The sequence below is a fragment of the Adiantum capillus-veneris genome, chromosome 20, assembly GCF_014529385.1.
Source record: "Adiantum capillus-veneris isolate H3 chromosome 20, ASM1452938v2, whole genome shotgun sequence".
Lineage (NCBI taxonomy): Eukaryota > Viridiplantae > Streptophyta > Polypodiopsida > Polypodiales > Pteridaceae > Adiantum > Adiantum capillus-veneris.
The window spans coordinates 76,603,970-76,676,058 of record NC_140950.1 but is presented as its reverse complement, the minus strand read 5'-3'; the positions used below and the strand labels follow the sequence as shown (position 1 = coordinate 76,676,058).

At 41.0% G+C, this 72,089-nt stretch overlaps 3 pseudogenes; 2 read left to right on the top strand and 1 right to left on the bottom strand.

Moving 5' to 3' along the window:
* Positions 1-37,351: 37,351 nt before the first annotated feature.
* LOC147432781 (uncharacterized) lies at positions 37,352-43,746 on the bottom strand (annotated as a pseudogene).
* A 4,493-nt stretch (positions 43,747-48,239) lies between these two features.
* Positions 48,240-51,015, top strand: LOC147432780 (uncharacterized; annotated as a pseudogene).
* Positions 51,016-51,142: 127 nt separating this feature from the next.
* On the top strand, positions 51,143-52,450 carry LOC147432779 (uncharacterized; annotated as a pseudogene).
* Positions 52,451-72,089: the final 19,639 nt, after the last annotated feature.

The window sequence follows — 72,089 nt, the reverse complement described above, 5'->3', positions numbered from 1 at the left end:
CAAAGGGACAGAAGCAATGGCTGACGCGGAAGGCCACAAGGTATCGACTCATCAATGATGGTTTGTACTGTAAGGGTAAGGACAAAATACTCAGGAAGGGTAAGGACCCTCTCTCTCACGAAATCACGGGAGTAATTGCTAGTTGTCACGACGGGGTTTGTGGTGGTCACTTTTCCCTAGACATAACAAGTAGGAAAATCTTGCAGGCAGGCTTCATATGGCCTAGCCTCAACTGTGATGTACACCATTGGTGCAAAACGTGTAAGTTGTGTCAAAAGGCCGGCACTAAGTCACTTATGCCTGAACCACAGACACTTATTCTCTCATATGGCCCATTTGAAAAATGGAGTATTGATGCCATTGGGCCATTACCTAGGGCCAACTTAGGAAAATTCTACATTATCATGGGGGTCGACTACATGACTGGATGGGCAGAGGCTATAGCCACCACTAGAATCACAGCGGTAGAGATAGCTAAATTTATCTACAAGCACATATGCTGTAGGTTTGGCACACCTTTAGAGATCATCTCTGATAGAGGGCCAAGTTTCAGAGCAGACTTGGTAGGAGAATTAATGCAGAAACTGGGCATTACAAGGAGGCACTCTTCACCATATTACCCTCAATCTAATGGCCTAGTTGAAAAGGTAAATGGAATGGTTTCTAAAATTATTACCAAGCAGGTAAACAATCATCCTGGAGACTCGGATAAGTATCTACTACCAGCTTTATGGGCCTACAGAAATTCATTTCGTACATCCTTGGGATTCACACCGTATCATCTAGTATTTGGTAAGGAAACAATCTTGCCCATTGAAGTGCAACTACAAAGTCTCAGAGTAATGGCAAGCCAACTTCAACAACCCAACATGCATTTGAGAGATCACATCATCAACTTGGAAAGACTGCAACTGGACAGAGAAGAAGCAATAAATTATTATGCAGCACAAGCAAAGCATAGACGGCTTAGCTTTAACGAGCATCTTCGGCTACGACAATCACTTCGACACGCGCAAGGATAAGAAACTCCTGCTCCGATGGGAAGGCCCTTTCATCATCAGGAGAAAGTATGCCAATGGAAGCTACCAGCTTATGGAGGCTGATGGAAAACTTCATAAAACCAAGGTAAATGGTTGACGACTTAAACCTTATTTTCTTCCATTTGACTAGGCTCCACCAATTGACATTCCAGATGAGGACACACCATCAACGGCCACCTCCGACGATAATGATCAAACAAATGAGCTAGAGACATGAATACCTCTAGCCAAAAGGGGAGGGCTAATGATGGGGGCTTTTCACAAGCCAAGCTCCCATACCCCTCTTCTCTCGTCCCCACCCCATGAAAACCCCCTCATAGGGAGGGAGTGATAAAACACATTGAAAAAAGTAAGAAAAAAATAAAGTATGATTATGTAAAATATATAAGAAAGGTAAAATAGGCCACCTCATGCCTGCGGGGTAGCCCATCCCCACCTTGCCTCCTTTTTCTTCACTGTTGCCCCTCCGGGTGTCCCTTTTCCTCTCCTCCACTCAAAAGGTCAACTCCCCTCTCTCTTCCCCTTGTCCTTTCTCCTTTCTCTCTCCCCTCAAGCTACCCCACCTCTCACCAATAATGCATTATAACTCACCAATAATGCACCCTAACTCACATGCAACTTACCCTATCTTCCAAAATAGTATACCCCACCCCCTCTTTCTCTCTCCTATCATATCCCATGACCCAAATACCCCCCCCCTCTCTCTAAAGGGCGCCATGTATCTTTTCTTGTAGCTAAATAACCTCCCCCACACTCACACACACTCAGTTTCACTGAAAAAGGTGCCCACAGACCCATCCCACCCGATGGTTACCTGATTTTTCTTGTGTTCACACACATCTGCACACAGATTCACCTCTGAACACACTCCCCTCTCTCCCCTCTTGTAATTACTTTATTCTCCATGTCACCTCTCACTTTTTTTTCATCAACCCATCTCTCTCTCATGAGACTGCTGTTCTGGCACATATACACATAGCCAGACAAGTGGGGCCCACAATCACATGGCCTATGTAGATAATGATTTCTTCATTTCTAAATTCTAGAATTTCTCCTCCCTCCTCCCCTATATAAAGAGGGGTCACCATCACACTAATGACACACACCATCACCAAAGAGTATACTATGCACTGTGTGTTCCTAGTGCACACACACACACCCACACCATCACCATCACCGCAATCACCATGCTTGTCTTGAGCATGACCTCTACACCCTTGGGCTATGGAAGATGAAGGGAAACTAAATGAAGGATGATGGCCATAACCCTCGTGCGAGTCTTTGCCATCAACTCCCACCTATCCGCCATGTGCTCTACCACGCTCTCCCTTCTCATTCCCCTACCCTATGCTCCCCATTTCATCGCCTTATTCTCTAAATAAAGCTTGAGGTTTTGTGAGTATGTTTTCTTGCAATGTTTTGCCCATGTGAGGTGTGCGGAATCTCCACCTAGTCTTGTGTTTGGAGTGAGCTTGTGTATGTGTGAAGGGTGTGTGGACTCGCCATCCTTTTGTGGTGCCTAAGTACTAAGCCGCTATACCCCCTCCCTCACTCTCTCTCTCTCTCTCTCTCTCTCTCTCTCTCTCTCTCTCTCTCTCTCTCTCTCTCTCTCTCTCTCGCACTTGATCTCATTCCCTTTCCTCTTCATCATTACTCCCAAACATCCATCTCTCTTGGATGAAAACTTTGTTATGGTGGTGTGTTGTTTGCGTCCTAGCCGCCGAAGCTAGGTGGTGCCCCCTGTTTGCTTTACCATGACAGGCTCGAGGCGCGCCATTCGGTCCCCGGTGTTTTAGAGGCCGTCGGGGTTCGGGGTTCGCTTTGCCCCCGTCAACGCGTGAGCTCATATAGCTGTTCAAACACTAATCATAAGTGCTATGTGTTCATCTTCAGTCTTACTCTAAACAAATTTTCCAAGATAGGGACGTAAGACACTATCCATGAGTGTCATCAATGTAGCTGGAGCATTGGTTAGACCAAAAGGCATAACCAAAAATTCAAAATGCTCGAACAGTGTTCTAAAGGTAGTTTTGGAGATATCTTGCAGTAGCATACGTACCTGGTGGTATCCTAAATGAAGATCTATCTTTGTATAGTATCTTGCCCCATGGAGTTGATCAAACAACTCATCCACTCGAGGCAGAGGATACTTGTTCTTGATCTATCGCATTTAATCCGTGATAATCTACTCACATGCGCATAGTACCATCTTTCTTTTTTACCAATAGAATTGGTGATGCCCAAGGCAAAGTGCTAGGTCTAACGAAACCACGAGCGAGGTAGTCAGCCAACTGACTATACTGGAATTCACCTATTTAATTTGAGAGTAGCGAAAATTAATGAGAGTACTTTTGAGAAATGACTTTGTGAGCATAGCGGGTGAACATAATTGAAGATAGAAACATAATCATAGCAATTAGATAACTTGGCATGAAGAATAATTTTGCAAGAGAGATAATTTAGAGAACATGACAACAGTTGAGGACCGGATTTATGTGGAGCCGGTCCCCCCTCCAATAGGCATTTGTATTATGATTTCTCCCATTAAGAGAGACTTGTTACAATACAAGCTTTGTGTTCCTTGTGACCTAGGTGATGCAATGAAGATGGAAGGCTTCTTGCATCACAAACATAACATAAACTTGAAGAAATCTTTAACTATCCCAAGCCTCAATCCCAAGACCTCAAACACCTTCGAATGTGGAGAGAGCTAGTAGGGAATGAGGGTAGGGAAGAGGAAGAAGAAACATTTCGTAGGAGAAAGAATTAGTTCCTAACTTATCATAACTCTTGTTGCTAGCATACATAATAGCATAGTAATGAAGAAGAAGGAGATGGCAAGCTTAAGCATTGAAGCATGGCTCTTGGTTGGATTTGCACTCCATATCCAATAGTTTTGGTGTAGGCTTTCAACCTCTACTTGCTTGGAGAAGGAGAGGGAGCTCTTGCACTTTGCATAGCACACAATGAGAGTGTTTGTGAGTGTGTGTGGGTGATTATACCCCCTACGCAACCCCCTAGCTTGGTTGGGTTGAACCCCCCTTGTAGCTCATGCTTGAAGCTCATTGGACCCCTCTAGGCCTAGCCAATCACAAGTAGGAGGCATTACAAGCAGCAAGGGTAGCCTTGAGACAAGTGTCCCCCTTTTCCCTTTGAGAGAGAGGGCTAGATAAATTCTAAATCAATTAATTAAATCTTCTAAATTATTATTGGACCCATTGGGTGGCCAACCAATAGGCTTCAGGCACACCGTGAGGGCAACTTGAGGAGGAACTTGACAAGTGTCCCTCTTGCTTTGTTTGTACCATGCATGCCTTGTGTGAGTGTGTGGGTGTTCTCTCTCATCCCCCCTCATGTAGGGCTCACCCCCTCCTTGTATGGATTTAATATTTGACTTTTTGACACCTCAAGACCCTCATACATAGGCCCAGTTCCCACCACAAGCTTGGCCGTTAAGCACTTTAAGCTTGGGCTAGGTTCTCACCTTAAGTGCAACCCTAGCATCTCAAGCATGTCAAGCACCTCAAGCATCTCAATAATTAAGCACCTCAAGCATCTCAAGCACCTCAATCATCAAGCACCTCAATCATCAAGCACCTCAAGCACCTTAGTCATCAAGCATGCCAAGCAGGACAAGCACCTCGAGCTGGGTCGGGTTCTCGCGCCTCAAGCTCAGTCTTAGCTTACCTAAGGTCAAAGGCCTTTTATACACATTATTGGAGGTCTTCAATGAAGCTAACCCTAAGTTCTTATGCTCCATTTGTTAGCCTTGCTCTTTGATAGACCATCTCTCATTTGGGCCCCTTTACCATTGCCCCTGTGTTGAGATAGATCTATAAGCACATGTTTATATCTTAACACTTGTTCCCGTTAATTCTCCCACATTAAGTGATCAATTTAATATGAGAAAATCATTTGGGTTGGTTAGATATTAGATATTATATTTTATGACACTGACTCTCAACCTCCTTGGCTTCTTTAGCACTCATACGATAAGGTGGTTTACTCACCGGTTAGTGCCTAGCAAGACATCTATGCCATGCTGCACATCACATGTAGGGGGTAAACCCGGTGGTAAATCACTTGAGAACAAATCACTATACTCTGTGAGTAAGTGAGTCAGCTTTTGCCGTGCAAAAGGAGAAAGTAAACTAGAGTTATGCTGGGGTGGAGAATCTTGTAATTCTTGTAATGTTTGTTTTACAACAGTTGCACGTTGCTCTATAGAATTAAAATTGAGAGCACTTTGCTCGTTAGATTTGTTAACACTTTGTTTATCAGTAAAATTCATTGCACTTTGCATACCATTACTAGAATTCAATGCACTTTGCATACCCTTACTAGAAGTCAAGGGTCATCGTATGATCTTGAACCATACGCTCAACCCCCTTGAACTACCGTGTCCCATTCTTCTTTATCATTCCCAAACATCTGCTCCACCACATACTTGTGAGAGCAGGGAGTCTGTGTAAGCTTCAATTTCTGGACTAGCTTATAGTTCAAGAAGTTATGAATTGCACCACCATCCACTAAAATACGAACACGTTGGCCGTTAATAGTGCCATGCATGCGAATCAAACCATGGGGGCCAAAGGTGGGCTGCCACATTGAAGTAGGAACACAACACTTGTGCTTTTCTTCCATATGAAGAACCTCTATAGCACAAAATATAAGAGATGAATCTAATGTGAGGCGTTGCACCGTGTGCATGGCCTTTTCTTTGCCTTGAAAAAGAGGACAATCTTTCTTGTTATGTTGGTCCGAAAGACATCGTAAACACAAATTGTGTTTCTTTGCACACTCAAAATCACCAGTGTCGAGAGACCCATGCGGAGTATCTCGTGATTGCTTAGGCTTCTTAGCCTCTTGTGGGCATGGAGAGGTAGATTGTCTCTTGTTCCTCTTGGAACGTGTGGGAGATCTACCTCGCCATTGGCTCTTAGCCACATTGCTTTTAGCAAAAGTATTCTTAGAGTAGGGAACATTTCCTTTCCTCTCTTGGTCATCATCGTATCTTTGTGCATGACTAATGGCTTCTTCCAAAGTTTTTGGATGTTGGGTCTTGACATGAAGACGATAGTCCTTGTCAAGGACCCTATTAAAACCCCGTATCTTTTGGAATTCATCTAGACCTTCTAGTTTTAATATGATTTCCTGATACTTTGAAAGGTACTGTGTGAGAGAGAGGCTAGACATGCGGCATGCACCCCATGCTAACCAATTCTTATCTTCTTCATTGGAGTCCAAAAACTACTTGGAGAAAGAAGCTTGAAACGCAGCCCAAGACGGAAGACGAGGAAATGTCATCCACCACTTATAGGCCTTGCCTTTAAGAAATAGACTTGTTTCCACACCCGTCTTTATATCCGGGGTTTGTCTTGTTAGGAAATAAGACGTAGCTAAATAGATAATTGAGTAGATTACTTAATGGAGAGAGACAGATTTATATACACGAGATTATAGAGTAGAGAGAGAGAGAGAGAGTACACACGGTATACGTGGTTCACCCAAGGTGGGCTACGTCCACGAGAAAGCGGCCACTCAATGGCTTTAGTACTTCAAATCAAGAAGTAGTTTACAAAGGGATTATACCCTTAATGGAGCTCCCGCCTTGCTTCACTCTCACCACCTCACACTCACCTTGTTGCATCAACTTCACACTATGAAATGTGTGTAGAAATGGCCTCCTTTTATAGGCCAAAAGGGCTGCCCTCTCTTATGAGAGACAGCCATGTGTAGCCGCCCTTGTGCGAATAAGTCCAAATCGGACCCTCCAATCCACCCATGTGTGGCCGCCCTTGAGAAGACAAGTTCGCTTTTGAATTCGGCCACCGGCCACCGGCCATTGACTTCCGACCACCGGCCATCAGCCATTGACTACCGGCCACCGGCCAACCGACCGGTTGTTTTTCGACCACTTTTCGGCTGCCGCCCGGCCATAATATTCCGGTGAAAAAGAATATTCCGGCAAAAAAAAAGTCTCGGGGGCCTCCGTCCCCGAGGCCTTTAAAGTTTCCCCTGATTCTTGTTCGTGAAAATTTTGGTTTCCGGTGAGTGATTTTCCTTCACGCACGATGGCTTCTCCTCATAATGGGGGCCTTACAAATGTGCGCTTTTACCGCAGAAAATTACAAGGGTAAATGAGGCTCCATACTCAACAATCTCCCACTTGGAGACTGATCTCCAAACCAAACCTGTGACTGCTTTCCATTCTGGCATCTTATCCTTGAATGCCGATGGAAGATGAGAAAAAGCTCAACTTCTGCTTGTTGACCACCTTTGTAAACATGTCTGCAGGATTTTCACTTGTATGCACCTTTCCTAGCTTTAGTTGTCCCTCTTCCAAAAGAGTGCGTATGAAGTGATATCTCACCTCAATGTGCTTTGTCCTTGAATGAAAGGCTGAGTTCTTCGCAAGATGGATAGCTCTTTGGCTATCACTGTACAAGACACAATTGTCTTGTTTGAATCCAAGCTCTTCTAAGAATCTGTGAAGCCACAGAATTTATTTGCTTGCCTCCGTCATTGCTACATACTCTGCTTCCGTGGTAGAAAGTGAAACCACTTTCTGCAGCTTTGAAGCCCAGCTTACTGCTCTGCCTCCAACCGTGAACACATAGCCAGTAGTGCTCGTTCGAGTATCTTTGTCACCTGCCATATCTGCATCAGCATACCCTTCTAGAAAAATATCAGTTCCTCCAAAATACAAAGCATTTGTTGTTGTCCCTTTTAGATACCTAAGTATCCACTTCACAGCTTGCCAATGCTCTTTACCTGGGTTGTCCATGAACCTACTCACAACTCCCACTGCATGTGCAATGTCTTGCCTTGTCCAGACCATAGCATACATTAGAGAACCTACCGCTGCAGCATATGGAACTTTAGACATATAGGCTATCTCCTCTTGTGTCTTTGGACACATATCCTTCATTAGTTTAAAATGACTAGCCAAAGGTGTAGAAACTGGTTTTGCATTTTGCATTGCAAACCTTTCTAGTACCTTCTTGATGTAATCTTCTTGAGATAGCTTTATTGTCTTCTTCGTCCTGTCCCTTGATATTTTCATACCAAGTATCCTCTTTGCAGCACCTAAATCTTTCATTGAAAAAGATTTGGACAGCTCCTCTTTTAGGTCTTTGATGTCCTGCATGTTAGCACTTGCAATCAACATGTCATCAACATACAACATTAGGATGATGAATTTCCCATCTCCCAAATTCTCCGTGTAGACGCAGTGATCCGAGTTACATCTTGTGAATCCATGATCCAACATCCATCGATCAAACTTTAAGTACCATTGTCTTGATGCTTTCTTTAAACCATACAAGCTCTTCTTTAATCTGCAAACCATTTTCTCCTTACCTTTTACTTCATACCCCTTTGGTTGAAGCATGTAGATTTCCTCCTCTAAGTCACCGTGAGGGAATGCCGTATTTACATCCATTTGCTTGAGATTTAGATCATGAGAAGCCACAAGGCTTAAGACATGCTTAATTGAGTTCATTTTTACAACAGGAGAAAATATTTCATTGAAATCAATACCTTTCTTTTGAGAAAAACCTTTTACCACAAGCCTAAACTTGTACCTTTTCTTCCCACCTTCTTCTTCCTTTAGCTTGTACACCCATTTGTTTTGAAGTGCCCGCTTACCTTTAGGCAACTCAACCAACTCCCATGTTTGGTTGCGATGTAGTGAGTCCATCTCCACTTGCATGCTCATCATCCATTCTTCTTTGGATTCATGTTGCATAGCTTCTTCATATGATTCCGGCTCTCCAGAATCTGAGATCAAGAGATGGTTGAAAGAAGGAACAAACCTTTCTGGAGGTCTACTTGCTCTTTTAGATCTTCGGGGAATAGGTTGAGGCTCCTCATTTGGTTGACGTTGTTGCACATTGTCACCGTTTGCAGTCCTTGAGTCTTCACCGTCCTCAAGCTCCATGTACTCATCACCTGTTTCCTTTGTTTGTTTTCTTTCCAAGTAATCTTTGTACATATTTTGTTCGTTAAAAATTACATCCCTACTCCTTAAGATTTTACCATCTTCAGGATTCCATAGGCGATACCCAAAGTCTCCTTCTCCATAGCCAATGAAGAAACACTTTTTGGACTTTGCATCTAGCTTTGATCTTAGGCTTCTATCTATGTGCATGAAAGCCTCACACCCAAACACTTTGAGAAATGCATAATTCACCGGTTTACCTGTCCATGCCTCTTCTGGAACTCCCCCATCCAATGCCGTTAAGGGTGACCGATTGATTAAGTACACAGACGTACTTACAGCTTCCGCCCAAAGCTCAACCAGTAGGCCTGCATGTAGCCGCATGCTTCGTGCTCGTTCCATGATTGTCTTGTTCATCCTTTCTGAAATCCCATTTTTTTGAGGTGTCCTTGGGGTTGTCCTTTGCCTCCGAATTCCATTTCTAGCACAAAAGCTTTCAAAAGCTTGGCTGCAATATTCGCCTCCATTGTCGGATCTAAGGCATTTAACCTTGGTACATGTTTCATTCTCCACAAAGGCTTTCCACCTTTCAAATATGGAAAATACATCGGATTTATTCTTCATGACATAAACCCATGTTTTTCTAGTCACATCATCTATGAATGTTACATAGTACAATGAGCCACCAAGTGATGGTGTACTTGCAGGACCCCAAACATCAGAATGAACCAACTCAAGTTTTTTAATTTTTCTTTCATTTCCTAATTTTTGAAATTTTACCCTGTTTTGTTTACCATAAACACAATCTTCACAGAACTCTAAGTGCACTTCTTTCAAACCTGGTAGAAGCTTCTTTGTTTGAAGGATTTTCATTCCTTTGGCACTCATATGCCCAAGTCGGTAGTGCCACACCGCACTGTCAACTTCTGTAGTTGCTGCACAAGCTGAAGGTTGCATGCTAACAGTACACAAGTAAAGTGTACCGACTTTTTCACCCTTGTCAACCACCAAAGATCCCTTTGAGATCTTCCACCGTTTTTTTCCAAAAGCAATGTTGTGACCTTCATCGTCCAATTGTCCTCTAGAGATCAAATTTTTGCGAAGAGAAGGAACATGCCTAACATCTTTAAGCTTCCATTCATTTCCGTTAGCAGTTTTGACAGAAACTGTACCTTTGCCGACAATCTCACAAGCTTCATCATCTCCCAAGTATACATACCCAAAATTACCTTTGGTGTAGTCTTGGAAATGTTGCTTGTGTGGTGCCGCATGGAATGAAGCCCCGGAATCTACTATCCAGGAATTAGACACATTGTCTAATGAGAGAATTAGAGCATCTTGCTCTACTTTACCTGCCACATTGGCCTCCGATGTTGGCTTGTTGTCTTAAGACTCTGTCTCCTTCTTCTTCTTGGACCAGCAATCCTTCTTGACGTGGCCCTTCTTGCCGCAGTTCCAACATTCAAGAACTGACTTTGTGCGTGACTTGCTCCGCCTTGAGCGATCACGACCCTTTTGGTTTTTGAACCTCTCCTTAAGCCTTCCTCTTGTTTCCATTGATAGTGCAGCACTTGATGATTCTCCTATGCTTCTCCTTCGCATTTCCTCGCTTAGGAAAACACCCACAACATCATCAAACTTAAGAGTATTTGTGCGAGAGATAGAATTACTTACAGCCATCACAAGGTTGTCCCAACTATTCGGTAGAGATGATAGTATAAGGAGAGCTCGCACTTCGTCATCGAAATTGATTTTCACTGATCAAAGTTGACTTATGTTTGTGTTAAAGTCATTCAGGTGTTCTGCAACTGAACCATTCTCTGCCATCTTTAGATTGAATAAGCGCTTCATAAGAAATACCTTATTGGATGCCGATGGTTTCTCGTAGAAGTCATCAAGTGATTTCATCAAGTCCTCCGTGGTCTTCATCTCCGAAACATTGAAGGCCACCGTTGACGCCAAGCTTAACCGGATTGTTCCCAGTGCCTTTCAATCAAGGACAATCCATGCTTCATCTGCCATTGTTGCGGGCTTCTTCGCAAGACCGCCTAGTGGCAAATAGAGGTCCTTCTGGTAGAGGTAGTCTTCAATCTGCACCTTCCAATGTTGGTAGTTTTTGCCGTTGAACTTCTCAATCTTGAGCTTCCCTTCCTCCGCCATAACTCCCACTCAATTCAAGGAATCCTTTCCTTGAGATAATTTAGCTACGAGCAAACCTTGCTCTAATACCAGTTGTTAGGTAATAAGACGTAGCTAAATAGATAATTGAGTAGATTACTTAATGGAGAGAGACAGATTTATATACACGAGATTATAGAGTAGAGAGAGAGAGAGAGTACACACGATATACGTGGTTCACCCAATGTGGGCTACGTCTACGGGAAAGCAACCACTCAATGGCTTTAGTACTTCAAAAAAAGAAGTAGTTTACAAAGGGATTATACCCTTAATGGAGCTCCCGCCTTGCTTCACTCTCACCACCTCACACTCACCTTGTTGCATCAACTTCACACTATGAAATGTGTGTAGAAATGGCCTCCTTTTATAGGCCAAAAGGGCTGCCCTCTCTTATGAGAGACAGCCATGTGTAGCTGCCCTTGTGCGAATAAGTCCAAATCGGACCCTCCAATCCGCCCATGTGTGGCCGCCCTTGAGAAGACAAGTCCGCTTTTGAATTCGGCCACCGGCCACCGGCCATTTGACTTCCGACCACCGGCCATCGGCCATTGACTGCCGGCCACCGGTTGTTTTCCGACCACTTTTCGGCTGCCGTCCGGCCATAATATTCCGGCGAAAAAAAAATTCTCGGGGGCCTTCGTCCCCGAGGCCTTTAAAGTTGCCCCTGATTCTTGTCTGTGAAAATTTTGGTTTCCGATGAGTGATTTTCCTTCACGCACGATGGCTTCTCCTCATAATGGGGACCTTACAAATGTGCGCTTTTACCACAGAAAATTACAAAGGTAAATCAGGCTCCATACTCAACATGTCTCAATCTATGAATATCACTCCATTTGTGTAAGAATATTTTGACCGCATCCTTGTCACGATCACGCTCTTCCCCGTGAAGCTCATGAATGGTGATATTCTTAAGTAATGCATTGCTACCTTCTGCATCTTCTGCAGCACGTGTCTCTTGGACTCCTTGAGTCATGCGAGCTTGGTTCCCTTGAACCGTGCCACTTGTGGCCCCTTAAGTTGTCCCGTGAACTCATAAATTTTACAAGTAACTCTGTAAGATTGGTAAAATTTGCATTGAGTGCAGAGAGATTTCTTTCAAGACGCTTTGGTGATGTTCCAAAGTCTTGAAAGAATCTATATCTACAAGCCCATGATCTCCTAGATCATCATCATCATGCATATTAGTGTGAGCAGCACCCATTGTGCCCTGATGTTGATCTACGTGCTCAAAATCAAACGTGTGTGTAGGTGGGATATCCTCACTGGCCATGGTAAACACACTAATGCAAAGAGAGAAAAAGAAACAACAACTTGTACCTTGACAAATTGAAATCTTTGTGTTTTGTATGCTCCGGGATTTGCGTTGCATGCAAACCTCACCTTGTGGGAAGTTAAACGCTTCACTTGTCGTTCCTTGTAAGAACACCGTTGATGATTCTTCACAAAAACTCGTCGTTTTTGTGAACGCTTTTCTTCACTTTGAAGCTGCCTCCTTGAGGAAAAACGAATTTTTGGAGGAAAACTTTCCTTCCTCCAAGAAGTGAAAAGAAAGGGTAAAGCTACTTCCTTGAAGTTTGAAGCTTTTCCTTTTCTTCTAGTTTTCATTTCATCACAAGTAGACTATCTTTCCTTGTTATACACAACAAGAGCCAATAGCTTGATGGTAAAGTGTTGGCCTCTTACCCTCGTGGGATGAGTTCAACCCTCCTTCATGCAAGGGTTAAGCGGGCCTTCCTACCTGCATAGCCAATGGCTTTAACGGAAGCCTTTGGAGCCTTGGTGTCGCCGAGTTGTCGTTCACGTTTGCCTTGGTCGCGCGCTGTGGAGGGCGTAGGTGCCGTGGTCGGTTGTCACTATTTATCCACGCGTTGCTTGCATACGAAATTGTGTTGTCTTCATTTTGCTGCACAATGGAGACGTCGCTGTCTGCGGAACGTGGGAGAGAAGCAGGGCGTCGCACGTACATGCAAGCCGCTTTTAGCCTCCTCCCAAAAATAGTTCGGATACCAGTGAAAGGGCGGTGGTAATACGTGTGCTAGTCTCCACCCAACCGTGCTATCTTATAGCCTCCCCCTAGCGTACACATTGTCCTTACAGGAACACTCCACATCCTTCCATCGCAAGTCGCACGATTGGAAAAAAAAGCAAGTTTGCCCCCTTCTGTCGTGATTGTCTGTCCACTTGAAGTGGACCCATCTCGATGCTCCCGACTCCGATCGGCAAGCCACAAATTTTGGTTGACCCCCCATGTTGCATGCAGCTTTACAAAACTCGAGCGAGCTCAAAAAAACTCATGTTCGCGTGCCTACCGATGGGCACATACCCGACCCTTGGGAAATATTCAACATGCCATAACTTGCTAGTCTAAGCTCCGAATGGCAATCTAAAAAGACCCGCATGCTCGACAGCTCGAGCTTGACATGCGTATCCAAACAATCCCAGTTTTTGCCACCTATCTGTACGTGCAATGCTCGTTGGGGATCTGCAAAGCATTCCATCTTAGAACAATCATAACTTCCACACCGGGACTCAGTTTGAGGAACCGTCTGCACCAACTTGCAGAGCATCAAATCAGCATCTCGGGCACCTTCACATGTCACCCCCACTGGACCATTTTGGGGTCTTTCTGACAAAAAAAAACTGCATTAGATATATACTTCCACTATCATTTTCCTACCCAGGTCCTCCACATTGGCCTTGGCCCTTTGTCCTGTACCTGCTAGTACTCATAGCTTGGCATAGATCGTGTTCCTACATAGACCAACTTTGGTTGCACCAGCGTATTGACCGCATCCTAGTTGCGATCACGCTCTTTCCCGTGAAACTCATGAATGGTGATATTCTTAAGTAATGCATTGTGATAGCGAGAAAAAGAGCAGTGCAATCGGGTGGCCTCTATACTCGTGCACACTCCACAAACCATGCATCATGCAAACAAGCAAAGAACAAAACAAAGGGGGCACCACCCTAAATTTAGAGGTTTAGGGACCTCACACATAGTGCACATAGGCATCAAAACATATGGCAAAACACATAGAAACGAATCTTAGGGACCTTATGTAGCATATATATACACAAGACATCAGCTTAACAATACAACAGCATCTGATTATACATAACAAGGATATAGAGAAGCAAGCCAAGGATGGCATAATCCCTTGTCAAAAACAATCAACCCAGCAAGTAGGTATGATCCTACTAGCAACACATCAATACCTTAGAGAATGATGGCGAGGATGGTGGCCATGGAGCATGAGAGAAAACTCCTTATTTAGGTTTTAGGGTTAGTAATGTAGCATACTAGAGGGAAAGAGAGAGAGAGAGGGAGAGAGAGTAGAGCTCCATCCATAGCTCCTCGTTGTGAGCAATGTCGTCATAGCTTCGTTGCTTGGTGAAGTGGGTGAAGTGTTGTTTTTGAGTGAGAGAAGGCCTCCTTATATAGGTTTCTGAGAGGGTTTAGGATTCGGGATAAACATGCTTAAATCCGCTGATTGGGGTTACTTTTTGCTTAGGGTGGTCAACAGATTGAGGTCACCTGATATGTCACCATCAAGATATTCTCTAGAGTGATGTGAGAGGGGAGGATAAATGCTGATTTTTCTGATTGTGATACATGTGGATAAGGCCTTGACCAGCAGTTAAGAGCAGGTAAGGTGGCTGTTGAAACTGGAGGTTCTGCACATGTCAGGGGGGGACCTGCTGGGTCCTCCTGAATATCAAACTCTCAAAAAATCCTCAACCATGGCTTCTTTTGACATGTGTTCTTTGAAAAAATCAGCATGTCTCTTTTCAACTCAAAAGTCTTTATCCCTGTTGACTCACCTTTACCATAAGATTTTCCCCTTTTCTCCTCCTGTAACTGCATTGTTGATGCCCAATCACTACTTCTAGTAACAGTGAACTGGTACCTACCAAATACTTATGGTGCAGTAAAAAATATTTACCATGGGTAAAAAAAGTTACTGTAGGTAAAAAGTGATTTGTATTTACCATGTAGGTGAAAAATATTTACTGTAGGTAAAAAATATTTACTGTCGGTAAAAAAGTGAAAACGGAGTATGCTGTGCTGTGAGTCCACACGAACATCCTCGTGTAAATTTCACTAGAAATTCACACCTAGAATGGGCTATTCTGTAAGATATGGGTTGTAGGCAATGCATAAGAGCTCGTTCCCACGTATCTTCTGTCCATGGCACTTTTTACTCTTTGGTGCTTGTGAAGTAGATTTTTCTTCTCTTTCAAGATCCCTTGGACTAGAGTATCCTCATCTCCCCAACAACTGACTGTGCCTTTATTGCATCTTCAGAAGGGGTCCTAAAAACCAGGCATCATATAGCCCTCCCCCTTAAGCTAGAGGTATTTGATGCCTCTAGCTGTAGGTTGTGCTACAATAGGGTTCTCTTGAATACTTACCCACCTGGTACCAATTGAATTTGCCATGTTACTTCTTTCTTGGCTGATGCACCCTGTTTAGTCCTTTCTGATGAATAACTGTATCCATCCATGACTAACAACTGGTCTCCTAGACCCTTGAAAGCCATACCCCATCCATTGTCAATATCCGCTTTCACTGGTAGCATTCTCTTTTTTCTTTTTTTCTTCTCTTTTTTTCGTTTTTTTTTTTTTTTTTAAACGACTATGTACATGATTGTTACCTTAGTTGGAGCTCGAATATGATGAGCTCTCCTCTAAACCATCCTTAGCATTGATTTCACCAGCATATGGTTGTGAAAGACGACATTGGTAGGCCTTCAATCGCCAACCATTTACCGGGGTCTGATGTACCTTACCATCTAGGTCACCTAGTTGGTGACTACCATTTGAGAACCTCTGTATCACTACAAAAGGGCCTTCCCACTTAAGCAAGAACTTACCATCCTTCCTGCAATCAAAGAGATTGTCGTATCTGAGCACTAAAGAACTCTCCTTGATACCTTTCTTTACAAGGTTGCGATTGAACTTCTTTCGTCTCTTCTCTGCCTGGGCTGCATAGTACTTCACTGCTGACTCTCGATCTAGCCCTAGCCTCTCCAAATCGATGATTCTTCCTTCCACCTGCTTCTCTTGACTATCCTATTGATGTGCTTTTAGAACTCGGAGGCTCGCTAGCTCCACTTCTATAGGCAATAGTGCCTCTTGCCCGTAAACCAAGTGAAAAGGTGTATACCCCAAGGATGTTTTAAAGGATGTTCTGTAGGCCCAAAGTGCTGCATCTAGGTGTTTGTCCCATGTCTTAGGATGTAAATGCACTTGCTTAGTGATGATTTTACATATAAGACCATTTACCTTTTCCACAAGACCATTGCACTGAGGGTAGTATGGTGTAGAGTGCCTGCGCTTGATTTTTAACTTGTTCATCAATTGCCCGACTAAATCAGCTCGAAATCCCGGTCCCCTATCCGAGAGAATCTCCAAAGGTGTGCCAAAACGGCAACAAAGGCATTCAAAAATGAAATCACTCACGTCCTTGGCTGTGATGCGCTTTGTGGGACGAGCTTCTGCCCATCTGGTCATGTACTCCACCCCCATAATGATGTATTCCTTCCCTGATTGAGTGCAAGGTAGTGGCCCTATTGCATCTATCCCCCATTTTTCAAATGGCCCATAGGTTTTGATTGGATGCTGATTTTCATGGGTAAGACGCCTTGGTCCAGCTTTTTGGCAAACCTCACATGTGCGGCACCAATGTTGTACATCTCGATGGAGGCTTGGCCACGTGAACCCTGCTTGTAAAATCTTTCTGCTAGTAATCTCTTGTGCAAAGTGGCCACCACACACACCTTCATGACAACTAAACAAAATATCCTTTATCTCTTGGGATGCAGGAACTCTCCTTAAGACAGCATCTTTCCCTCTACAATACAAGTCTTCATTCACTAAGCTATAGCTGGTAGCCTTTTTTGCCAACCACCTACGTTCACTTTTACTCATACCAGAGGGTGCTTCACAATGCTCAAGAAAGTAAAGTGAATCATGCAGCTCCTCCTTTCCCTGGTATAAAGGACTTTTCACAAGGATAGCACCTACTATGAGAGTTTGTAGTTATTCACCTGCTAAGGCATCTGCTTCTCGATTTTGATCTCTAGGTACAAAGTGCACTCGAACTTCTTTAAAACCCTTCAACAAGGCCTTTGCTTCCCTCATCTTAACAGACAATTTGTCATTTTTACAGGCCCATACACCAACCATTTGCTTAACAATCAACATGGAGTCACCAAAAACATTTAGCTTTGTGATGCCCTGAGAAAGACAACATTGCAACCCTAAAACAAGGACATGGTACTCTGCCTCATTGTTAGAATGAACCTCTTTTTGATGAAACCCTTTTGCAAAGATCTTCTCCTTCGTTGGACCTAATATTACTATGCCTGCTGATGCCTTGTCTTTGGTCCTCTTGTAAGCCCCATCAAAATACAGACTGTGTGCTCCCAGTAGAACTTCAGGCTCCGGGATAGGCGGTACCTTACTAGGTGCCTCTTTCTTGGCCTTCTCATAACACCTTTGTGTGAGGACATCTGCCAAACAAGCACGGGTGGAATCCTCTACTTGTAGTGTGTAGTCAAACTCTTGAAGCTGCACCAGCCACTTTGCTATTCTTTGAGACAATTCCATGTGTTGTAGGGCATATGGAAAAACCTCCTCAGTTGTGATCACCACAAATTGTCTCGGAAGTAAGTAAGCCCGAAACTTCTCCATTGCAAACTTAAGAGCTAGCACCAATTGCTCAGTTGCGCTGAAACCCTTTTCAGGAGCTGTCATCACTCTACTAGAGAAGTAGACTAGTCTCATGAGAGATTTCTTGAGTCTTTTTGCATCAAGAAAGCTCCTAGAGCCTCTGGACCTACACTAGGATTTAGATAGAATAATTCACCCCATGTGGGTTGTAGGACGACAGGCAATGAGCTCAAAATGGTTTTAACTTCTTGAAAGCACCTTTCACCCTCCTCACTCCATGTCAATGTAGTGTGTTTAGTGAGCTGCTGCAAAGGATAGATTGCCTGAGAAAGGATATGTATGAATCGTCCCATGTAGCGAACCTTTTGAATGAAGGAGACTAGTTGCTTCACGTTTGAAGGAGTAGGTAAAGCTAACAATGTCTTTACCTTTTCAGGGTCAGCCTCAATACCATCTTGAGACACAACATGGCCTAGTAGAGTGACCTTGCTCTCACCTATGTGGAACTTTTCTTTATTCAATTGCCCACCCAATTGGGCCAGACGGGTGAAACCTTCATCAACCTTGGACAGATGTACTTCCCTAGAGCTGTAAATGCAAAAATCATCAATGAAGACTCGTATGGACTTACCAAAGTAAGGTTGAAACACCAAGTTCATAAACCTCTGGAAAGTAGCTGGGGCATTAGTTAAACCAAAAGGCATAACTCTATAAGCAAAACACCCCCAAGGTGTTATGAAGGTAGTCTTTCTTTGGTCTTCATCTGCAATTCTGATTTGGAAGTAGCCTGAGTACCCATCACACACTGTGTACCTTTCATGACCAGCCACTTCATTTAGTATTTCATCTTGAAAAGGCAAAGGCAAATGGTCCCTTTTTGTGGCTGCATTTAGAGGCTTGTAATCCACACATACCCTCCACTTCCCATTTTTCTTTGGTGCTACCACAACTGGAGACACCCACTCAGAATCTTCCACTGGGTAGTTAAATCCTGCCTTGAGTAATCTTTTTACTTCTTTTAAGAGTGCATCTTGTTGCACTAGCCCTAATCTCCTTAGCCTTTGCACCACTGGTTTGGCACCTTCCTTTAATTGGATATGGTGTTGGGTTAGCGTCACTCCTTTAATGTGCTCGTAATCAGTTATAAAGAGGCCAGCATGCTTCTTTAGTACCTGCAAATAGGGTTCTCTCTCTTCTTCTAGTAGGTCCTTAGCTAGCATCTCCTCTAAGCCTGTGGCTTCTTCCTTGTTTAGAGAGTCTTGACCACCTTCTCCTTCTGGGTTTCGCAGTATTATACCAATGACTTCCAAAGAGCTAGCATCCTCCTCAGATGACTCATCCTCAGATGAAGAGCAGCTGCTTGTGCTCCATTCATCCATAGAAGTCTCCATATCTAGGTCTTGTTGTCTACCCTGCTTCATGTCATACACAATTTTTTGTTGCTTGCCACCTACCTTATGATTTGGTCGCAACTCAAGGGAACCTGTCTCCCAATCTTGCCTAGCTTTCATAGCCATAAGCCAAGGTCTTCCAAGGATTAGCGGATAGCCCTCACCCTTAGTTGGGATCACATAAGCATCAATTGAGATTGCCACACCAAAAGCTGAAACCTTCACTCCATTAACCTTTCCCACACAAGCCACCCTTACATTATTTGCCATCTTAGCTTGTAAGGAAGTTTGCTCGTTTACTTCCAAACCCAACCTGTGCATTAATTTCTCTGTCATAACACAAATCTCGGCTCCACCATCTACGTACACATTGGAGACTCGCTGACTCTTAATCTCTGCATCAATGACTGGCATGATATCCTTCATGCCTCTTGCACTAATAGACCCAACTGACTTTTCCTTAGCCCTCCTGGTGCTGACCATCTTAGACCAGGTTCTACGCATCTTTGGGGAAAGGTGGAGGAGTTTCTGCCATGAAATCTTTGGTCCTTGCTTACTCACATCTGCTCAGGTCGTAAGGTATGGATCCTACCCCAAGTGGAAAGTCTTCTACTCCTATGTGCCTCCTTGACCTACTCTTCCTTTTCTTATCTCCTATCACTTGGGAGGAACCCTCATTCCCTTTATCCGGCTCTGAAGCTTCCATTTCATCAGTTCTTTGTCTCCTAACTCTCTTTATTGGCATGGCAACAGCTTCCTCCATTTTTTCTTTCCTTTTATCCTTACCATTGTCAAGACTTATGACAGAGACAGCCCTGTCCTCCCCTCCCGATGGTAGTGGAGGGATCTCTGCTAGTGCTTGTGGTGGTGGAGGAGGGGGTCTCAATATTTGGATTGGTGGAGCCACGTGTGCATTTTGTCCATTTAGTGGCCTAGCTCGAGGAGGAGTGACTTGCTGGCGAGGAGGCCGTCTTTGATTACCATTTCCTTGATAGCGTCGTGGATGGGGGCAATAATACATGCCGTGACCTACCTCTCCATGTACTCACGTGCTTGCCTTTGTCTTCTTGTCTATTTCGTTCATTTCCTGGCTAGGGAGCCCTTACACCTTGAACCAGATTGATGGACAGGCTCTCTAGTTGATTGGTGATTTGTTGAAGTAATTCTTGTTGAGAGGACTCTTGGTCTGTTGCTCCTGTCCCTGCTACTATCCTTGCCATAGGTTGAGCTAGCGGTGGAGGCTCCATTCCCCCTTGTAGTTGAGCTTGGAATTTTAACTTCCTATCCTTCTCCCTTGCATAAGTCATAGCTTTATCAAAGGTATCTGGGAATTTACCTTTTACCTTTTCTCGAAGGATGGGGTAAAGCCCTGCCAGGAAACAGTCCTTCTTTAGGCATTCTGGCGCCCTTTCTCCTTCACCTAGTGATGCACACCATTTCTCCCACAGGTTGAAAAACTTTTCTTCATAGCTTCTATAGTCATTGGGTGATGTTTGGCGTAGCTCTAAGAGCTGTCACCATATCTCCTCTAGAGGCTCATGGCGGCAAAATTCTTCGATGAAGGCCATCTTTAAGGACTCCTAGTCTCTTCTTTCTTCAGGTGCCAAAGTTTGATACGATAATTTTGCACCTTCCCTCAAGAACAAAGGAAAGGCCCTTAACTTAGTAGCTTCGTCATCCCTTCCCGATACCAGAAAGTCCATTTCCAAATTATCCAAAAAGTCTGGAGCAACCTCCCCAGGCTTACCATAAAAATTAGGAAAGGCCATAAGTGAGAGAGTAAACAATTACACAAACAGCTCCAATTTATTTTAAAATAGAGTATGGTAATTACAATTTGGAGCTTTAGCACAACTTAGCTCAAAATAGGATGAAGATCGACACGTCAAAGGAATGGTAATAGTCTAGTAAGGGTAGAATGTCAGGATGAGGAGAGCGCAAGATTTCCCCAAGTCTCTCGGCTCAAAACAACAGGGCTATTCTTTGCTGATGAAAGATTTTTCTATCAATACAAATATTCACACGGATATGACGCACAAAATGGAAAGGAAACATGCGGGGATCATCATTCTCATTATTGGCATCCATACTTACACACAAGAGCCTAGCTTAGTTGCACCACCTTGGGATCAATGAGCCTGATCAGCCACAGAAGGTCAGCACCTCGGATCACTTCGACTCTTCCTGATGCATCTGTGAAGACATAAGGCATGATGGCAACACTTTGTACAATGCTGAGCCTTTTAGCAAGCAACAATTGGATGCTATTACCATAATCAGCATGACGAATGAAAGTGACACCATTAATGTGCAGCACATCATCAACTAAGATAGTTTCCTTAGATTGAGATAACTTCTTGAAAATTAGCAGCAAAGGTAGGGCAGGGAGGCTTTTCACCCGGTCTCCAAATCACTTTGGACAATATCCAAAGTGATCTTCACGCGGACAGGAGGTTGGCTTGGGATTGGTGGTGTCTGGATTCACAAAGTGCACTGGGAGCACTCGTAGACGGGCGGCAATCTTGTAGGCAAGCCTTCGCCTCTTTGCTTCAGGAGGATTTAGGGGTGAGAGTCGTGGTTGAAAGTTGGAGGTTGAAGTTGGTTGCTCACTAGCCTTTTTCTTGCCTGTAGTGGTCATGTAATCCCTTATTAATGAGATTAAGCCAAATGTTACCTTACGCTTGAGCACGCGCTGCGGCCTTGGGCCACTTAGGTGTAGAGGTGATCTTCTTCCTCTTAGTCGGCTCCTCAGGAAAGAGAGGTCTGGTGATGCTTTCTCCTCCATTAATGTGTGTCATAGTACCTTCGTGTATGTTGATGTAGAATATTTCAAGCTCGTGTGCGTTGGAGGTTTCTGGAGCACTCATAGGTTGAGAGGAGAGTTATATCAAGCTCTTCTTCTTACTCTCCTTCGTTGGCGACGATCACGAACAAGGCATGTAGAAGAACTTACTTCTTGAATTTCAATGACACTGCAACCTGGTAACAAGAACTCGATGAAAGCTTTTAAGGCCTCAAAGCCTCCTCCTCTTCTGTTCTCCAATTTGCAAACTCCTCACGCCATTCGTCCATGTTGTAGATTGCACATCTTCATTGCTTGTGGACATAAGGTCTCTGTAGCCCTCCTCAGTGGGGACACCAAAATGATAGCGAGAAAAAGAGCAGTGCAATCGGGTGGCCTCTGTACTCGTGCACACTTCACAAACCACGCCTCATGCAAACAAGCAAAGAACAAAACAAAGGGGGCACCACCCTAAATTTAGAGGTTTAGGGACCTCACACATAGTGCACATAGGCAAGTGAGACTTCTGGCATTATGATGGCATCAAAACATATGGACAAACACATAGAAACGAAGCTTAGGAACCTTATGTAGCATATATATACACAACACATCAGCTTAACAATACAACGGCATCTGATCATACATAACAAGGATATAGAGAAGCAAGCCAAGGATGGCATAATCCCTTGTCAAAAACAATCAACCCAGCAAGTAGGTATGATCCTACTAGCAACACATCAATACCTTAGAGAATGATGGCGAGGATGGTGGCCATGGAGCATGAGAGAAGACTCCTTATTTCGGTTTTAGGGCTAGTAATGTAGCATACTAGAGGGAGAGAGAGAGAGAGGGAGAGAGAGTAGAGCTCCATCCATAGCTCCTCGTTGTGAGCAATGTCGTCATAGCTTCGTTGCTTGGTGAAGTGGGTGAAGTGTTGTTTTTTAGTGAGAGAAGGCCTCCTTATATAGGTTTCTGAGAGGGTTTAGGATTAGGGATAAACATGCTTAAATCCGCTGATTGGGGTTACTTTTCGCTTAGGGTGGTCAACAGATTGAGGTCACCTGATATGTGACCATCAAGATATTCTCTAGAGTGATGTGAGAGGGGAGCATAAATGCTGATTTTTCTGATTGTGACACATGGGGATAAGGCCTTGACCAGCATTTAAGAGCAAGTAAGGTGGCTGTTGAAACTGGAGGTTCTGTACATGTCAGGGGGGGACCTGCTGGGTCCTCCTGAATATCAAACTCTCAAAAAATCCTCAACCATGGCTTCTTTTGACATGTGTTCTTTGAAAAAATCAGCATGTCTCTTTTCAACTCAAAAGTCTTTATCCCTGTTGACTCACCTTTACCATAAGATTTTCCCCTTTTCTCCTCCTGTAACTGCATTGTTGATGCCCAATCACTGCTTCTAGTAACAGTGAACTGTTACCTACCAAATACTTATGGTGTAGTAAAAAATATTTACCATGGGTAAAAAAAGTTACTGTAGGTAAAAAGTGACTTGTATTTACCATGTAGGTGAAAAATATTTACTGTAGGTAAAAAATATTTACTGTAGGTAAAAAATATTTACTGTCGGTAAAAAAGTGAAAACGGAGTATCCTGTGCTGTGAGTCCACACGAACATCCTCGTGTAAATTTCACTAGAAATTCACACCTAGAATGGGATATTCTGTAAGATATGGGTTGTAGGCATGCATAAGAGCTCGTTCCCACTATCTTCTGTCCATGGCACTTTTTACTCTTTGGTGCTTGTGAAGTAGATTTTTCTTCTCTTTCGAGATCCCTTAGACTAGAGTATCCTCATCTCCCCAACAACTGACTGTGCCTTTATTGCATCTTCAGAAGGGGTCCTAAAAACCATGCATCACATTGCATCTTCTGTAGCACTTCTCTCTTAGACACCTTGAGTTGTGCAAGCTTGGTTCCCTTGTACTGTGCCACTTGTGGATCCTTGAGCCGTCTGTGAATTCATACTCGGATCATTTCTCCCTCCACCTCTAGAAGCCCTCTTTGAGGGGCCCTCATCCCCAATTTCTCTCCTACGTTTTTTGTCAACAAGTGCCTTGTTTCCTCGACACTTTGCAATGTAGGCATGCACTGGCAAGGCTTTTACAAGTTCATTCCACCCAGTCTCAAGGTGGATACAATCTCCTCCTTCATGTAAGACTTCTTTAGTCAAATTTTCCTTCATAGCTAACCCCATCGCAAATGGCCAGACATCTTCACCATCCTCACTCACATCTTCAATAGATTTTGACCCTTTGAGCACGACTTGACCAACCTTTAAGCCAAATGTTGATGCTTTAACCATTGAGATAGCATGACTGACTTACATGTCCTCAACTAGATTTTTCATCCCTCCTTTGCCAAAGTTGGTCGGCAAGGGCTTCCCTGTTTCAGTAAGATGTATCTTCCCTTCTTTGAAGAAGACAAGATCTTTACCCAAGGCATCTTTGAAGCTTTCAGAGTCCCTTCTTGGATGGTCTAGGCTATCACACCAGATGCACCTATTTACAAATCCCTCTCTGTTCTGAGGTCTTTGACTTGATGAGACTATGCAGATGTTTGCCCCTTTCTTCAAGTCTTGCTAGTTTTAACTTCAACTCACGTATGCCCTTCACAAGTCTTTCAAGCATAGACCCATCATCCTTAGAAGCTACAATAGCAGGTTTTGACTGCTTCTCAGTAATAGCAGAAACTTAAGCACCATTGTTCACCACCATCTTGTCTTCAAACCTTGGTCTGTATCTTTGTCTTCCAAGAGAAGCTCTAACTTTTCTTCAATTTCTTTGCCCACTGCTTGTAGGAAAAGTTCTACCTTCTCCCTATCCAAGGAAGCTTGTTCAATTTGTGATAGCCGAGCATAGCTTCGCTCAAACTCTCTGAGAAGCTCTGTAGCAAAAATCCCTTATTTGGGCTTTGCAACCCAATCTAAGAAAGTTCTTTTGGTCACCCTCTCAGAGTCCTCCATAAAATAGTCTTCTTCTAGAGCAAGCTTGAACTCCTCCCAATTTCTTCCATGAGCATTTTGAATTTCCCTAATACGCTGATCTGTGGGACACAAACTAGCTCAAAACTTCGAACCATGTCTTCCTCACACACTCGGTTCAACTCCATTTCCTTCATATAATCTCGTAGATACTGAGTGATGTCCTTGCCATCAAACTGGTCAATTCTCTTCACAATGGGTTGTAGTGTTGTTGGGGTTGATATCCGGCTTAATCTTTCCGTTGCTTATTGTTGCTACATGTACATGGAAAATTCTTGAAACATCTACATGATTGTAGGATCAAAGTGAATCCCATGTGTCTCTTGATTTTCATCCATGTCTAACAAAGTGTCTAGATCAATTCACAAACTCCTACCCAAGAAACTTCGCGTCGGGTTCACCAAAAATGTCGGAATGTGTGCGGTCTAACTGGAAAGGTGCAAAACCTCTGGCTGTGAGAGTTCGTGATGAGAGTCACAAAAACTTTGTGAAAAAGCGTTTGTGAGAATCACCAACCCTCTTTGAAAGAGTGACAGAAAATCTAAGAGCGTTCGTGACAGCAAAGTCACAAACCCTCTTTCCTATCGTGCTTAGAGTTTGCTTGTTTTCGTAGTCGAGATTATGATGAGAGGATCACCAAATCCCATTCTGTTTCACTTTAAAAGACCATTTAAAAACACTAAAGTTTTAGACATGAACCCTCAATTCTCATACAAGCACAATTCTCAATCCAAACCCAAGCCTCTTTCATGGTATCATGTAGCCTCGCCCCCAATTATATAGTCGTAACATCAAACACTTGAAAGGAATGCTCGAACTTCCACCTTCACGATGATAATTTTCTGATTTTTTAGAGAATTATGAGCTTCTTAAGTGAATCCCACACACCATTTTGATAAGGTGCAACCCGAATTCACTCCCTCACAAGCTCAGATACAAGATTGCAATGAGACAAGACTGCAACACACATAGATTGGGCAACCATCAAAGCTATTGCACAATAGAGCAATATTTCTGGTTTTCTATGTAAAAATCATCCCTCTCCCTCTCTTACCCATGGCATTTTCAGGTGATGTGTCAATTTTTAGGCCATTTTGCCACTTTTGACCAAAACTAGCTCATTTTTGACCCAAAAAATGCCATTTTTGATGTGAAAAATCTTAAACGGAGTCAAAATAGTCCCTATATTTGTGGGATCACTCGCATAAGCATAAAACACATATATTAGCATCATTTTTCATTTGTTCAACATTTTGGGTCACTTTCCATGCAATTCTGCAACGACGTCTGTTAGTTGCTATTTTTGGCAATTTTTGGCGACATCACTCTTTCTAGGCGAGATGAGTGTGCCACTATGAAATATTTGGACTATATACATTCCCAAACCAAAATTAGCATCTTATTAAGTGGTAAAGCACGCAAAGGCGCCACATCGAGGGCCACGACTCCTTGGATAGGTATGTACATGATAGCGACCGCAGTCGCCGCTTTAGCATATATCACGATATGTACATTATTGATTTTCTTTCAATGCATTGAGAAGTTTCAAAAGTGAGGTGAATGTTTTTATTTCACACTATGTACGTGCCACGGAATGAGAGCGTACCTACAACAGAGCTCTTTCTTCTCTAAAGATAAGTCTCTTTTCACATTAAAGTTATTGACCTTTATACCTAGGGATTTCTAAATGGCCAATGGCTAGTTCACATGGACCTTTATGAATATCATATAGCATTACAAATAATATGGAAAGATTCAGGGAGGTCCTCTCGACCCTCGAAGATTGAATTTTACAAAGCTTCAATATTTTTCTTAACTACAATCTTTGACGGAAGTCGCTACGAGTGTCTATATGGAAGCAAAAGTGTGTGAAGCATGTAAATAACTAGAGGTAGAAAATCTTCTCTTTGGTATTGTCTTTCGTCATTACTTTCGAGGTTTGATAGTAGTCACAACTTTGGTGTCCGCTTTTATAGTGGCACTTGAAATCTGCAAGAAATAAAAGTAAGCCAAGAAGGAGAGCACTCTCACCGTTTGGTGGTGGGCCACTCTCTCCCTTCCAACTTGAATGCAATCTCTCGATCTCGCTTTTGTGCTCACACACAGTAGAATATACCGGCTTGCCTGCCTATGAGAAAAGCCCTTAGTTGATTTAAATTAAATCAAGAAACTTTCTCTTTAAAATAATATAAAAATCCCTTTCTATCTCTATCGACTTGGGAAAAAACCTCGGGGGATTCACCATGGAAAACTTACCGCACCACGTAAGTGCAAGGGAGGGGTTTTTTTTAACAAGCTACATAAGCATATAAGTTAGGGACAGGCCCCCAATAATTTATCTCCCAGGCTTAAAAATAAGGGAGGGGGGTATCATATGTATGGGGGGGACGGGGAAGAAGTTAGAAAAGGGGAAAATGAGAGGAAGTTATTGTGTTTCAAAGTCATGGCTCCCCAAAAGAGTTTTCCCTCGAACTTGTGAGTCAATAATTACAAAGATACATGCAAGAACTAACACGGCTTTGTATCAATTCTTTGTTTTGTGATTATAGTTCATTTGTTGAGGGATGAAACATACAAAATCTAGATATAAAGATTTTGTATAGATGCAAATTTACACAAAGAACCTAACACAACTTTATGACCATGTTTTTTGAGCAATTGTGATAGGTCAGAATTGGACGAGTATCCAGAGTGCAGGCTGATCATCACATAGTTTGAAAGTCAAACTAAGACACATTGAGAGTACATCTAGTTATCACCAGACGTGGTTCCTAAGTATGTTGCCAGTCCCTATGCTACACACTCTTTGACTAGATTTACTCAATCAGATCATGTGACACCTAAATTATATATGTAAGATAGAGGTATGATAGTTTTCTCCATTGATTATCATCTAAGCGTAGAAAGGGGGGTCATATTCCCTAATGTGAGTCATATATAGGGGTTTTATCAAAGTTGTCCACTCGCAAGTGGCGTCCCATTTTGTATATAGAGTGAATCCCTCGGGGAAAAAACGCTCCCTTCTCTCGCTTCAATGTTTTGCAACAACAGAGTCATCCTGTCTCTACTCGGCTCTTTGCAGCCTGTGAGTAGCAAGTCTCTCTCTCTCTCTCTCTCTCTCTCTCTCTCTCTCTCTCTCTCTCTCTCTCTCTCTCTGGTTTCAAAACGAGAGAAGATCTCTCTCTTTGATTTGCTACAGGAGAACCTCACTCTCTCTCTCTCTCTTCCTCTTTGATTTCTCTCTCTCTCTCTCACTCACACTTACGTACACAGATGTGCTCGATGCATTGATGCTCGCAACATGCTATACTAAGCAAACGGCCGCTAGAAATGAAGCCCCTTGCCCCTCTTCTTCTTCACAAGAAGACACCAACCCAATGCGCCCTTTCATTTTTTTAAACCATGACCTTTTTTTAGAAAGGATTAACCTTAGACCTTTACAACTTTAGTGACTACCCAAAAATTGGCCTAAACATAAGCAAATACACATTTTGGTGCAAAATTTTTGGATCGACGAGATAATCCACTTGCTTGCGGTTCCATTTGGTAGTGTCGTCAACTTCAAAATTCCTTGGTGCTCCCAAATTGCAAAACGACAACCCTACCTTGACCAAGATTAAGTGCATCAGTTAAGGTAATAATAGTGTAGATGGTGATCATGCTGATGCAAGCAAGTGCAACACGACAATAATGCAATACATGTACAAATAAAAATGCATGCGATGGTACTGCAATATAAATGATGCACTTGTCCCCTAAAAATGCAAGATGTGGAGATTGGGAAGAAAGTACTCGATCCATTCTCTCTACATGGATCTTTAGTATTTAAATATCTTGATGAGAGTAGCAACTCCTGGATTTTCTCACAATCAAGAAGTTAAATACTACAAGAGCTCACGCACTGTCCTCTATAAATCATGAATTCTGAGCTTCAGTTGAACACTTCAAAATCAACAAGAAAATAGTATAGTAATTGCATTTTCATGGAAGCATGGCAAAAGATTAAACGATGCCAAAATTCTAAATAAACGTGTTTGTGCATTATAAATTAAACCACAATATAATTCATTGGCATTTGTAGAGGTCAAGAAATTGAGCACTTCAACTTTGCTAGTTTTACTATCAACAAGTTAGTAAAGGTCAATTGTTAATACCATAGATAATCCTCTTAATTCCTCCTAGTCAAGTTAAAACTGGGTAATTGTTTATTGAAAAAAATTAAAACAAAATATAGAACCTTAACCTATCTATTTGTACCAAAATATGGGATCCAGTTTAGAGGATATTGCATAGATTGATTGGTATTCCCAAGCTTATGCCTCTATCCTCATCCCATAGGCTTCTTCTATGTCATCTATTGATTCTTCTTCTCCTTCATGTGCATATATGTTAATCAAGGATGCTACTATACATGGGTATATATTTTGTGTGGAGGGGTAAGAATGTGCTAGTAGAAAACTATCATCTACTACGTACATAGGGATCAGTTGTGGTCACAAAACATAGTAGCCTTTATAATTCAGCATAATTCTCCTCACACGTTAGGTGGGCAATAATAGACCACTTAGCAAATAGAAGAGGAAAACACATTTGGCATGCTTGAGAAACACTAAGAGGATATCTCTCATCAAATGTAGAAGTAAATGTCTCTCATAAACTAGCCATATTTGTGAACACAAATAGATTTGATTAGGTTCCTATTAATTCTAGGTTTGGTCAATGTGTATGATGTAACATTATGAGTCTTGTGGATTTGGATTTCTAACTTTCATGCTAAACAACTCTCTATATGTTACCTCTATTTTTTATCGCTAGTCTAAGTATAAGGATATAGATATATATACATTCCCTAAGATTTGTTAGTTAAGAGGTCAGGGAGGAGATTTAGGAAAGAAGATAGCGAATGATCGATTTTTGCAAGTGCTTCCCCCTTCCTTGGGTATATCACACCTTTTGGAAAGATGTCGTGACTCTTTGAAACCAATTGTTCCAGGTTGTAACAGGGGAGGACTTTGTTCACCCCAATAGTCCTCCCCTAGGTGTTTAACCGATGGTAAGATGGCATCACTTTTTGAAACCAACTATTGCAGGTTATCATAGGGGAGAACTTTGTCCACCAATATTTTTTTGCCACCCTAGGTGTTTCACCCATTATAAGGTACTCTCCCATGAAGTAGCTCAAAATTATTCTTTAGGAAAAAAATTTAAAATGGAAGTTGTAGATTCATTGATGCTTTTGTGGAGATTGAAAGTGGTAGGTGGGGGTTGTGTAGAAGTGTTTACATCTATGGATGAACTACATCAGTAGCTAGAAGCTAGATCGTTCTCACTTTAGGGGCCAAACTAGCTCTACAACATGTGTGGAGTACATTGTATCATCCTTTACTATACCAGAGCTTTGCATCATATTCCTGAAGAATCTCAGCCCACCTGGATTTTCGACCTTTCAAATCGGTTTGTTGTGTAAACCATATGTTGCTTTCATGGTCAAACACAATCTCAAATTGAGCGCCATACAAATAATGTCTCCATGTTTTCAAATGCAATTGGCCTCCTTTCTTGTAGTAGGATTGCTCCAATAGCACGGTCACTCGCATCCGTTTCCAAAACAAATGGTTTCAAAGGATCTACAATAGCTAGAATTGGTGTTGTAGCTAATGCATCCTTGAGCGTATCAAAACTATGCTATTGAGCGGGCCCCACTGAAAGGTGTTGCCTTTGCCTTTCAGTTGGTCCGTCATGGGAACAACAATGTTAGCATAGGTTTTAACAAACCTTCGATAAAAACCTGCAAATCCTTTAAAAATCTGTAACTCTTCCAGATTTTTAGGAGAAGGCCACTGCCGAATGGTATCCACTTTGGATTGATCCATGTGTAGTCCAGTAGTTGAAATAACATGCCCAAGATAGTGAATTTCCTCTTTCAGGAAATTACACTTAGGCTCCTTGGCACATAATCGGTTTGTTCGTAACAATTTGAACACCCGCCTCATATGTTGTAAGTGTTCTTCCTCAGAAGCATTGTATACTAGAATGTCATTGAGAAAAACGATGACAAATTTGTCCAAGTACGGTTTCAAGACACTATCCATAAGTGTCATGAATGTTGCGAGCACATTGGTTAACCCAAAAGACATAACCAAAAACTCGTAGTGTCCAAACCTTGTTTGGAATACAATTTTGGGTATATCAGCAAGTCGACTATGTACTTGGTGATAACCAGACCGCAAGTCTATTTTTGCAAAGATACGAGCATGAGTGAGCTTGTCGATTTAAGCCACGGTAGTCTACACACATGCACATACTACCATCTTTTTCCTTCACTAATAGGATAGGACAAGCCCATGGTGAATAACTGGTTTGGATAAACTGCAATGACATCGATGCTATTTTGCACTGATCGTGTCAACAGTAATCCTAATGGAAAATCATTAGGAAAAACATCTTCAAATTCCCTTAATAAATTTCTAAAAGCACTAGAAACCTTTGCTTGTTGAGAAGTAGTCGTTGGGTGGAAGAGATGAAAGAGAAGCATACGGCGTTGAGGAATGTTCAACAAATTCAATATTAGATAGAAAATGAGACAATGAGTAACACCAAAAAACTTGATCTATTTCATTATCAGAAATGAGGTGCATAAGCTCAGTTGTACATATCAGTGGTGAGGAGCACACATCCTTCTCTCCTAACAACAACACATGTGTACCATGGGATTCAAACATCAAACTGTTGTGCTCATAGCTATGTTTCAGTGATGGTCCTAGGCTATGCAACCAAGCCCTACCAAGTACCGCGTCTGCCCTCTCCATGTTCATAACTTGAAAATCCAAGGATGTGGAGTAGCTCGAGAACTTGAGTATCCCAAATTTTGGCATCATAACCATTTATCATTGCTACCTTGTAGCGGTGGGAGCTCAGAGTTTGAGGCAATTTGGGTTTTTCCACCAATGCATAATTAATGAAATTGTGAGTAGCACCATCATCTACCAGATGCACACCTTGTGCCCTTGCAGAGATCTGTGCATACACACTAAATCATGTGGTCCAAAAGTTTATTGCCACATGGAAGCTATAATACAACATTCATGCACCACCTCGGTGTGTGTTACTTCCACGGTAGAGAATCGTGAGGAAGTCTCAAGAGGTAGCAGTTGCACCGTGTGCATTGCTTTCTCCTTGCCATGAGCAGAAGATTGCCCCTTGGGACAATCCTTTTTTCCATGGCTGCTTTCCAAACATTGAAAACATAACTTCTCTCTTTTAGCCTTATCAAAGTCCTCAAGAAAAGAGAGGACCACGAGACCCTTGGGGTTTTTTAGCTGCTTCAGAATTGGCTACTATAAATTTCCTTTTGTTGTGTCCATAGCGTGTACGTGTATTACCATGTGTATTAGTAGGAACGTGAATATTATGTGATTTCTTTTCATTTGGATCATCATGAATGTGTGCTTTCACTATGGCCTCCTCAAGTGTTTTAGGGTTCCTAGTCTTGACGTGCTTCTTACGCTCTAGCGTAAGACCGCAGATAAACCCACGTACTTGCTGAAAGGTGTCTAGTCCTTCCAACTTGAGGATAACATCTCGATAGTGAGAGATATATTCAAGTAATGATGGGTGTTGGAGCATGGAACACGTTTCCCAAGCCGTCCAATTTTGATCTGCCTCATTTGTAAGTAAAAATTCTTTGCGAAACATAGACTCAAAGGCTACCCAACTCTGTGGTATGATATTCTTCTCCTTGAGAGACATCCACCATTTGTAGGCCTTGTCTTCCAAAGTTAAACTTGTTTGTAGTGCTTTGATTGCATTCGGAGTATGTCGTAAGGCGTGAATTCCATCCCACTTGCTGAGAAAGATATTCACTTCATGCTTATTGCGATCTCAGACATCTTCTCCCTTAAAAGTCGGTGGTTTGGTGTTTTTCAACAACTCATCCACCTCCTTTGCAGTGAGAGTGTGCAAAGAATATAGAGATGGACCTTGTCCATGATCAGAAGGGCCTTGCCCCTGAGTAATAGTGTGCTCATGCATGTGTGTGTCAATAGGGCCCTTGGCTTGCTGCTGCATAAATTGTATCACCAACATAGATAATTTAGTGATGTTTTCATTTAAAGATGCAAAATTTCATTCCATTACTGATATGCGTGTCTGAAGTGCAAGAAATTCTTGAATATCAAGAAATTTATAAGCGTCATCACCTCCCGTAGCGTCGTGGGCACCCTCCATGAGAGCATCCGGTCATGAGCCATCATGGGTAGGATCAGGCACATGATGCTTGAAATCAAAAGTCAGATGGATATTTAAATCCATGGAAACATCGATTAGCGAAAGGAATAGAAAGAAAATTACCTTGAGTCATAAAATAATCATGTAGTCATAGTTGGCACTGCAGTCAATAATTAGCCTTGCTAAGTATGTTGGATACTAGTGTGAAAAAGTCATCGTCAACGAAGGTTGATGTGATGCTACAATTTTTGGAATTTGGAAGAAGGAACCAGAAATTGACGTCCTATGAAGAAGTTCGCGGCCCTTTCGCGAGATTATGTTGCCCTCAACCGAATACCAAATGGAGATTCAAGGCCCAATTTATTGTTGTACAGTGATTAAGTTGCAAAATTCTGCATCTTATTGACTCTTGGCTTGTTGAATGATATGTCGTGAATCAAGTTCTGTGCCCTCGTATGCCGAGACACCTCTCATTGTAAGGGTGTGTGCCGGGGTGGGCATGCACCCTAGGGCAAAAAAATTTGCCCAAAGTTTTTGGGCCTTAGGGCAAATATGAAAATCCGTTTTGAAAACGGCGATGGAAGCTGCTGCTGCCGCCAAGTAGGCGAGGGGACTCCCACTGCTGCGTATAGTGATGAAATGAGGCCGCCGAAGAGACGATATCCCCTCAACACGGTCACGCGTGCCGTTCAAGGCCGAAACCCAACAATTTTGAGCAGGTGATCCCGTTGTCGTCCTCCCTTGCAAGCGGGGTTGCGCACAGGATGACTCTCGTCAAGGCTATGGTGGGGAGAAGTCATGTCCTCATGCACATGCAAGAGAAGCTCTAAAAAAAGGTGGGGCTCTCCACGCCCTTGTGTCCCCAAAAAGTAACTTGGCTCTTGATACCAGTGTAAGCTCTTGGATGACTAGATATAGGATCCTCCTCCCAACCTCCCAATATAAAGGCAGGCTCCTAGCCTTATGCCCTAGCGGGATCCCCTTGTCCACACTGCCTAGCCTAGCCCCTGGCCCAGTCCGTGACTCCCTAACCTTGCCCTTGTCTTGACACTGGATGAAAAGGAAGTGTTAATAGTGGGTGTGGGTGTTTGGAGCAAAAGAGGTGATGGTGCTGCTCGAAGTTGGGGTGGGGTAACAGGTGGTAATTGGAGAGGTGGTGTCGATTGTAGTTTGGGTACATAAGATGGATCTCGTAAAGATAAACTAGGAGTGGACATGGATAAAGAGTGTGAGACTAGCCATGGGTAGTACAATGGAGATGGCGTCGCAACTAGTTGTGGTTCATAAGCACACTTGTAGGAACTCTCCACATTAACGGCATACGTGAGAAGTATTTAAATCTTGTGGATCCCGAGCCCTCACTAAAATTTGAATACTAGGATGCAACCCCCTAAGAAATGATCCCATGATGGTAAGCGGGTCAATGTTGAATGTGGGAGTATAATGGTCGATAAAATTCCTAAAACTTGTGGCGGCTTGCTTAATGCTTTCATGAGGATAATTTTGCTTAAAGGAGCATAATTGCTCAAAAAATGAGAAAAAGTTTGGAGATTTGCAAAAAGCGGCTAAGAACTTTTGCTCCTAATTGAAAAAATAGGAATATAATTTTCTTGGAACTTGGAAAACCAATTCGAATCTTCACCCTTAAGTGTGGTGCTTAAATAATTCATTACATGTCCTTCCTCAACAATGTACGACGTCAAACAAGAAAAATTGTTTACGTGAGCTGCGGGATCTTCCAAGGGCGACCCATGAAATGTCGGGAGTGGGATGAGTGGTGTGTCACGTTCATAAATTTTGAGGACAAAATTTACATCTGGACGAGAAAATCTTACCTCTACGGTACTTTAGGACAAAATTCTTATTATTGTTTATATGAGTCATGCACAGGGCTTTTAGGTCTCATAAATGCAAGGTCAAGGATCGAATGATTGCCGATGAGAGGTGCACCACAAACTTGTTAGTGTTGTGACTGGTTGAGTGTGGGTGCCCATAAAAGACCGGGGTGACCCACACATGAGTCTTGTAACCTAACGTTTTCCTCATTCTTGAATGTACTGACATTGCCGTCATTCTCTCCTATGTTATCTTCTTACTATAAATAGGCATGAGTGTCTGAGCGCGATAGAGAGAGCATGGAGGTAAGGTGGGAAGCAATGGTGGGCTTCTTCCTCTCTGAAAACATGGGATTCCCTCATTGACGGCTACAAAGATGTGCGTGACAGACCGATTGCGTCTGTTGAGCATTCCTACATTGAGGTTGAGTGTTTGTAGCCTTAGTGGCTCATACACGATGCATAGCAAGGCCCCAACATTTTGATATAGATATACATTAAAAATATGCTAGGCATACATACAACCATGTTAGTTACTTAGCAAAATAATTATTAAGCCCTCTTGTAGCTAAAAGATGTTAAAAATATGCTAGGCACACAACCCCATCAGCTACTTTGAAAAAGAATTATTATGCCCTCTCATAGCTAAAAGATGTGAAAAAAATAACTCCTATAAATAAAAGAAACTAGAAAAAGAGATTTGGTATTGTGTTGTAACATCAATTTTCATAACATGAATCTGACATATAACTTCATAGACTTATTAGGTTTAGTGTTCAAAATGTGTATGGAAATAGAGAGCAGTGATTTTTTTTTCAAATCAATGGTTGACCTTCTATCTGCTCTCAATTAGAACATTGTAGAGCCCTAAAGTCATGGTCACTTACAGAGACATACCCTAATCAAAGTATTATGCCTATAAAAAGTCTATGATCCATTTTTTTTCTATGAATAGACTATCATCCCTCTTAAACACCTATCTCTACTTTCCTCCATAGCTCTCTGAATATACATTAGAAGTCCATGTAAATTTTTTGTGGCTTTGTTAACATTTTTCTTTAATGTCCATTAATCAATCCCAAAATGGCTCTCGTGAAAAAATAAACACCTTTGGTTTTGGTGGATCGTTTGGACTTACTTTTTTTCCATTTTTTCTTCCTATCTCCTAATCTAGATCTCAACATTGTGAAGATTGCATGTTCAAAAGCTTATTTAAAGCGTGACCGGCCCATCTTCAACGTGAGAGATACCTATTATTTTTAATTTATTTTCTCACTAATTATCGTGAAGGCCATGTATAAACACTATAAAATATTCAAGGCATAATATGTTCTTCTAACATATATGCATACAACCAAGTCATTTATCAAAACAATTTAGCATACTTAACTATTACAAACATCACTTGTCATCTTTAGCTTAGTTAACAACTAGTTAGCATCACCCAAAATCCTAAATATGATTACATCATTTGATTCTCAAGATCGGGTACATCTTCTTATCAAATTACCTCAATTGCGATTTTTAAATGTTCAAGATTTGGATGAATGTTTTGTTAACAATTATACAAAATTGATAGTACTAATATCCATTAAAATGTGTTACCTATGCAGTAAAAGGAACACATAAACGGCTACGCTAACCCTACTCGTTTACACTAACGGCTAAATGTCTTAGTTTATTTATTTTCTCATATGAGATATGTTTCAAACTTGGCTTTGCTCGTTTAAATGTTTTCTCGTATCTATCAACAAGACATGTGGCTTTAACAATGCAAACCACAATGTACCATGAGTTTTCTCTCTATTTCTAGAAATTTGCTATAATCTCATTTAATCCATTTTCTCATATTTTTTTATTATTTCTTATATGCACGAGTCTTTCTTTCACTGCATAGGATCCATCTGAACTGTTTTCCTTTACACACGCATGATATGACGAGTGTGAAGTGCTTCAAATACACAACTAACTCCTCACTAATCCATAAGGCCATAGATAAACATTATCGCATCAAAAAGATCCTAGGAAAACAACCATGTGAGTTACTTAGCAAAAGAACTATCCTGCTAAAAGATGTGAAAAAGAGAATGCACGGAAGGGACTACTTTAAACAGAGTTGCTTTGTTCGTTTGAATGTTCTCTTTCATCCAGACATGTGGCTCTAGCAATGCAAACCACAAGGACAAAATCAAGCTTTACATTGTAGAAAGCCAATAAAAAGCCTCATTAACATTGAGGCCATGTGTACAAGTCAAACAGTTTTAAGGTTGAAATAATGGGCTTTACTCCTTTCACGATTCCTTTGAACATGCCACCAACGAATCTATTCATATGTAGGATCTAGAGCACATGCCACCTTGATAATAGAAATTCTTGATCCAGTTGTAGGGTTGTAGCAAGGGGGCAACGATCTCCAAGTATTTGAAACTAGGTTGCAAAGGATTACTTGATCGCCGATGGAGAGCATGAGGAGGTTAGCTCGGGCAACATCATGTAGCTCTATGGCATGTACATTTCGCCAATAAGGGATAGAGACTATGAGAGTATAGTCATCAAAGAGACGCAACCACCTTCCATCTTCAAAGTTGTACTTGTACACAAAGACGCGACTTTGCATGCATGTTGGATTTTGCTTAAATACTAATAGGAGGATTTCCGCATCCATTTGCAGCAATTCATACCTCGCATCTAGCATGCTTCTCTGTGAACTGGTAAAGTCGTCGGGCATGCGCACTTGGCGCCAGTGTGATCCTTCATACAAAGACAACTGAGGCAAGATGTGATGGTGCATGCGATGAAAGGTTGCAAGTGTGCCTTCATGGTAGTAGCGGACATGGCGGAGAATGTGTGGGTTTGTGTGCAATGGTATGGATGTCTCTGGTACATTCCTTACATAAGGACCTTGGAGCACCAATTGCTGGCGCATTGGGTCAGCAGGTGTGTATCGGTCTATAATCAAATGCCCAGGCTCCCGAGGTGATACACGAATGATGCTAAATTGACGAGTCTCATTAGTTTGTTCCAAACGCAATTGACGTCCAAACCCAAAAACAGCATACCTCCTTGTAAGGAGTGGCAATGTCACCTTGTCACCGGTGAAGGCGTTGCTGAGGATTAAAAAGTGGATAGTTCTGGATGGCCTAACAAGAATGTATTCCCAGCACACCACACTCCCCAGACTGCAGATTGGCTCGATACTCATATCTGGATGCAAATCTCTGTATATATTCTGGATGCCAGCATGTATATTTTTGAGAGAAACGCATGACGCAGAAGTGCATATATCAAAGAAAGAGAGAGAGAGAGAGAGAGAGAGAGAGAGAGACTAGGTGAGAGAGTTGCGTTAATAACCTGGACTGAACCTATCTGTAATAAACCTCAAATGGAAGAGTATAATAACTTACGGCTTGGCCGGTTGAGGATTAAGGAGGCCGAAGAGTGTTGCAATGGCGAAGGTGAAGGAGGGATGAACTGCACGGAGGCGAAGCAACTCTCTAATGGGGAGACTCTGGAGCAACTCGTATACTAGAAGATCTTCAGGCAGGAAGATATCGTCACCTGCACGTTGTTGTTGTTGCTGTTGGCGTTCATCGTCATCACCAATATCACCATCACCTGCATCAGGTTGGTGGTGTGCTTAAATGATGGGAGTTGCAGGTGATGAGGGTGAGGAGGAGGAGGAGGAGGAGGAGGAGGAGGGTGGTGGGAGCGCTGCAATTATTCTTGGTGGTGAAGTGGCCGTTGTTATGTAATTTTGCAGTTGCTGCTCGCCATCCATCAAACGCTGTCTCTTCATTTTGCAGAGCGACAATGTTTGAACTTTTCACACAAAAAATTACAGGCGACAGCTTTTATATATATACTTGCGTCTTGTCCAGCGAAGAACTTGCGTCTTGTCGGGGATGGCCTCACCGGCCGGCGACTGTATTACAGTCGGAGACTAAATTCATCCGTTCTGAGAAAATACATCTTCCAAGTGCTTTGAAGTGGTTGATAGTGCTGCACGGTGGATCTAAGTGCTCCAGAGTTCCTCAAAGTGCTTCACAAACATTTGGGGTGCTTCAAAGTGATTATCTACCCCATTACCCCCCACTAATCACATTGCCACTCATCTCTTAAGCTAGAAGCAATGGTGGACAAGGCATGACTTAGTGGTTCCATAAAGGGGTGTCTTTGAAACCACTTTGTTTGAGGATCGAGGGTGAGGTAATTTTAGGGAAGAATAAGGTGGGGGAGAGAGTGAGTTTCAAATTGTTGTCCGAAATTATATGAATATAGTAGCTGAGGCCTTCATAAACAAATGTGAGTCTAAACATCCAAAACTCCTATTTTAATATTCATAATGCTTCAAAGAGCTTCACAGTGGTTCTAGCTGCTTTGAAATGCTTCATAGTGCTTTGAGGTGCTTCATATTGCTCCACACCACTTCTACAAGGTGCCTAGGGTAAGGGGACTAGTGAGTGTACACTCCCCTTCAGTAGGTTACACCCCACCCCAATAGTTTCACTACCCCCGCATGAGTAGATGGTTTATGATAGTTGATGTGGAGAGCATTGATTTATAGGTTCCACGTTCAAGATTGGATGCTTTTTGTCTCTCTATTGACACCGTACTACCATCTCTAATACGCGGGGAAGGTCATTTTGCATGGGAGATGGTGCTAACTTAGAGTAAATTAAACCGGCTACAATTTTGGCAACACAACCAATTGCAGCTAATATCTCATGTCAGTGTGCATCCAATGAATCTGTTTTCACATGAATCTTTGCCATGAGCTTGGAGATCGAAATTTATCTATTCCGCTATTGTCCCCTTTACCCTATAGGTGCTTTAGACTCCTTAATAGTTCCTCAAACCTCTTCCAAGTGATTAATTTGGAGTGGTTCCTAGTACGTCATAGTGCTCTTGAATGCATCCACGTGCTCCACAATGCCTCATAGTGCTTCATCGTGCATCTGAGTGCTCCAAAATGCCTCATAGTGGTTCATCATGCATCTTAGTGCTCCACGGTGCCTCAAAGTGCTTAATATTACTTACAAGTGCTCCTGAGTGCATTAAAGTGCTTCACACTGCTCCAGAGTTCCTCAAAGTGCTTCACAATGTCTCAAAGTGCTTCACAAACATTTGGGGTGCTTCAAAGTGATTATCTACCCCATTACCCCCCACTAATCACATTGCCACTCATCTCTTAAGCTAGAAGCAATGGTGGACAAGGCATGACTTAGTGGTTCCATAAAGGGGTGTCTTTGAAACCACTTTGTTTGAGGATCGAGGGTGAGGTAATTTTAGGGAAGAATAAGGTGGGGGAGAGAGTGAGTTTCAAATTGGTGTCCGAAATTATATGAATATAGTAGCTGAGGCCTTCATAAACAAATGCGAGTCTAAACATTCAAAACTCCTATTTTTATATTCATAATGCTTCAAAGTGCTTCCACAAGGAACTTTTGACCTTTCTCTACATAGAGAATCAAGCTCTACCTAGAAAATTGACCCTATTTTACTGGGTGGCAGCGATCTCATTCTCCACATATAAGTGGTGAATTCCACCAGCTAGGAGGAAAAAGGTCTCTATATAGCAAAAGATCAAATTAGATATAGGAAATTTTGATTATAAAGTAGAGAAAATGGGATTCCATGTATTCAAGAAGACCTTCCTCTAGCTAGATGATAGTTTTGAACACACTCTGCTTAGTTTAAACTACATGCTAATACCATTGAATTAAATCATTTTAGTGTACTAGGGTAGTCTTCTTAATTATCAGCCCCCAATTAGGCAACCTCTCTCTCTCTCTCTCTCTCTCTCTCTCTCTCTCTCTCTCTCTCTCTCTCTCTCAAATAATTGTGTATAGCATGATAAATTAGATATTTGTTTACCCAAATATGTTGGTTTCCAACTTACACTCTAAGAAAATTTGTAAGCTTAACCAAGTGATGAAATCACAAGGCCTGACATATGGAATTTTGTTGCCTTCAAGAGAATATTAAGAACCTGTACTTCTATTTGCGTTTCTAAAGAGAAATAACTATCTACCATGGACAAAGTAGGTTAAAGGATTTTCAGAAAAGAAATATAGTATTCAACACCCCTGGTCTAAAGAGTAAGGATAAAATGGAAACTCAAAGGACAAGGAGTCATGTCCACGAGGGACTTGGAATTTAGAAACAAAGTAAAGCTAAAATTGGACAAGTGCCTAGCAAGAAAAAAAGCTAAAGCAAAAGTAGCTTTCTCCATAGATGCCCATCTTTCAAAAGATATTGATCGTTGATTTTATCTGCATGCACAACACAAAAATGGCCAGTTTATGAAGCTAAGTTTTTCATTTCTGTAATATTAACTACACTCAACCTGTAATTTTCACATGGCTCACATATAATAGCTCTAAAACCCGCCAAAAAACCAAGTCTAAAATTATTTTTTGCATTTTCTAGGAACAAACTAGCATCTACAGTATCTTCAATGCATTCTATTTTCACACAAGCCAAGCCACCACACAATGGATTTCGCATTGCAAACTTGCTCAGTTCTTTCACTATACTTTGGTGCTACATGTTGAGGCACCATGCCATCAAAGCTCCTCGTTGCCTCTAGATATTGATCTACCCATGAACTACAATATTTTGGACAAATACATGACATTAGACTAGTTAATCTAATGGAGAAGTTTTGAAGTGATCTTGTCGTTCATCTACCTTCCATCAACCCTCTTCAACGCATTGACTTCATCGACCCTGTAGAATGATTGGAACACCCAAACGGATGAATTGTTCAAGTTGAGAGAGAGAGAGAGAGAGAGAGAGAGAGAGAGAGAGAGAGAGAGAGAGAGAGAGAGTTTTGTATCCCTTGCTTACACAGATTGACATACAAACAATCTACAATGTTATAGTGTTGAAAGAGCCTCCTAAAGAAAGCAATACCGCTGAGCAAGGCCTTGACATATATAAAGGTGTTCTTCCTTGTTAGCATATACAAAAAGCTCATTGGAGGGAGAATGAAGACTTGATACTCAAGTGCTTGAATTATATCGTCAAAAAGTCCATCTCCATCTAGTCGTGCAAAGCACTTACCTGTATTATACAACATATGTGAAGGCCCAATATGACAATGCAAATCACGAAGCACACCATAAGTACCCTTGAGTGGCGGTTCGTGGTATAATATGGTGGTCTTGTGTAGGCCACATCCAATCTACTAACAAACTAGAGTCATGGCGTGAAGGAAAATTATTGGCAATCTGCGCCGTACTGTAGGTGAACAAAGTGTTGCAGGAAATTAGGAGCGGTTTATTGATGGAGGTGTTGATGGGACTGGTGGCATTATTGATGAACTTGATAGAGCAAATGCTTTCTACAATGAGCTAGAAAGGACACAGGACTTGAAGGAGCCACAACGGAGATCAACATAGCAAGTTAGGTGGGTGGGCTTCCACCTAGTTCATACAAATCCGCTCCTTGCATCCATTGCAATAGCTGAGATCCACCTTTGAAAGAATACACTACTTAAAGCATAAAAAAGAAAAGACCTCTGATGTCCGTCAGGCCTCCATAATTGTAAATACATACATTAGATAGTACAAGACAAAGCATGAAAATGTCGTATTGTGCATTATCTCTTACCATCTTCTACGTGAATCTATAGGGAACCCCCATGACTTTTTCTCCTTTTCACAAAAGCACCTATCAAGTGCCCAAAAAAAACTGTATCAAGGCTAGATCACTACCACTATAGTTCTATGAGTGTGTTGCTAGCCAGAGTGTGTATTGTTCTATGATTTTCCGCAATCCAATGAGTTCAGAGCCTGCTAATGTGCTTTGCGTTGTTGTTCAATGATGTGTGATGTTTTCTTTCAATTAGAGTTAAATTTCTTGTATCTTGCACTGAGGTGCACCCACTGTAGAGAGCATGATATACTTTTTGTGTTATAGGTGCTGGTGGACCTCAATTGGGGTCTAGAACAACTTCACCCCTAGATAGCATTTAACTCACCAAGAAGACTAGTAAGGGGTACCCAATTGGACAAAATCGGGAAAACAACAGAATCTGTCAAGATTCGTTTCGAAACTGAATCAAAAGTGTTGTCCTCAGGCCTTGAAGCTTGCAGAGAAAACGTTTGAGCAAGGGGGAAGCTGTGAGGCGATTCGGTTGTCATGCAGGGAACTGGCAGTTATGGGTTCATGGCACAGAGGAGGTTAAGGTTTTTTTTATATGTAGGGGATGCCTTCAGCTGCAACGCAGGCTGCTCGCTGGGTTGGAGCTCCGATTGAATTCGCTTCATACGTACGTTGCGCGTTCAAATTCCAAATCCGCCTTTTATAATGACACGAAATTTGCATGAGTATCGGATGAATATAATATGACTAGAGCCAGTAGGAAGTACTAGTCGGATGTTAGTTTATTCATTACTTTTTCAGATACCTTCAACCTGAGAGGCTCGCCCCTTAGGCTCCTACATGGAGATGCCTACCCTTCAAAAGGGAACTTAGGATTTGAACCCGCTACCTCCAGCATTTCGACCTTAGTTAGAGCCCAGTAACGAGGGGAGCAAGCATGCGCGGCTACATCTAGAGAGGATCCTTTAATTCTTAAAAAAGGCATGTTGACCCCGGCCTCACTGCCACTACCAGCTTGCCCCTCCTGGATGTCGCCTTCCATTTGCTTGCCTCGCATTCCCTCCCCCATCGGTCGCCACCTGCTTGCGAGCTTGCCTACTTCCATTTTCGTCCATTTCCAGTGCGGATCTTCCCTGATTCCCAATAATAAAGCAATAACAATGAGCGCGCATCCCCCTACTAGTCGGATTAGAGATATCTTTGGAAACAAATCTTGTAAATTTTGAGTTAGTAAATTAGATGTAGAAGTTTTTCCATGAGTTTAGATTTGGTAAGAGTTGGTGGGATATTATTGACGGTGCCGAGTTGTATGGAGGACATAGCTACAGCTAGTTTTGGCGCCCAATATCTAATTTGTCGCTTATAATAGCTCCTGCTCTAGCTGCAGCCCGCTCGCACGCTCAATCTGTAGCACAGCGAGTGCACAACAGCGCGCATCACCTGCAACTCGCTAGCTCCACCTATAACTGCATAGCCAGCACACAACATACGATGCATTCCCTGCATCCAAACATTGTGCTGCTTTCAATTCAGTTATGACTAACGCCACCCTTGCGGCCAAGATCGATAGACATCCACTAGCTGCAGACGGAGTTCGTTGGTGCTTCACCACCTGTTGTTGGTGCCGCCTCCAAGCTTGAGGCCCTCCACTCAATCGGCGCCAACAAGGATCGGAGAGTGATTTCTAGCGCGCTTGGTGAGCCCTTGTATCCTCAAACAGTGAAGCCCCTTGCTGCCTTCAACTCCCTGGTTAGCTAGCAAAGCTTGGCGGCCTCTTGAAGTACAACGCACTGTCGAGCAATTTGCGGTCTTGCCAGGAAAGCACCGGGATTATGGCTGTGAGAGTTTGTGAGAGAACTCAACAAAAACTATATGAAGGAGTTAAACCATAGATGCCATGAAGACTAGGGTTTGGAAAGAAGTGCAATCAAAGAAGACTCACTCTTTCTCTCTTGCACTCACACACACAAAGAAAGAACACAAAAGAGAATGTCAAAACAATACGAAGATGAAAACATCAAGGCTATGGTCATATCGTATCATGGGTAATATGAAAGGGTTAGTAGATGAGTTAATGGCATTCAATCTTGACTGACCAAATAGGCTACGAATTGTTCTTTGGAATTGTAGTTTTGTGCTTACCATAATATATACATTTTGTCTAGTGATTGGGATTAATTGTGTGTACAGATCCTCTTGGTTCATAGCAAGATAACTACGCTTACGTCAAAAGAAAATTTATTGTCTATGAGAGGTAGTATGATGGGATCCGGTGATAGAAGTATTTCATTAAGCCTTTCTGGGCCAAAGAGAAACACTATACATTGTTGAAAGTGTATTTTTCGGCTAATCCATACGTTAATTCTAATAGATCGTAGAGAGTGAAAGCGATAGAAATGATCATCATGTGGGTTATTCATCTAGGATAGTATGTGAGAAATGTAGATATGAGAGAAGTGAAGAGATGAGAAGTTTCCCTCCCAAGCCCTATTCTTGCCCGTAAGCAATAAGGATACTGCGGGGAGAGATGTACCTGTAGAAAAGAGAACCTAGAATTTGCAGAGAGGATGAATTACTAAGAATTTGATAGGTTTGGTTAAGGAGATGAGATTAGATACATAAATATATATATATGTCGGATTAGAGATGAAAAAGAAAACAACAAGAAATCAAGAAAACATCAATGTAGAACACATCTTACTTGACAAACCCTTCGGCACCATTATTGATGGAGAGAGAAGAAGAGGGGAGCAATCCACTTTGATTGATGCGCCAAGTACAACACCTTCTTTGATTAGAGTTGATCTTCCAAGGATAGCGTACAAGAATGGCTAGTCTTCCTCTAGGAGAAAGTGTAGGCTTGGGCTTATGTTAATGGGGCTAAATACAATTAGGCATTACTACTCACTCCCTCAAGAATTCCTCTCATCAATGTCTTGAATGCCTGAGTTCCTTTTCAAGGAAGAAGAGGTCCCCTTTTATAGGTGAAGGGAACCCCCAAGGGTTTACACAAAAAGAGAGGAGCCAGTGTGAATAGGAATTGGAAAAGTTGGAAATGAGATGTCCCTGCATGATGTAGGCAGACTGGGGTCCAGTATTTTGATCATATCTCCTCAACCGTGAGAGGAGCCAGTGTGAATAGGAATTGGAAAAGTTGGAAATGAGATGTCCCTACATGATGTAGGCAGACTGGGGTCCAGTATTTTGATCATATCTCCTCAACCGTGGCTTCAAATAAAAAAGTAGAAATATGGGCAAAAACTTCAGCTCATTAGCTACGATTTTCATTTTAAAATCATTTTCCAATTCGGATTGGAACCTTGTGTAAAAAATTCATCAAAATAGGGTCCATTTCTGGCAGCAAAAGTCTTCCCGTGGTCCCCTTAGCCTAGACTTTCATTTAATTCCAAAGGACACCTCATGCCATATGAAAGCATGACATTGCTCCTTGACAAAGTTTTGTAATCATGCTTGCAATATAAATGCATTAAAATAAGTGTATCTTTGAAATCATGCCACCTAGTGTCCCACTAGGATTTGATTCCCTCCTAGTAGCTATTTAAAAAGAAATATAAGAAAAGTATAAAAAATACATAGAATATATATATATTGGAGTTTACCCTAGATATAGGATCTAGCTAGGGTGTGAGATTATAATGAGATAGTAGAAATAAAGAATCAATGTTTTTTGCCCCAAGTTAAAGAGGCGGAGCTATTGAGCTTTTCCCATAGTATTTTCTAATGGTAAAGTAAGGATAGGTTACCCTTGAGAAAAATAATAGGATGAGATAGAAGGCTTATTATTATACTTAAATATGCATATGTACATTATAGGAAAGATAATTATGTATCTAAAAAGTTACAAGATAGATCTTGTAGCATGCGTTCCCACTATGTACGTGTCACAACACGACAGCGCATCCCCATAGCTAGCGCTCAGGCCTCCAGCTCAGCATCGAAGGAGTCCGGCCAGAATTCTTTGAATCTCATCAAATAATTAAAATAAGGTGAGTTGCCTTACTCAACATACTTATTAGTCAAGGGATGCTAGAAAAAAGCGTAGTGTTTGGCACTACCTTGATCGACATGTATGCCAAGTGTGTTGAACTGGCTTGAAGAGCTTCTTATACGTATGTCAACTCGAATGCAATGATACTACTACTGCATACTGGTGGCTTTCATATTTTGTTGAATTTTCGTTGAGATACCTTTTCTCCGAGGCTTAGCATTTGTCTTATACATTAAAATTATCTTATATAGCGTTCGAACTTAGATCTACCACATTGAATGCTCTCCGCAGAGTTGTTGTAGACCAGAACTGTCGCGCATGCTCAATGCTATTCTTAGGCCTTTCGATTTATACAAAAGAAAACATAAGAACATCAACATTACACTTTTAAACTCAAAACCTACTAATCAAATAAATCAAAGCGGAACTCGGCTCTTGCAAACTAAATGAAAGACTCATTTTGGGAAACTAAAAATATGAGATCAGACCCGTTATTTGCATTACTTGCTTGATGTTTATTTTCTTTCTAAAACAATCAAAGTATTGAACTATTGAAGGCTTGCTTAATTTCTATTGGCTTTGTTGGATTTTCCACGCAAAGTATTGACCGATTGAAGGCTTGCCAAAGACATTTTAGAACCAAAGAAAATGAAGCAACTCATTTATTACTTTTTGTGGAGAAGCCACTCTTAAAATTCATAGAAACACATCATGTTTTTTAAATGTGTGTGTGTGTGTGTGTGTGTGAGAGAGAGAGAGAGAGAGAGAGAGAGAGAGAGAGAGGGTTAATCATGTATTCATTGCTTGTGCAAAGTTTAGGGTTGATATTTTTGGAGTTTTCAAGTTAAGCAAGATCATAGCGGGATTATGGAGCTACATTGTCATCCCTCGATCAAAAAGAGTAACTCATCTCTTGTGGTAATGGTTAGTTATTTTTTCTTTGTGCACACATGCACACATACACACTACATATCTACACTTTCAGATTGTCTCATGATGTGTCTTGTAATGTTCTATTGAAAAACACTTTACGCTAGCTAAGGATGGTTTATATAAAACAGTTTATACTCTAGTGGGTAGACTTCACATCCATGTTTTTCATATCATTAAATTGTTTTATCCTAAGGTCCGCAATGTTTTAATAAACGACAATTTAATTGAGTTTACCTTTTTTGACTCAAAATTGTATAGTTTAAATTCGAATAGACATGTTGTTATATATTTTTACACTTCGTCACACAAATACATACATTCTAAGATTTGTGCAGGCTTGTTGGCTTACAGTACAAGCCTTACACTTTATGCTTGAGTTCTTTGTGATAAAATCACTTAATTGGATAGACATACTTGCATGTAGGCCCCACATTTGTACATTCACACTATGTCATGATGTTATATCTCATGAGTCTCTTCTGTCTTATATGATTCTCTTCATGCCACTTCCAAAAAAACGTTCATAGGCATGACGAAATGTTACATCTATAGACACATATGCATTTAAAATGAAAGTGTTAAATATTTGATGCTTACTCTCAAACATGCATGTATAGGTTATGGCTGGACAAGATATCGTAGTTGAGCTTGTTGCTGATTTAGCTAGGCGACACGAAGGAATGATTGTTTGGGCCGAGAAACAGTTCCATGTGTTTGAAAAAGAGAAACCTCCGATACGCATTTTGAGAATAGTTGTAGATGACAGTCGATGGTGGTCAGAGAATATGGTTATAGTTCTTTTAAAGGAATTATTATATCCCGCTCACTTCTACAAATTAGTTTATCATGATGTAAATCTTATGTCTTTCTAGGATTTTACATAAAAGGCTTGATGTGATTAAAAGCCTTATTCTTGGCAAGAAATTATGTCTTGAATGAATTTACTCATCATTCATGCTAATAATGAGGAGAACTTTTTGTTACACTTTTTGGAATAATATGTAACTCTCTTATTAAAGTTTGTCAATTTCCTCCATGTGATGTAAAGTATATGGTAACTGAGCACACCGACCCTTTTATTGGTCTTTGAGACTCCAACTATCTATTACACCATGACTTGTAACTTAAAGTTCATACACATAAGCATTGCTTCCAAGACTAGGACTCTCAAATGTCCACGCATGCATACCTAAGGTAATCAAATAGCTCCACTTCTAAACTATGTAATTCTATCACAAGTCAACATGGCCTCTTCATCTAAGACATTTAGGTGCACTAGTAATTACAAGTGTCAACATACGGCAGAAGGTTTTGTAGAGTTAGGAAAGAGTACCTATCATGCTCACCTTCAACAAGATGCTCGAGGCAACATACATCCCTCGATGCGAAGGTCAATTTCAGGCAATATACATCCCTCAGCACCAAGAGCACAATTAGTTTCCAGCATTTCTTCTAACCGATCAGTATCCTCTGACTTGTCTGCTCATGAGAGGGATTTGGATTCAGTCACATCGAGACAATTGTGGTGTAATTGTAGGGCTTATTGTAATGGGGGCAAGATCGTGAGTCGTGCAACTTATACTAGACATTGCAAGGCTAGTCAAAGATATGACGCTTATTGGAGTAGCGTGCATGGTCGAATGCGGAACGTCAATTTTGACGAACCATCAAATCCTATAACAAGGTCTTCTTCAAAGGAGAACTTTACAAGGTTGGAGATAATGTAGTGGTCTCGTGGGATGAAGGGAATACACCAACCAATAATGTGGGACATTGGAAGGCTTGCATCAACCACTTCTTCTCAATTGAGCATAATGGCAACTTGAGAATATTCTTTGGAGCGAACTATTATCGCCAGAGGATTTCATATATTCAAGAGCATGACATCTTACAAATTGGTAGTACTACAGGAATGAATCTTCTTCAACAAAGAGTTATGCCCTATACTTGGGATTGCATAAGACCCTTCGAGTCTTTGCTACACAAGTTTATAGCTTCTCATTGTGGAAATAATATAATTGCATATGAAACTAAAGACTTACAGCTAAGACAACGACAAGTTGAGCCTAGTTGTGCTGGAAGTATTCCACCTTAGAATGACATTATCCTAATGAAACCAACCCTAAACCCTTTGTGTTCTTTTAGCACGTTACAGTATGTCGTTGTAAGGGTTGTGGATCATGCTCCCATGCAAGTGAAAGTTGCATGGATTAAAGAGATTGAGACTCAATATGGAGAGAAACGATGGAAAGTTGTGAAAGAATATGAAGAGTGGAAAACTTGGTGGTTGTGCGAGAGTAGTAATAGTTTTAAAAAGAATAAATATTATTGCTGGAGGTTTTGTAAAGGAGGTTCCTGTTATGTGGCAATCATGACTATACAATAAAAGGTAACACTTGAATCTAAACATAGTTAGTAAATATTTTCTTAGGGGAGAGTAATTTGATTATTTTCAAAAGCAATAATATTAATGTGGTTCATTTTGTGTTTAGTGTACAAATGGCTGGGATCCAATCGAAAGACATTGAAGCTATGGTAAACAATCCAGACTTGGTAGAATTTCTAGAGGCCGTGATTAAAAAGGCTAAAGCTGCAACTCAGACCAAGCAAGGTACTAGTGCATGTTTGTTCAATAGCACGTTACTCTAGTGGTTGCAAAGTTGTTTAATAACTTTCTAATTAGCATTAATATGCGTAGAAATACAAAGTGGATCGTCTCGACTAGTTGCCTCAGAAAACAAAGATTCTTTGCCAAATGAAAATGGTAACATACTTTGATTATTAGCATCAAATATATGATTCAAAAGTGGTTGACTTTATTAGAACTAATCTTTGTGAATGCTATTTATAGGTGTACGGATTTCTTCATCCTCTAGTAAAGAAAAAGTTAGGGCACCCTCTTATGACGATATATTTTTTCCACCAAAGGGGAAGGATAGGGATCCTAATAAGCTCTATGGGAAAGAGCTATTAGAGAAAATGCATAAAGAGCATCATGCAATTATGCTTGATAACTATCGTGTTCGTTGATGGTTTCGTAATTTCTCTATGCCGGCCGACTTACGTCACAACACAAAAGGCAAAGATGAGATTATACAAATTATTCGCGATAACTATGATAAATTTGCGGTGCTTTCTTGGGAAGGAGCTGAATACAAATGGCATGTGGAGGACATCTACAAATGGGTTGTGACCTCAAAATAAGAAAATCTTAAGTACAAAAAGTCAAAGGTAGATAATAGCGTTATCCTTGTTTTTACTTGCTTAATTTACTTTGTATATTTTAAAAATATTATTTAATTATTTTATTTATGACCTTAAATAGGAGGTGTTTGTGAAAAGTGAAAGAAAAAGTCAGTCCAATGAGGAAAACATCGACCCTACAATTTCACTTGAGGTATTGAATATTCTTACAATAGTAACTTATTATTAAATAATCACTTGAAATTTATCTTTTTTTTATTGTTATCTTTTACAGCCTTCTGTTAATGTTGTCGCAATTTCTGGTGATGAGAAAGAGAAAATGATTGATAGCTTTGAGGTAGCTTTTTGTAGTATCAGTCTTTTGAATATATATGTATATATAGTATCTATAACACATGATTTTACTATTTCAAGCAGCATGACCAAAGTGTATTAGTCAAAGGAGATTTTTTATACTTTGATGGTATGTCAGAGGTAAATATTTCATAATTTACGTTTTGTTATCTCTTTTTAACATAGCATGCTTGTTCGTGAAAGTTAAATTTGTTCTACTTGTAGGCTGATAAGGTTTTAATGGAAATTAATAACATTCATGGGATTAAAGAGTACCAAGATGAGGTATGTCGTAAAGATTTTATATAATTTGAATACATAATCGGATTTTGTTAAAGTGTTATTTTAAAATGTAGGATGATGCTATGTTTAATGATGAGCTTCTTCCAATGTCGTACACGGAGCTATTACACACAGGACAATCAAAAAGAGTCCTAGCAAACAAAGATCTTGATACATCCGTTGAGACTTCTTCATCAAAAGTTATAGATGTAATTCTCCTTTCATACTTCTTTTTGTTATTGAATGTTTTGGTTTTTAAAGTTTTTAGTTTACAACATAATATGGTTTTTATATCACTTTCATTAGGAGCCATGTTGTCAACATAAGAGTGGCAGAAAGAGAAAGGTAAGTGTTCTTCTCTTTTATTAGCTTTTTATAATCTTGGAAAAGAATATTGCTTTGATTTTTAACTTCGTATTCTATGCTTTTTATATTGAAGATGAGTGAGAAAATGAAAACACTTAGTGAGCTTGACAGCGCTCGTAAAAGAGAGAGCAATGTCAACAAAAAGGTATATAACTTAATTTAGGGGTAAACTTAATTTTGTGTTATAAAGAGTCTAAGTAAAAGATTGCTTTCTTCTCTTTTTATGGTTAGATTTTGAGTACAAGTTCAATTCAAAGAAAAATATTGATTATGATGATTCTGCAAAGGTTGCAAAGGTGAGTGTTTAAAAGTACATGCTTATAAGGATTAGTAGTGAATCCATATAAAATATCTTATTAGATTTTTTTCTTTTGTAGATGGATTCGTACACATTAGAGGATATGGAGATTATCTTATTAGTGTACACTAAGAAGAGAAAAGTCAATGAGATGTATTTTTTGCTTCAAAAGGTGTATCTGAATTTGAAGAAAGAGGACATTACATTCAAGGCTTATACTAAGGATTTGAAAAATCCAGATAGCCACTTGATGTAAAGCAAGTTATAATTTGGCTAATCGAGATGAACAAGATAGTCATTCATGGCTACTCACCTTTGAGTGCCAATGATATTGAACTTCTTTGTTAGAAGCATATTTCATGGCAAAAACTTGTGATTTTGACTTTAGGAAGTTATTATGGTCTTTTAAATTGGGACTATGTTTAATAATTTTAAAACATTGTAATGTGGTGAGCTCTCAAAATTTGTCTTCTATACGTTTTGTCTACATGATTTGTTATGTGATATTTAAGTATAGTTGTTGCTTTAATTATGGTCAATTTTAATTACAAAGAGTTAGAGATTTTCTCCATATAGATATTAGGGATTATACATATAGACGAAAGAGCAATTAGGTGTTCAAATTAACTATATAGATAATTTTGTATATGTAGAATGAGATCCTATGCTTGAATCACTACATAGAGAATATTTCACGTTCTCTAGTTTGGACTTTTATTAGGTATGTATATCTAAAGTATCAAAAAACAAAGAGAATTTATTTTTTTTTCTATGTAGAGAAAGGTCAAATTTTCCTTGTGAATTCACAGTGGTTCTAGCTGCTTTGAAATGCTTCATAGTTCTTTGAGGTGCTTCATATTGCTCCACACCACTTCTACAAGGTGCCTAGGGTAAGGGGACTAGTGAGTGTACACTCCCCTTCAGTAGGTTACACCCCACCCCAATAGTTTCACTACCCCAGCATGAGTAGATGGTTTATGATAGTTGATGTGGAGAGCAGTGATTTGTAGGTTCCATGTTCAAGACTAGATGCTTTTTGTCTCTCTATTGACACCGTACTAACATCTCTAATACGCGGGGAAGGTCATTTTGCATGGGAGATGGTGCTAACTTGGACTAAATTAAATCACCTACAATTTTGGCAACAGAACCAATTGCAGCTAATATCTCATGTCAATGTGCATCCATTGAATCTGTTTCCACATGAATCTTTGCCATGATCTTGAGGGATCAAAATTTATCTATTCTGCTATTGTCCCCTTTACCCTATATGTGCTTTAGACTCTTAAATAGTTCCTCAAACCTCTCCCAAGTGACTAATTTGGAGTGGTTCCTAGTACGCCATAGTTCTCTTGAATGCATTCACGTGCTCCACAATGCCTCATAGTGCTTCATCGTGCATCTGAGTGCTTCACAATGCCTCATAGTGGTTCATCGTGCATCTTAGTGCTCCACAGTGCCTCAAAGTGCTTAATATTGCTTACAAGTGCTCCTGAGTGCATTAAAGTGCTTTAGAGTGCCTCAAAATGTGTAAAAATCATTTAGAGTGCCTTGAAGTGCTTTAGAGTGCCTCAAAGTATTTGAGAATGCAGTTATTCTTTGTGGTAAAATTATTCTTGATGGTCAAGTGATTATCTATCCCATTACCCCCCACTAATCACATTGTCACTCATCTCTTAAGCTAGGCAGTGATGGACAAGGCTTGAGTTAGTGGTTCCATAAAGGGGTGTCTCTAAAACCACTTTGTTTGAGGATCGAGGAAGAGGTAATTGTAGGGAAGTATAAGGTGAGGGAGAGAGTGACTTTTAAATTATTGTCCGATATTACATGATATAGTACTGGGGGCCTTCATAAACATATGTGAGTCTGAACATTCAAAACTCCTATTTTAATATTCATAGTTCTTCAAAGCGCTTCGCAGTGGTTCTAGCTGCTTTGAAATGCTTCATAGTGCTTTGAGGTGCTTCATATTTCTGGACACCGCTTCTACGAGAAGGTACCTAGGGTAAGGGGACTAGTGAGTGAACGCCCCCCCTTAGTAGGTTGCTCCCCACTCCTATAGTGCCACCACCTAGCATGAGTAGATGGTATATAATAGCTGATATGTAGAGCACTCAATAGTAGGTTCCACGATCAGATCTGGATGCTTTTTGTCTCTCTATTTGCATCGTACCGTCTCTAATACACTGGGAAGTACATTTTGCATGGGAGATCGTGCTAAACTTGTGCGAATTAAATCAGCTACTACAGATTTGGCAACACAACCAACTACAACTAATATATCATGTCAATGTGCATCCATTGAATCCGTTTCCACATGATTCTGTGCAAGAGGCCATGAGCTTGAGGGATCGAAAGTTATCTTTACCGTTAATGGCCCCTTTACCCTAAAAGTGCTAAAGACTCCTTAATAGTTCTTCAAACCTCTTCGAAGTGCTTAATTTGGAGTGGTTCCTAGTATTTCATAGTTCTCATGAATGCATCCATGTGCTCCACACTGCCTCATAGTGCTTCTTCGGGCACCTTAGTGCTCCACAATGCCTCAAAGTGCTTCACATTGCTTACAAGTGCTCCCGAGTGTGTTAAAGTGCTACATAGTGCTCATAGTGCCTTGAAGTTCTTTAGAGTGCCTCAGAGTATTTTTGAATGCGGTTATTCCTTATGGTGAAGCGTTCAATGTTATATTTTGCAGTAACTGCTCCTCCATCAAACGATGTCTGGTCATTTTGCAGATAAACAATGTTTTAACTTTTCACATAAGTAGGTCTTACACATTTTGGAATGGTTTTATTAGTAGTTATATAGTGCAGATATCTTGTAAAAAATGGAGGACACACAAAAGGGTGGGAAGGAGAACACGCACACATGAGGCAATCAAATCTGGATTCTTTTTGTCTCTCTATTGGCACCATACCGTCCCTAATACACGGGGAAGTTCATTTTGCATGGGAGATCGTGCTAACCTAGACCAAATTAAATCGGCTACAATTTTTGCAATGTAGCCAGTTGCAGTTAATATCCTGTGTCAATGTGCATCCATTGAATCAGTTTCCACATGAATTTTTGCAAGAGGCCAAGAGTTTGAGGGAGTGGTAGTTATCTATTCCGCTAATGGACCCTTTACCCGATAAGTACTTAGAACTCCTTAATAGTTCTTCAAACCTCTTCCAAGTGCTTAATTTGGAGTGGTTCCTACTACGTCATAGTGCTCTTGAATTCATCCACGTGCTTGACAATGCCTCATAGTGATTCATCCTGAATCTTAGTGCTCCACAATGCCTCAGAGTGCTTCACATTTCTTACAAGTGCTGCTGAGTTCCTTAAAGTGCTTCACATTGCTCTAGAGTGCCTTAAAGTGCTTAACGATCACTTTCAGTTCCTTAAAGTTCTTTAGAGTGCCTCAAAATATTTTGGAATGCAGTTATTCTTGGTGGTAAGTGCCCAATGTTATATTTTGCAACAACTTGTCCTCCATCAAACGATGTCTCATCATTTTGCAGATAAACAATGTTTTAACTTTCCACACAAGTAGGTCTTACGCATTTTGAAAATGGTTTTATTAATAGGTATATAGTGCAGATATCTTGACTAAGACACACGACACACAAAAGGCTGGGAAGGAGGACACACGCACATGAGGGAATCACATCTAGATGCTTTTTGTCTCTCTATTGACACCTACCATCTGTAATACACGGGGAAGTTCAATTTTCATGGGAGATGATGCTAACTTGACACAAATTCAATTGGGTACATTTTTGGTAACACAACCAATTGCTGCTAGTAGATCTCATGTCATTGTTCATCCAATAAATCTGTTTCCACATGAATCTGTGCAAAAGGCCATGAGCTTGAGGGATCATTAGTTATCTATTCCGCTATTGGCTCCTTTACCCTCTAAGTGCTTAAGACTCCTTAATTCTTCTTTGAACCTCTTACAAGTGCTTAATTTGAAGTGGTTCCTAGTATGTCATAGTGCTCTTAAATGCATCTACGTTGTCGTGCCGTGGCACGAGCATAGTGGGAACGGAAGCTAAGCCCTACACTATTATGGATTTTATGTGTATGCCTTAAGTGTGCATAAGTATATGCATTTTCTATTTAGCATGCAAAAATATAGTGGAAGTGTGATGTGTCACTCTTGTTGGGAATGGGCTTAGTCCTATGATCCCGGGCTTCTTTGTAAACCTCTTCTTGGAGCCATGATGAAATGAGTCTATAAAACATACCTCCTATCTACTAGGCATGCTAGGTGGCATATGACATGTGTAGCATGGTCAAAAGTGGCCTTAGTCATAGTATATCCCATGAGATGTCATTCTGCACATAGTAGCCTATTAGTAGGTGTGCTTTTAATTATGGACCTAGAAAAATCCCTTAGAAAAATGGTTACAAGTTTGTTTGATATCATCCATGATGTATGCCAAGCTCTCTCTCAACTTTTTATAAAGCTACTTTATGCACATGTTCCCACCATAGCTCAACAACTCTTGGAGGCTTAACCCTTGACATGTGTCGGCAAGGAGAAGATATTTGGAGAAAGATCTAAAAGAACCTCTAAATATTTCTTGAAGAGAAAGATCTAGAAACTTTGAAGATAATTTCAAGATATTTTGAAAAGATAGACACTTGTCACACAAATCCCTTGGATATTTCTAAGCAAATATCTTCTTCAAAGGGCAACTTCACCTATAAATAGAGACTCTTACCCCTCACGTGGGCATCAAGCAAACCATCAAGCAATCAAGCACTCAAGAAATCCCCATAATCAAGCCACTCTATCAAGCCATCACCCAACCTCCTAGCCATCTCCTTGAGTGAAACTTTCTCTCAATTTCAGCCCAACACATCTCGAGCTTGCTACATCACGCCTCAAGCCTTCTATCTCCTCACTTGTAATACTCATACACTCTATGTAACCATCTTTCATCAATAAAGATGCATTGTTAGTGGCTCACAAACGGTGTTGGGTACTACTACTCATCTTCTACTTCATCAAGTTGGCTACAAGACCACAAAGTCTTCAAGTGTGCTTCACTTCCTTGGCTTAGCTTGTGTGGGTCTTTGTGTATTGGTTGTCTCTCTTATCTCTTTCCTCCATTGTTTGACTGCTTTCTAAATCAATTTCTTAGGTGAATAATCCCAATGGTGTAACCTTTCAACCCTTTCACTTTGTGCAAAATATTAGGATTAACGTTTGTATTAGCCGTAAAATCCACTTCCAACAGAGAATTGTGTTACTCTTTGGCCGGAAAGACTGCAAGAAATTCTTCTTTCTCCACATCCTCTTATTTTGCCACTACTAGACTACTCTAATTCTTTTGATGTGCACATATTTATTCTCCTCTAGGGGTTGAGTCTTGCTTTCTTAATATTACTATGAACCAAAAAGACTTGTACACACGGCGCACTCCTATCACTAGGCAAAACATCTACATCTTTGTAAGCACTAAGTTACACTTTCAAAGAACCATTTGCAGTCTATTTGGAGCACAACGACTTGCTGCTATAAATGCATCCGTGAACCCTTTCATCTTACCTTTGATTAGATACGATCAAAGCCTTGATGTTTTCATCGTTTTTTTGTTTTGAGGGTTTCACGTGTGCGAATGTGTGTGTCTATGTGTAAGATTCCAATGGCTACACACAATGTATTTGCTATAAACACTAAGCTTGCTTAAGTGAAAGCCTTCAAAGTCTCCCTACAAACCCTCACAGCTAGAGGCCCGACGCCTTCCTGGCAAGATCGCCAACTCTTTGACACACTATTTGGTGAACTCGATGCGAAGTTTGTCAAGGTGAGTAAGTGGGGATCTGTAAGCTACTTCAACCATGGGTGATCATCATCCGCAGCAGCAAGGTATGCCTTTTGATCCTGCTACAATGCAAATGTTTCAAGCATTTCCCTTGTTTATGCAACGACAACATGCTACAGAAAGACAAGAAGTGTCAGCAACCAAAGCTATTCAAGCAGTGGTGCACAAAATGGATCGATTTAATTGGAAAGATGTGACAAAGTATCTTCGTGGCTATGTAAAGGAGATGGAGTTGCATCGTGTGCCAGAAGATGAGATGCTCCAAAGCTTTGATCTCGTTGTGACTCCAAAGATTATAGAGCATGTGAGAGGAATCAAGAATGAGCATGGAAGAAATTGGGAGGAGTTCAAGCTAGTAATGAAGGAGGAGTATTTCATGGAGGACTCTGAGAGAGTAACAAAGAGAACTTTCCTGGAGTGGATATCCAAGCCGAAGGAGGGGCTCTCTCCTACAGATATACGCAGGGGGTTTGAGCGACAATATGCTCAACTCAAAAGGACAAAGAAGGCCACACTTGACTCAAAAAATACTGAGCTCTTCTTACAAGCAATAGGAAAGGAGCTGCAGGAGCAATTGGAGCTACTTCTTGAGGAAAAAGATGCTGAGTAGAGACTGAAGATAGATTGGAACGAAGCTGAAGCTGATGTTTCATTACTTGCCAAGCGTCAAAGGAGACAGGATAAGATGGTTTTTGGTAGTGCACCATCTACCTCCACAGCTTCTGAAAAGATGGTAAAGCCTTCTTCCTTTATACTTCCAAAAGTTGATGAAGCTGTAATAGATGAGTTTGTGAAAGGTATGAGGGATTTAAAACTAAAACTCACAAAGCTTGAAGAGAAGGGTCAACCATTGGCACCATCTTCAAGGCAAAAACAACAACCTAAAGAAGTTTTTTTTCATAGATGCATATGGTGTGACAGCATAGAGCATGCTAGGAGAGAATGTGATAGCTTCAGTGAAGCTTTGAGAAAAGATCTTGTCTTCTTCAAGGATGGGAAGATTCACTTAAGGGAGACAGGTTTACCCTTAAGGACTAACTTTGGGAAAGGAGTAATGTAGAGTCTGGTAGAGGATATGGCCACTACCCATGCCATCTCTGCATCAGAGGCATCTACTTATACAATCAAGATTGAACCATTGAGGAGTTTTGAAGAAAATGGTAAGCTGTGGCCAAGTGCTATGGAGCTAGCAAGGAAAGGGAAGCTTACAAGAGAAGTCCTACATGAATCAGGTGATTGTATCCGTCTAGAAATAGGATGGAATGACCCTGTGGACTCCTTGTCAGTGCACGCCTATATTGAAAAATTTCAAAACAACAAAGTGTTTGTGGAAGAAAAGCGCAGACGAGAGAGTGGTGATGAAGGACCATAACAAAGAATTACTAGAAGAAGCGACACAATATCTCCTCGAGTGCCTCCAACACAGGAAGCGCCCCCACCTGAAGCAACTATGGAAGAAAGTACAACTGGGAGGAAAAAGGAGTCATCAAAAGGTAGGCCTAAAACTCCAACTTATAAGTTACAGTCTGATATTGAGGCTGCTACAGAATTAAAGAAAGTTCTAGAAGAAAGAATTTTGAATAGCAAAATAGAGTTTACCTTGGGGGAGGTCCTTGGCATAGCCAAGCGCGAGTTTCATGAGGAGATCATTGATATCATCAAGAGGAAGAGGCAAACTCTTGTTGACACCATTCGCCCGCAATCTGAAGGAGAAAGCTTAAAGACACAGGTAATACAGGTGGAAGACGGAGAGCATGATGAGGATGTCGTAGGGTGCTACCATTCTTTTGGAAGAACAAAGCAAGTACAGTTTTCAAATGGAGATGAGGAGTACGAATCCATTCCAAGAATCTTTGGGCAAGAGCTACGACTGAGACAATGGTCAAGGTGGGTGATCTTGAAGAGACATTTGTTTCCTTGATTGACCATGGCTTAGAAATAAACATAATATCAAAGAGCTTATTCAACAAGTGCAAATTACCAATGGACACAAATCATGGCTGGATGGTTAAGGTAGCAAATAATTCATCAGGTGAGTTATATGCAGCTTGTTCAAGTGTGAAAGTGACTATTGGAGATGTAAAGGAAGAGCATAATTTATTTGTACAAGACACATCTTCTTATGATCTCATCCTTGGACAACCCTACATTGTAGGGGTTAGAATGGAAACAGAGGTTATGTATGATGGTTCTGCTTATGCTAGGATAATAAGTAAAGATGGAAAACGTGATGTTCAATTTCTCATTGTCTGTGTGAATCATGAAAGAAATCGTGGCAGTCTCCGAGAGCGCCCATTGCCCAGATTGAGTAAAGTGTTTTATAATCATCGAGAGAGAATGGGTTTTGGCTAGGTACCATTGTAGATCAGGATTACGATGGTACAAAAGGGGAAAGGTTCTCACATAAGGAGGTTTTTTGTACAGGTTTTGCAGGTCTAACAGAATATGGATATGTCTCTTTTCTAAAATGTGAGAACTTGAGTCGAGGTTTCGGCAACCATGTACATAGTCTACAAAAGCAGTGGAAAGAACATGGTCAGCTAGGAAACAATGAAAACATAACAGGTGTGTTTGAGGAGTTTTCCTTTGTGGACACATTACAGGATTTGCAGTCTATAGTAGATTATCCTTCGCATGACCAAATGAGATAGTGAAAGTGTGCTCTTTCGAAATGTGCAATGTGTTTGAGGCATTTCAAAAGGAATAGGAGGATAGGAAGCAAAAACATGAAGTAAAGGTGGACACCAAGTACAAGACTATGGCAAAGAATGTAAAACCAGTGGCACTTCCTTTGCCAAAGGACTGCAAGGAAAAGCTAGAACAGGCTTCTTTGCAACCTAGTCTCAGAGATCCAAAAGGGATTGGACATAGGTTTACAAAGGAGTCTCTAAAGCAATTGAAGATTGGGAATGAGGACTCCTTGACACAGGTTGAAAGGGAATGATGTGAAGAGATGCTCTCTAAACATGGAAAAGCATTTGCATTTGAGCCACATGAGATAGGATGTGTAGATCCTACCATTGTTGCTCCTATGGTGATCTTTACCATCCCTCATGTACCTTGGAACTTACTGCCAATACCAGTTCCAAAGGCTCACTTACCAAAGTTAATTGAGCTGCTAAATTCGAAGATCAAGATGGGTATTTTGGAGCCTTCATGTGCTCCATACTCAAACAGGCGGTTCACAGTACCAAAGAAGAAATGGAGCTTTGTGCTTCATCCAAGATAAGCAGTCGGTCAACAAAGTCACAATCAGAAATATGGGTACACGGCCAATTATGGATGAGTTTGCAGAAGCATTTGCAGGAAGGGCAATATATTCTATGGGAGATTTGTACTCAGGGTATGATCAGTTCCAATTAGCAATGGAAAGCAGAGATTTGACTAGCATGAGGAAACCTTTGGGTTTGGTGAGGATGTGTACCTTACCACAAGGAGCAACCAATTCGGTTGTACATATGATGAATTGTATGAATAAGGTCTTATGTGACTTTATTCCCCAAGTAACTATGCCCTTTCTTGATGATGTTCCTATCAAAGGATGTGAAGTAAGTAATAAAGATGAAGCTTTGGATTACAAGGGGTGCCGTAACTTTGTGGCACAACACATAGATGATTGTGACAAGATCCTATACATACTAGAAGAGGTGAACCTTACCCTCTCAGGACAAAAGTTTGTGTTTGGAGTGAAGGAGGTGTTGATTGTTGAGCACATGTGTGGTCCCAATGGGAGACGACCTTGTCCAGCAAAAAGATGCAATTCAAAAGATGAAGGAGGTATGCATATCTGTAAGTGAAGTTCGCAGATTTCTTGGTGCATGTGTGTTTTATGTTATATGGATTCCACATTATGCACATGTAGCAGATCCTTTGTACCAGTTGTTAAGGAAAAATCAAAAGTTTCATTGGGGAGACGCACAAGCAAGGGCTATAAGAAAGCTAAAGGATTTGCTAAAACAAGCACCGACTTTAAGAAAGGTAAACTATGAGTGTGGAAAGCCAGTAATAGTAACAGTGGATACGAGTCCGACAAGAATTGAATGGGCAATAGGGCAGGATGACGAAGAGGGACATAGGTATGTGGTAAGTTTTGGAGCCAAGGTTCTAAGTACTCGACAAAGGAACTACCCACAGGTAAAACGAGAGTTGTGGGGCATGGTTACAACACTAAAATGTGAGAAGGAGTACTTGATTGGAGCATATGTGGTTGTGGAAACAGATTGTCTGCCACTCCTTGGAATGATTACAAGCTGCTCAACACCAAAAATTTCCATTCTAAGATGGATTTCCGACATTAAGTCCTTGAATCCTGAGTTCAATCATATTGCAGGAAAAGACAATCCGGTAGCGGATATGCTGTCAAGGGCAAGGTATGAGGATGAGCAAGGCATGGTAGGTGATAGTGAAGATGTAGGCACAGGGTTCTACTCCATTAATCATGTTGAGCATAATGATGTTGGCACACCTAATGTACTTGAGTTGTTTTTAGAAGATGGGTATGAAGGAGATTGGTTGCTTATTGGTCGTTATTTGAGTACTTTAACAAAATAGGGTGATTGGTCTAAGCATGAGTTTAAGAGGATACGCATAAAAGCATATGGGTACTTTTTGCAGGATGGTTACTTATGGAAACATCCAAAACACAGGGGTGCTATACCACAAAGGGTAGTATGTAAAAAACATAGTCAAGTAAAGCTCATGCAAGAGTTTCATGAGAACCTATGGGCTGGACACCGTGGTGTGTGGGCAACCTTTGCAAAGCTAAAGGAAAGGTATTGGTGGAAAGGTATGTACAAGGATGTATCCCACTTTGTGGAATCATGTGTAGCATGTCAAATGTATTCAAATGTGCGACATTGTGATAGGTTACATACTACTTATCCACTAGCCATGCATTACAAAGGAGCTTTAAGGACAAAGACTCAAGAGGCAGTATGTAAATTTCTCCTTAAGGATGTAATATGCCGCTATGGTTGTGTGGGAAAGATAACTGCAGACAGAGGAGATCTGGATGCCGATGAAGCAAGGGAATTCTTTTCCAGGATAGGAATCAAGCTTTCCCTTACCATTGCTTACAATCCGGAAGGCAACGGAAAAAGTGAAAGAGGGCATCCGCAAAGCCTTGGCTAAAGCTTGTGAAGGGAGAATTAGTGAGTGGCTAAAACTATTGCCATATGCTCTATGGGCTGATCGCACGACACACAACTCAGTAACCGGCTACATGCCTGCAAAATTGATGTATGGGCAAAAACCTGTAATGCCCATTGAAGAGACCATTCCCACATGGAATGTGCTACCTTGGCAATATGAGCTTAGTAGAGAAGAGCTCCTTGCCTTGCGTATAAGATAGATAGGAAGAAGGCCTGAAGACATTGAGGTTGCAAAAGAAAGATTGAAGAATGCCAGGTTGAAAAGCAAGGATTACTTTGATAGACAACACGGGCTAAGAAGGAAGGTAATTAAGCAAGGAGATTGGGTTTTAGTGTATGATAGTAGTCTTGATAACTATCATACTGTCATGTGAAAGGTTTCAAAAACATGGTTTGGACCGTATATAGTCAAGTACGTACATGACAATGCCACTTACACCCTGGCTGAATTGGATGAAACAGAGATAAAGATACCTATTTCAAGAAAGAGAATCAAGGTATTCAAAAGAAGAAAGGATAGTCATCCGGCTGATCAAGGAAGCGAGAATGAAGGTTTGGAATCACCTAGTGAAGATGAAGAAGAAGAAACTCCAAGAGAGTCGAACCTGCAAACATTGGTTGTGGCACATACCGGAGGATGTGCAGGTTTAGAGGGGGTGGATGTTGTGCCGTGGCACGTGCATAGTGGGAACGGAAGCTAAGCCCTACAATATTATGGATTTTATGTGTATGCCTTAAGTGTGCATAAGTATATGCATTTTCTATTTAGCATGCAAAAAGCTAGTTGAAGTCTGATGTGTCACTCTTGTTGGGAATAGGCTTCGTCCTATGATCCCGGGATTTCTTTGTGAACCTCTTCTTGGAGCCATGATGAAATGAGCCTATATAACATACCTCCTATCTACTAGGCATCCTAGGTGGCATATGATATGTGTAGCATAGTCAAAAGTGGCCTTAGTCATACTATACCCCATGAGATCTCATTCTACACATAGTAGGTGCACTTTGGAGTAATTATGGACCTGGAAATATCCCTTACTAAAATGGTTACGAGTTTGTTTGATGTCATCCATGATGTATGCCAAGCTCTCTCTCAATTTTTATAAAGCTACTTTATGCACATGTTCCCACCATAGCTCAACAACTCTTGGAGGCTTAACTCTTGACATGTGGCGGCAAAGAGAAGATATTTGGAGAAAGATCTAGAAGAACCTCTAGATATTTCTTGAAGAGAAAGATCTAGAAACTTTGAAGATAATTTCAAGATACTCTGAAAAGATAGAAACTTGTCACACAAATCCCTAGGATATTTCTAATAACATATCTTACTCAAGGGGCAAGTTCACCTATAAAAAGAGACTCCTACCCCTCACTTGGGCATCAAGCAAACCATCAAGCAATCAAGCACTCAAGAAATCCCCATAATCAATCCACTCTATCAAGCCATCACCCAACCTCCTAGACATATCCTTGAGTGAAACTTTCTCTCAATTTCAGCCCAACACATCTCGAGCTTGCTACTTCACGTCTCAAGCCTTCTATCTCCTCACTTGTAATACTCATACACTCTATGTGACCTTCTTTCATCAATAAAGATGCATTGTTGGTGGCTCACAAACGGTCTTGGGTACTACTACTCATCTTCTACTTCATCAAGTTGGCTACAAGACCACAAAGTCTTGGGGTGTGCTTCACTTCTTTGGCTTGAGCTTGTGTGGGTCTTTGTGTGTTGGTTGTCTCTCTTATCTCTTTCCTCCATTGTTTGACTGCTTTCTAAACTAATTTCTTAGATGAATAATCCCAATGGTGTAACCTTTCAACCCTTTCACTTTGTGCAAAATATTAGGATTAACATTTGTATTAGCCGTAAAATCCACTTCCAACAGAGAATTGTGTTACTCTTTGGGCCGGAAAGACTGCAAGAAATTTTTCTTTCTCCAGGTCCTCTTATTTTGCCACTACTAGACTACTCTAATTCTTTTGATGTGCACATATTTATTCTCCTCTAGGGGTTGAGTCTTGCTTTCTTAATATTACTACGAACCAAGAAGACTTGTATATACGGCTCACTCCTATCACTAGTCAAAACATCTACATCTTTGTAAGCACTAAGTTACAATTTCAAAGAACCATTCGTGGTCTATTTGGAGCACAACGACTTGCTGCTATAAATGCATCAGTGAACCCTTTCATCTTACCTCCGATTAGATATGATCAAAGCCTTGATGTTTTCATCTTTGTTTTGTTTTGAGGGTTTCACGTGTGCGTATGTGTGTGTCTACGTGCAAGATTCCAATGGCTACACACAATGTATTTGCTACAAACACTAAGCTTGCTTAAGTGAAAGCCTTCACAGTCTCCCCACAAACCCTCACAGTTAGAGGCCCGGCTCCTTCCTGGGAAGACCGCCAACTCTTTGACAACGTGCTCCACAAAACCTCATAGTGCTTCATCGTGCATCTTAGTGTTTCACAATGCCTCGAGGTGCTTCGCATTGCTTACAAGTGCTCAAGAGTGCCTTAAAGTGCTTCATAGTGCTTTAGACTACCTGAGAATGCTTCACAATCACTTTGAGTACCTTGAACTCCTTTAGAGTGCCTCAAAATATTCCAAAATGCGGTTATTCTTGGTGGTGAAGTGTTCGGTGTTATATTTTGGAGTATTTGATCCTCCATCAAACAATGTCTCTTCATTTTGCAGATAAACAATGTTTTAACGTTTTACACAAGTAGATCTTACACATTTTAGAAATCAATTTTTTAGTAGGTATCTAGTGCAGGTATCTTCTCAAAAAATGGAGGACACACAAAAGGGCGGGAAGGAGGATACAAGCACATGAGGGAATCGAGGACGACTATGAGGGTTGGTGGGCTTCAGCTACGGTTCTTTGACATGATGAGTAGCTAAGACAAAGTGCACTCAACCAACAGTAGCGGAGTGAGCACACACGGAAACTGTTGGGTTAGACTGCACGAGCTAGAGGTTTACTTTTTGTAAAGGCTCGATGGAGATGGCAACAAAAGCAGGAAGAGCTACGAGCTAGCTTAGTTGTTGAAAAGCCATTCTTGTTCATACCTAAGGTTGAATCCCTTTGTGGACATCTTACTTTCAAGTATAGTGCTAGACGGAAGGCTCAACAAAGGCATCTACCAAGATTCCAACTAATAAAATTGAAGACAAGCCATAGCAAAGAGAGCTCCCCTCTCTCTCTTTCCTTGATTCCCTTGAGAGGTGCCTCCCCCCATCCTATATAGCATGAGCTCCTGGGTCACTCCCTCGCATAGTGGGTTTTCTATATGCCACGTGGAGATTCTCCACAATTTTTGTCCCAAGGCTCCTCCAAAAACCTTCCAGGTTCATTAAGAAAACTTCAGAAAACCTTTTGATCCTCCAAAATTGACTCTTAGCCATTCACTACTCAAGACTATGATCATTGAGCTGCCAAGGCCACTTCATAACTTTCGTTCTTAACTCCAGTTTGCACAAATACCACCCCATTCCAACTTTGATGGGTCGTCCAACCAAAGTGATCAAAACACAAAAAAATCACATGTAACCATCCCTCAGGATTTTAAGCATGTAATGGTGGTACCACTATTTCACTTTTTGGGCTACCAAGAGACTACTTTGGATAAATTCAAAAAGGAAAAGAGGAATTTCAAAATGTTAATGGCCTTAGTAGTTGGAATGGGCATTGATTGTAGGAAGGGGCGTCTCAGTCATCATTCCAAGATGATGTCCAAGGCAGGTGTCAAAAATGATTCAGGGCGGGTTAAAGAAGATTTGGACTCCTAGCCGGTCAGCTTGCTGTTAAAAGTGCCTAGAAGTGCTTTGTGAAAAATTCAAATTTCTCAATAGATAAGGAGAATGTGTTGACCAAGTGGTTTCATGTTATGAATTTCTTTGAGATAGTTCTAAACTACTTACTTGAAGTAGGAATTGCTGACCAAGTGGTTAGAAAAGGCTTCTTAGTGCTCACAAGTGACCAGAAAGTGCTAATAAATTCCTTAAAAGCACCTAAAAGTGCTTTAAAGTGCTCAATGGTGCCTACAATATTCTTGATAGGTGGTAAGAAAGTGTCATAAAGTGGTGAAAGGGTCCTTCAAAGTACTTTAAAGTGTTTTGATATAGCTCTATACTGCTTTCTAGGTGGTTATGAAGTTTTGACCAAGTGGTAAGTTTTGCTTTATGGTGCAAAGAAAGTGATAGCCAGGTGGTTGGAAAGTGCTTCAGAATACTGAATGGTGACTAAAAATTACTTCAAAGTGATTTCAAGTAACCAATCTGCAATCTAAAGCACTTTAACTGCTCACAAGGAGTAAAAGTGGTGTCTAGGTGATAAGAAAGGGCTTCGAAGTGCTTATTGTTGATCAATAGGTGGTCAGAAAGTGATTTGAAATGATTTTTAGCTAAGAAAGTGGTAACCAAGTTCTTTGAAAGTGCTCTATCAAAAGTGCTTTGAAGTGCTTATTGTTGATCAATAAGTGGTCAGGAAGTGATTTGAAATTCTTTTTGGTACCAAGAAAGTGGTAACCAGGTGCTTTGAAAGTGCATTGAAAGTGGTAGTTGGGTTCTTATAAAGCAGGCTTTCCCTTCCTCTAGGCTTTTATCACTTTTTCCATCTACTTCCAAGTTCTCAGCATTTGCAACTGAATTGCACTCTGCTACCCTTTCACAGAAACTTTCCATGAGAACGGGATTTACCTCTTTAAACAGCTCTAGAACCCCAACATTTGCAACTTTTTTTGCACACAAGTTCTCTTTGACCATGGGCTTATCCTCTTTGACAAGCTCATTGAACACTGGCACAATTACTCTACAAATTGGAAACCTCCAAGGAGCATAATTGAACATTGGCATAACTTTGCAGTTTGAACAACTGGCACTACCTTTGGTTGAACCATAGAACACTCCGCAATCACCACAACATGCATATAATCCATAGGCTTTAGCAAGCCGAGCTCTAGCTTCTGCTTCACTTTCCTGCTCTTCAGTTTGGCCAAGTAGACCATATCATCATAGGCATCCAAATTGTATTTGACCTTTAATTTGATTTTTGGAGGCAGGCACTCGAGAAACTTTGACAGCTTTAGGTACTGGTTGCCTTTCACCCCAGTAGCAACATCTAGGTGCCTCCACCAGGCTTCAAAATGCTCAAAGAAAATGGAAAAATCTTTACTTACATCCTTGCTTACCGCTAGATGGGGGGAAAGGGGAACACACACACATGATAATCACTCTATAGCTCATGAGAATCACTGCACCCCAATCCACTAAAGTTCACCTTCAAAACTCACACAATTGACAGCTGAACACACACAAATTTGCTTGTTTAGGACCATTCCATAGAACACACCATTCTCTCTTTCTCTCTCACACACACCGGGGCCCAAGGAGGCACAAACATCTCAAACATTGGCCACCAGATGGTTGGAGCAGAACAAAGAGAAGAAGGGGGAAAGGGGGAAGAAACAAGAAATGGTTTGCCTTTGACACTCCTTTTTAAAGTAATTTTGGGAAACTTTTGAGTCTACATTTGATTTTTGGGGAGGAAACTCAATGATGAGTAATGAAGATGGGAGGATTTTTTTTATAAAAGAGGCGTATGCATTTTTTATACCCCCCTATAGTTCTTGGACGTGTTGGACGTACGAGCACCCCTTGTGTCTCCTTCTCTGCATGGGCACAAAGCATACATGTTTACGGTATTCTCTATGCGCGGTTTTTGCATAGAGCGGAGAACCTTTCTCTCCCTCTCTGTGTGGTGTTTGTGCATTGCATTCCCTTTCTTTCCTCTGCGTGTGATTCTCTGCTATGTGTGCTTATTTCTCCATCTCTCTCTCTCTCTCTCTCTCTCTCTCTCTCTCTCTCTCTCTCTCTCTCTCTCTCTCAGGATGGAGCCTTCTCGCAAGTTAGGTGTGTGAGAGTGTCTGTAACATGTTTGGTCTTGTTGATGCCTGGGCTCTTCATGATGTATGTTGATGCGTTGAGCTCTTTTTCTTCAGGTTTTCTTGATCCGGCTCCGTGCCCACAAGTACAAAGTCAAGCAGAGTTTCTCGAGCAGTTCATAGGTTGTTTATGTGATTACCGGGTGGCAAAGAGAAGGGAACAAACAGAGAGGCAAAGGCAGCAGACTTTCTATGCTAACAAGCAGAAGGATGTCCAGGTCGATGAGAAGCAGAAAAGGAAGATTATTTGTGCCATGTCAAGGCACTAGGAAGAGCAGACGCAAGGATTGACAACCAAACTCCAAGGAGAGATTTTTGAATAGTTACTCAAGCAACCAATATTTTGTAACCTGTAGAACTCTGCACATTCTATACAGAGAGCATTTCTTTCCAACATTCTCAACACCTTGTCAGAAGTCAAGGTCCCGCACTTACCACAAAAACAATTTTCAAGAGGGCAACAATGATGGCATGCATTAATTTGAGGGGCGAAGTAGATGCACGTCCCTTTACGGATAGAGCACTTGCAAAGTTGTTGGGCATACACAAAAAAACATCAGTTTTGCGAATGCACGACTCCATTTAGAGGATGAGAACAGTCCTTTTCCAATCTTAGCATGTCAATGGCAAGCTCATCATTCTACAAACATCACAAAGGAAATAAAGGAGGTTCTGTCTGGTTTCTGGACAGCAGAGACCCGAGTCTCTCCAAACGAGACGGACATATGCCAAAGGCGTATCGGCAGAAAGGATGTTCTTATGCATCCATTGCATTTTCTGGATCAACCTCATGTATTAACCACCACTTCTCCAAGTAGTATATTGACCAATGTTCACCACTGTCAAGCTGTCACAACCACAATCAAACTGTAAAAAAAAATTGTCAAGTAGTATAGGGACCACTGTTCACCTCTTTCAAGTTGTATGAACCACTGTCAAACTGTAAAAAACCTCTGAGAACCACATAACAATCAAAAAGTGGTTGAATCCCCCTTCGATTACTTTGCAAAGTAGATAAAGCACTGATAGTGATTTAAAGTACCTAAAATACAACTTTCAACCACCTAAGTGTGGAAGCTTGTACTTTGCAAAGTGTTGAAATAGTTCACCACTTTAAAGTATTTTAAAAAACCACTTGGAATCCGCCAAGTGCTTAGGTGAGCACCTATGTAAGCGCTTGGAAGTTTTCAAACCACATGAAGGTGATATAAAGTGAAAAATAAACCACTTAATGACCACTTTCAATCTTTTTAGGTGGTTTTAAGTGCTTCAGGTGGTTTGAAATCTGCTAAGTGCTTGGGTGAGAACCTTGAAGATTTCAAACCACTTGAAGATGATTGAAAGTGGTTTCATGGTGGTTTTCAATCACATTTAGGTGGTTTTAAGTGCTTCAGATGGTTTGAAATCTTCCAAGTGCTCAAGTGAAAACTTATGCAAGCACCTAAAACCACCTAAATGTAGTCATCAAACCACTTACTATTTCAATCACCGTTAGGTGGTTCTAAGTGCTTCAAGTGGTTTCAAGTAGTCCAAAGCCACTTTCAAACATGCAAAACCACTTTTAAGTGGTTAATCTTCCTCTTTAGTGCTTTTAAGAACCCAAGATTTGGGTGTTATCCAAATGAAGGAGATTGAAAGTGGTAAAAATAACCACTTTCGATTACCTATAGGTGGTTTAAAGAGCTTGAGTGAGAACCTATGTAATCACTTGGAAGATTTCAAACCACCTGAAGGTGGTTGAAAGTGGTAGCAAACCACGTGAAAGCGGTTTGATGAAATTTTTCAATGACCTTCAGGTGGTTTCGAGTGCTTCAGGTGGTTTCGAGTGCTTCAGGTGGTTTCAAGAAGTTTAAAGCCCCTTTCAAACATGCAAAACAACTTCTTAGTGGTAAATGTTCCTCTTATGTGGTTTCACAAACATGAAAGTGGGTGTTATAACTTGTAGGTGATGGTACCAAACATTTTGGTTATTTGTTGTCACACTATCTCTTTATTGCCTGCTTTCTTGTGCAGGTTGAATTTTACAGGCAGTTTCAGGAAATGCATCCAACGAAAATGCATCCGACCTTGCGCATTTTGCTGAGATGCTTTTGAGAATTTGAAGCCCTTTTTTGTTCAAAATTTATGGAAACGCAATACCTACTACTGCAAATATCACGTGCAAGTTGTCTACTTCAAAGACGCTTTCAACCAAATGCATCAAGGTAGGTTTGGAGTACATGAAAAATCTTGTCGCTGTGCTTGTGATGCTTGTGACCGTGCAGTCAGTGGCAGTATATGTGTGGCTGCAAAGTCAACATTTGAGAGCCTCACAACACTATGGGAGTCCTTTTTGTGTCCTAAACCAGAAAATTCCATGTTTCATTTACACATCTGCTTGATGTGAAAATGTGATCACTGCGATGCCAAACAACTCAAATGTTGTCCTCTTGAAGTACACAACAACAACTTTTAGGTGGCTGCAAAGGTTTTTGTTGGTGTGGTGACACAATCTATACATGAAGATGGCCAACACCACAAAAGGAAAGATTGAAGTACACAACGACAACTTTCAAGTGGCTGCAAAGGTTTTTGTTGGTGTGGAGACACAATCTATCCATGAAGATGGCCAAAAGCACAAAAGGAAAGATCTTGTTATTTAGAATGTTGGGTGCTCCACTTTCATTTCATTCATGAAAGAAAAGCTAACCAAGTTTATCAAACATAACTACATCTACAGATGGCAGGCCAACCAATGCAAACAGTGTCTACAGAGTTTTCTAAGTGATGTCGTTGTCTCTGTAGTGGACTTTGTAGAAAATTACAGTTTTAAAATTCAAAATGAGATCCAATCCATACACTAGTATTCTAGTCAGGTGAACATTTTGGTCCATATCTACTATGTGCGATTGACAACGGGAGACATCATAAAATTTCTCCATTTTTATATATCCGATGACAATGTGCATGACACATTGTTCGTTCAACACTACTTTCTTTTGCATGAATGGTGGTTGAAGGACCAGGGTTTTTGTTTAAAGAAACATTGGGTATGGTCTGATGGTGCAACATCACAATTCAAATTACAACAACC